The 72089-nt window shown below is 37.9% G+C and overlaps 2 protein-coding genes and 1 pseudogene across 2 annotated transcripts; 1 reads left to right on the forward strand and 2 right to left on the reverse strand.

Annotated features, from left to right (window-relative positions):
- The first annotated feature begins 5718 nt into the window (after positions 1 to 5718).
- Positions 5719 to 32604, forward strand: LOC143611511 (carbon catabolite repressor protein 4 homolog 6-like). The gene is made up of 16 exons (XM_077085714.1): positions 5719 to 5949; positions 27095 to 27587; positions 28289 to 28455; positions 28583 to 28648; positions 29240 to 29286; positions 29467 to 29554; positions 29664 to 29707; positions 29793 to 29874; positions 30335 to 30427; positions 30514 to 30546; positions 30630 to 30718; positions 30816 to 31278; positions 31360 to 31445; positions 31558 to 31642; positions 31940 to 32027; positions 32365 to 32604. The coding sequence occupies exons 1-15, from the start codon at positions 5719 to 5721 to the stop codon at positions 32003 to 32005; spliced, it is 2133 nt and encodes a 710-aa protein (XP_076941829.1). The 3' UTR covers positions 32006 to 32027; positions 32365 to 32604.
- A 753-nt stretch (positions 32605 to 33357) lies between these two features.
- Positions 33358 to 40988, reverse strand: LOC143611505 (endoribonuclease Dicer homolog 1-like). The gene is made up of 20 exons (XM_077085711.1): positions 40166 to 40988; positions 39952 to 40065; positions 39656 to 39866; positions 39161 to 39558; positions 38854 to 39076; positions 38518 to 38690; positions 38104 to 38226; positions 37855 to 38015; positions 37537 to 37770; positions 37310 to 37460; positions 36994 to 37176; positions 36720 to 36881; positions 36536 to 36631; positions 35858 to 36450; positions 35669 to 35769; positions 35404 to 35603; positions 34441 to 35337; positions 34208 to 34372; positions 33744 to 34123; positions 33358 to 33646 (listed from the first exon to the last, which is right to left on the reverse strand). The coding sequence occupies exons 1-20, from the start codon at positions 40955 to 40957 to the stop codon at positions 33460 to 33462; spliced, it is 5544 nt and encodes a 1847-aa protein (XP_076941826.1). The 5' UTR covers positions 40958 to 40988; the 3' UTR covers positions 33358 to 33459.
- A 5346-nt stretch (positions 40989 to 46334) lies between these two features.
- Positions 46335 to 47851, reverse strand: LOC143611506 (tyrosine decarboxylase-like; annotated as a pseudogene).
- Between the last annotated feature and the right edge of the window lie 24238 nt (positions 47852 to 72089).

Here is a 72089-nt window from a genome sequence, read left to right on the forward strand (position 1 = left end):
AACAAATCTCATCCTCAAGATTGCTTTACAAGAACAAATGGGGGTATTTCTTTCTCATTTCCGATTCGAGTTCCCATGTATACTCGGGTCCTCTTTGTGAGTCCCATTTAACTTTCACAATTTTCAATGTTCGTCTTTTTAATTTCTTTGTTTTCGAATCTTCTATTTGTATAGGATTTTCAACAAATTTTAAATTTTCGTTTATTTCAACATCTTTTAAAGGCATTGATAGAGATTCGTCGGTTAAACATTTTCGCAGATTTGAGACGTGGAATACGTCGTGCATCCCTTGCATTTCCTCGGGTAGTCGCAAACGGTATGCAACAGTACCAATTCGTTCAAGTACCTCGAAGGGTCCAACGAATTGAGGACTTAGCTTTCCTTTCTTACCGAAGCGAACAACGCCTCTCCAAGGTGAAACTTTCAAAAGGACTTTGTCACCAACATTGAACTCCAACGGCTTACGACGGACATCGGCATAACTCTTTTGGCGATCACGTGCCGTCTTAAGTCGTTTTCGGATTTGAAGAAATTCGTCGGTGGTTTCTTGGACTATCTCGGGTCCAGATAATTGGTTGTCTCCAGTTTCAGACCAACACACGGGCGTTCTACACTTACGACCATATAACGCCTCGAATGGAGCGACTTGCATACTTGTGTGATAGCTATTATTATACGAGAATTCAATTAGGGGTAAGTGGTCATCCCAACTTCCACCTAAATCAATTACACAAGCTCGAAGCATGTCTTCCAACATTTGAATTGTCCTTTCTCTTTGTCCATCAGTTTGAGGATGATAAGCGGTGCTAAGGTTGAGCTTTGTGCCTAACGCTTGTTGGAAGCTTTTCCAAAAATGAGATGTGAAACGACTGTCTCGATCAGAAATTATATACAGTGGTACTCCATGCAAAGCAACAATGTTGTTTACATATATACGTGCTAGTCTATCCATTAAATACGATTCATTGATGGGTATGAAATGTGCGGACTTTGTCAATCGATCCCCAATAACCCCGAATGCATGGTGTTGTCGAGTCGTCTTAGGAAGTTTTGTGATGAAATCCATGGTAATTAACTCCCACTTCCATACGGGAAGTTCGGGTTGCTGAAGCAATCCCGAAGGCTTTTGGTGTTCAGCCTTGACTTTCAAACAAGTTAAACATTTCGCAACAGACATCCCTTTTCATCTCATTCCACCAATAGTTTGCTTTGAGATTATGGTACATTTTGTTGCTCCCGGGATGCATCATATATTTGGATTTGTGAGCTTCGTTCAAAATTTTCTCACGCAAGTCCCCAACGATTGGTACCCAAATTCTATTGCCGAGTCTAAGGATACCATCATCACCTTTGACTAACGAGTCAATGGTGCCGTTTCGTTTTTCATCGGAGATTTGGTTTTCATTGATCGCTCGAGTTTGGGCAGATTTGATTTGTTCGAGAAGACTGACTTGAAGTTCTAGACGTAACGCTTGGACTTTTTTTGTCTTTTCGTGCTCTTTACGACTTAAGGCATCCGCCACGACGTTGGCTTTGACTTCATGGTAAACACTCTCGTAATCTTAGTCGTTGAGAGTCTCCATCCAGCGTCGTTAGCGCATGTTGAGCACTTTTTGATCAAATATATGTTTTAAGCTTTTATGATCGGTGTACACGGTAAATCTTACTCCATAGAGATAGTGCCTCCATATCTTCAGTGCAAAAATTATGGCGCCTAACTCTAGATCATGAGTCGTATAGTTCTTTTCGTGTACTCTGAGTTGACGAGAGGCGTAAGCGATTACTTTCTTGAGTTGCATTAGTACACATCCCAAACCATAATAGGACGCGGCACTAAAGACAACAAAATCCTCAGTACCTTCTGGCAAGGCCAGTATAGGTGCTTGGATGAGCTTTTGTTTGAGTATATTGAACGCCTCTTGTTGTTTTTCTCCCCATTCATATTTGATATTTTTGCGAGACAAAGAAGTTAGGGGAACAGCAATTCGGGAAAAGTTTTCAATGAATCTACGGTAATAGCCGGCCAAACCTAGGAAACTTCTAATTTTGGTTGGCGATTTTGGGATCTCCAACTTAGAGATGGCTTCAATCTTAGCGGGATCGACTTGAATACCATTGACGTTGATGATGTGACCAAGAAATTGTACCTCATGTAACCAGAATTCGCATTTTGAAAATTTAGCATACAACTTCTCGGTTCTAAGAATTTTGAGCAGAGTTCGAAAATGTACTTCATGATCAACCTTAGACTTAGAATAAATAAGTATGTCGTCGATATATACGATAACAAATTTATCCAAGTAAGGTTTGCAAATACGATTTATCATGTCCATGAACGCAGCTGGCGCATTAGTAAGTCCGAATGGCATAACGGTGAACTCATAATGGCCATACCTTGTTCGAAAAGCAGTTTTCGGAATATCCTCGGATTGGACTTTGAGTTGGTGATAGCCAGAACGAAGGTCGATTTTTGAAAAGAAACTAGCACCTTGAAGTTGGTCAAAAAGATCATCGATTCGAGGGAGTGGATAACGATTTTTGATTGTGACTTTGTTTAACGCACGATAATCAATACACATACGCATATATCCATCCTTCTTATTGACAAATAAGATTGGCGCTCCCGATGGTGACCAACTCGGTCGAATGAAGCCTTTCTCAAGCAGCTCATCGAGTTGTTTCTTTAATTCTTTCATTTCCGTCAGAGCGAGACGGTATGGTGCTTTTGCGATTGGAGCAGTACCGGGAATAAGATCGACCCTAAACTCTACTTCACGATCGGGAGGGATTCCGGGAAGTTCATCAGGAAAGATATCAGAAACGTTGGAGACTATAGGTACATCCTTTATCTCCTTTGGCTTTGACTCTTCAGTGACGTAGGCCATGAATGCTAAGCATTCTTGATTCAAACATTTGTTAGCCCTAATCATGGAAATTATGCTAACTTGGCCAGCGTCTTTGTCCCCTTCAATTCGAATGGTTCGTTTATCGGGGGCTTGAAGTTTGATAGTTTTGTTATTGCAAATGATATGAGCATGGTTATCGGATAACCAATCCATACCAAGTACAATATCAAAACCAGCAAGAGTCATAGGCAGCAATAGAATAGGCAGAATATAACCAGCTAAATGAATTTTTCCGTTTTCAAGGGCTTTAGAGATTTTAACGATTTCGCCGCTATCAGTCTCGACGCTTAGAGCTTTATTTAGTTTTGTTAAAGGTTCGTTTAATAGACTACAAAATTTATAATCTATAAAACTTAAATTGGCACCCGAATAAAACAGAACTCTAGCATAGGTGTCGTTGACTAGAAACGTACCGGTGATGATTTTCGGCATGTCGGCAGCTTGTTTTGTGTCAAGTACGAAGACTCTTGCGTTTCGTTTCTTGTCTTTACCACTTCCACCCGCACCACCAGTTGCGGGTTTGTTCTTTGGACAATCAAAGCTTAGGTGTCCCATCTATTTGCAATTGTATCAGGTCATCTTTTTCTTCCAGCAGTCGGCCACTACGTGGCCAGGCCTGTTACATGATTCGCAGACCTTTGGAGGCGGAGCAAAGTTACATCGACCCTTGTGGTATCTTCTGCATGTTTTGCATGGCGTGGCGTTGGAATTGAATCGAGCTTGGTGTTGATTTACGCCCTTGCCCTTGTATCGAGTGCTTCCTCCAGCCCTTCTTTGGTCGTTAAATGACACGACCTTTTTATCTTCTTCCTTGTTGCGGATCATTCCGCCCATCAAGTAACCAGCCAATTCCATTGCGGAGTTGGCGGTTTGTGGTAAGTGAGATCTCACCATATCACGAATCTCTCGTGGTAGTCTCCAAATATAACGTGTCACTTTGCTGGATTCAGGAGTAAACAGCTGGGGAACCAATCAACAGTATTCGTGAAATTTTGTGTTGTATTCACGAAGGTTTGTTCCAACGGCCTTGTGATTTAGGAACTTGGTCTGAATTTGGTAGGTTTCATGCATTGGACAAAATTTTGCCATCATCATTTCCTTAAACTCATTCCAAGTCAAACTGTACATCACTTCTCTTCCCTTACTCATGATCATCGTATTCCACCACTCGAGCACTTCTCCCTTGAACATAAGGGCAGAATACTGAATCTTTTCTTCATCGGAACACTTGCTCGTTATCACAATCGTCTCCATCTCCTCAAGCCACCTCATGGTTGTGATGGCTCCTTTGTCACCATGGAACTCTTTTGGTCCATAATACTTGAAATCTTTAAACGAACAACCACCAATTTTAAGTTTCTTGAATTCTTGTCTAACCCCACCATCAGCGTTGGACTCATGAACACTTTCCTCGACATGAGACGGTTTCGGACGGGATTTTACAGATTTTCGAGATGGATTAATGGAATGAGAATGTTTTGAGTTTTTCGATTGGGACCTAGCCATTGACTCTTCCGTAACTGCATCTTTTGTATCTGACTCATGTATTTTTTGGGAATTGGGTCATCTTGTTTATTTACGGGGTCTTTCCCCTTTTATTTTCTTATTTCTTTCTCTTTTCGAGCGTTCTCATTGTTGTTACTTTGTTCAAACATTTTTATCTTTTTCCTTTTCAATATATCTGAAATTAACAAATTTCTTTTCTTATTACAACATTTATTTCACATTCATATATATATATATATATATATATATATATATATCACATAAGGATATATATACTTATATTACAACACACACACACACACACACACACACACACACACACATATATATATATATATATATATATATCTCATTTGATAGATATATATATATATGGATTATCCTATCTTTATTTCAAGAACGTCTCAATGTTCTTGTTACATACTTATATCACATAACACACAAGATTATAACACAAATACTTCTACTTCACATCCTTCATCTCCACAGCTTCAATCTTTCATAAACTTTCTCACAACCTTCGTCAAATTGTTGCACTTGCGAAGAAGCGTCTCTCCTATCTTCTTCTTTTTCTTTCCTTCAATGGCCATCTTTTTCCTCCAATCATCCAACTCGTGCAGGGTGCGATCCAGGTGTTCCTCATATGACTGTGGAACTTCATGGGGGTATCCATACCTCGGAGGTGGGTCGCGGAAACCCATTGTCACCATTTCATAATGATTCCTTGGTTCGGTATGCGGAGATGTCGTTACGTCGGAAGGGTAGTGGAAGAAATCTTCAGCGGCCATGTTTTGTTCTCGGATCTCATTAGCTTGCTCTTCTATTAATGGAATCTCTCCTTGGAATGGTGGGAAGCTTGATGATGCTTTATTCTTGAGGTTCTTGAGATATTGAACATAAGGGTCAACGGAACCATAGCTTGTGTTTTGGGAAGTGAGTGATTCCTCCATTGGTGTTGATATCTCGTTAGGATTTTCAGGGTACTCTTCTTCCGGTTCCTCCTCAATTTCTTCTTATGTATCCTCCTCCTCTGGGTCCTCTTCTTCTGGGTCCTCTTCCTCCGGGTCATGTTCTTCCATTTGATCAGTCTCCTTTGACATTGCGGGCATGCGGAAGTTCTCGTATGGCGTCATTACTCTCATTTTGGGCTTGCAAGATGGTCCTTCCTTGTTAGAGTGGGGATCGACAGCATCCATGGTAGAAGTTCCGGTATGCCACCTTCATTGATCTGAGTGACATTGCATCCAATCGGATGAAGGGGATCTCGGTTCCTCCTTGATTGGTAAATTGGAAAGGAAAGCATAGGATGGGTGAGGATTTGGCGGTTGGTAAGTGGAAACTCCAGTTGAGTATGGTGGTATCTCTGACGGTTGATATGTGGGGATTTCCGATGGATGATATGTGGGGATCTCCGATGGATGGTACATGGGTATTGTTGGTGAGTGGTAGCTTGAGTGCCTTGGTGGTTCATTTCCTTGTTTCAATGGGCTATTGGGACCATTTATCGGGTAGTGCTTGGATCTGGGGTAGTATACAGGTTTAGTTAGATCATGCTCTACATCTTGGTCAAAGTATGATTCATAGTATCCTTCACTCATATTGTTCTCGGGAAAAGGTTCGGCGATTCCAACTTCTTTAGCCTTGCGCACATAGTTCTCCATATAAGTCTTGAATGACATCTAACATTTTGGGTGGTTTAAAATGAGGAGGGAAATAAAAGGTTACCAGCCTATCTTATCCCTATTTCAAATAAACAATTAATTCCTACACTTGGATCGAAGCTTAGGTATTATCTTGTAATACCTAATTCGCTAAGATCGATGGCTCTGATACCAACCTGTCACACCCCCTTCTAAGGCCTAGGAGTGCGACCAAAAGTTGGTACCACAAATGTAAATAAATCAGAGTTACGTTTAATTAGCGGAAGACTTATAAACATGTGGATTGAAGTTGTAAATATTTACAATTAAAAGATTCGGGATATAAAAGTTTCCCGCTTAATACTAATTGTTTAAGTTTTACAAAACCACCATTAAAATTATATTTGAGTTTAAAACAAAAGATCTGAGCCATCGGATATCTATAGCACTTCGTCACTTCAAGCGCTATCCTTGTTCACCTGCAAAATGTAAATAAAATACGTCAGCAACGAATGCTGGTGAATATGCTGATGCTAAAATAGTTTCTTTTACTTTATTACCCCTCCAGACTAAGCCTGCCTCGGCCCATCGTGGCTTAGGAATAACAAAGTTAAAACAACACATTTATAAATTTGAGTCTCTACACTAGGTCACCTCAGCAAACGTCGCAGCGTTCGACTTAGTTAAGTACCCGTAAGTATACACATGGTCGTGCTTCCCGCGGGAAAGCGTCCTACAACCAGGTTGGTGCGATGTGCCCACCGCGTACTACCACATATGTAAGGATCCAGACAAACGTATACTAAAGCCTGAGGGCTAGGCTTATACTCTTATTTCTAACGGTTTTAGGAACACGTAGTCCCTTGTAAACAATTTTCATATAACATGTTTGACTCGTTTGAAAATAAGTTTGTAAAAGTTTGGGGGCGTATTCACCTTTTCGCTTTGGGATCGGCTTCAAACACCGTCCGAGGGTCTTTCCCTTGCTATCTCGCACCTATAGTACGAGTATAACTATTTGTTAGTCAGATATACAATGCGGCTTAAGACCTTTAGTCTTATTTTATATTCTTTACCTCGATGAACTTTTAGTTCACAATCTCTTCTTTACTTTAAAACCTTTAGTTAGAAAGTAATTTATAAACCTTTAGTTTATTTGTAAAACCCGACGTTTCTTCTTTTCTAAGAAACGTATTCTTTTTTCTTTTTATTATTTAAGAATAGTTATTTATTACTTAAATAATATTTATAACAAAGAATATACATATATACTTACACACATATATACATATTTATAATTCTATCTTTTATTCTTTCTTTGTTATGTTTTCTTTTATTTTATCGAGGTATCGAGTATAACCTCCACTTAAGGGTTAAGCCTTTATAATATTTTATTATTTTCATTGGCGTTATGCCTACCTTTGTTGGCTTATAGAACCCTAATAACTCGAGCAGCAACCCAACACCGCTTCACCTTTCTTTCCTTCTAGTTCAAACTCCTCTTCTCGTTTTCCTTTCCTTGGTTCGCCACACGATGAACACCAATGTTTTCACCAATTGTCGGCATGTTTCTCGAGACTAATCATCATGGTGTTGGAAATCACAAACTCCTTCTTGATGGATACGTTGTGGAAGATGGTACAAACAATAAGGAAACGGGACACGCAAATTGAGGAATCGGAACACGGTTTTCGAGGAATTATGGCACAAACTTCGAGGTATGTTAGAGAGATGCTAGAGAGAGAGATATGTGTGAGTTTTGAGGTGTGAGTGAATCAATCCCAAAGCCTCCTATTTATAGGCAAAAATTGGGACCTGCCACGGTACGCGATGGCCTCTTGGCCAAGCCCGTCGCGTATCGCGACGTATGCCTTCTGCGTCACCACGTAGACCTGCCACGTGGCAGGCGTCGTGCCGCGTGGCGGACGTGTTGCCACGTGGCGACACATTGTGCCACCGTCTGCTACGTGGTACACGTGTCACGATGTGTCAGACCACGTCATCGCGATACGCGATGACGTTGGTTCAATCGTGATCGCGTATCGCTATTGACCCTTCTAGAACCTTTTTGACCAAGCCCTTCACGATACGCGATGGGCTTGTCCTTTGTCCCGTCGCGTATCGCGATGAAACAAGAAAACAGAATTTTCATTTTCAGTCCTTGTGTTTGGAATTTGGCAGATTTGATCCTTAAACTTTGGAAAGTTATCAATTTGAACTCGAAATTTTCTTGATGTTACAAGAAACACGCCCCCATGCTTCTGAACACCAGAAAAGACAAAAATCTACAAGAAAAGACAAAACCTGGGAACAAAAGCACGGGTCGTGCCCCTTGCCCACGGGGTCGTGGTCATACATAAGAAACGACAAAACAAATCTGGCACATGTCATAATAAAACACGGGGGCGTGCCTACGTAAGGACGGGGCCGTGCTTCTCACTCCAGATTGCCTATAAATAGTGGCTGATGTTGCACATTTGGTGTGCCTTGAAGAGAGTTCTATACGGTTTTCACTTATAAAAACACCCACTAACACTCATATTGAAGATCCAGTGAAGATTTTGAAGCCTTGGAGGTCATCACCATCAATCATCATCATCAACCATCATCATCATCATCATTAAAAAGGAAGATTCATCCACATTTGGTTAGATTGTTCTAAGTTTAATCATGTGTTTGTTATCATCATCCATTCTAATGTTCATAATTATGCTCATTATGAGCTAAACTCCATTTACCATCTAAAATCTATGAAGAAGCTTTGTTTTACTTGGTAATTAAATAAAACATGTGGTTTAGTCTAGTAAAGTACATGGTTATCTTGCAATTATCTTTTGATGAGAAATGTTTCACCATCTTAAATCAACAATTCAAAGTTGGTGATTGTCAATTCTATTGGCAATCATTCATGATCGATTCATGTTCTTGAAAGATAGAAATACTTTGATAAATTATCAAAACATGGATCCTTATATTGTATTTAGAAATGATGAGATATAAGTTATGATCTATTTCTCTAAGTCTTGGTAATCCGAAAATGGCATCGCTAACGCAATTGCTTAGGATATCATGTTAGTTAAAGAAATCATATGTTAATGGAATGTGTAATTATAACCTACTTAAATCAACCAATGGGAGGTTGTGTGACTAAACTACAACCACCCGAAGTTGTTAGAATTGGTATTTGAGAAATCGAAGTCAATCCTAATCTTTCTACTTTACGAAACTACTTGCCAATTGGCAATCATTCATAATCGATTCATGTTTTTGAAAGATAGAAATACTTTTATAAATTATCAAAACATGGATCCTTATATTGTATTTAGAAATGATGAGATATAAGTTATGATATATTTCTCTAAGTCTTGGTAATCCGAAAATGGAATCGCTAACGCAATTGCTTAGGATATCATGCTAGTTAAAGAAATTATATGTTAATGGAATGTGTAATTATAACCTACTTAAATCAACCAAGGGGAGGTTGTGTGACTAAACTACAACCACCCGAAGTTGTTAGAATTGGTATTTGAGAAATCGAAGTCAATCCTAATCTTTCTACTTTACGAAACAACTTGCCAACTTAAATTGACATTCTCGAGGTAGCATGACATTAGGTAATGGTCGACTTTAAAATGCGCATGCTACTCCATTTTTGTCATAGATGCTCGCTTAGAAATGAGGAGCTGTCTATCATATATTATTACGGCAAGTTTTACCACATGTTTACGTATTAATTATCAATGATAAAATGGAGTGGATTCTTGATCTTAGATGGTAGCCTTCATATAATTGAACTACTCTTTTAGAATCTTTCGTATTGGTCACCTATATATTATATATAAGTATTTATACTTTAACAAAGTTCAAAAATTAACCCCAAAATGATTAAAACCTCCGATTAAAGTAAAACAACGATTCATTATTAGAAACATTTGTGTCCACGGATCGATACTTGGTTCTTACCAATACTATTCTACATATACGATAGGTACACTTGCCTATTTTGTGTGGGTTTAGTCTTCGTAGAAATCACTTTTATAAATTTAAAACACGATCATGTGCAAAAGCTAAATATCCAATCTATCATATTTTACAAGCGACACACGCACAGACAACATCAGTAACCGTGGTTTTTGAACTTAAAACGCTTAATGCAATTGGGGGCTTGATAGGCTAGTGGCTGGGTTTAAGTGGACAACAATATCGGCAATCGCAGTTTTTGCGTTTATCTGTGCTTAAAAGATAACCTATACGTTTTAAAAATCAGTTTCGAATTCTGATTCCATTGCAAAATACTTTTTCAGTGACGAAAAAGGTTTAAGTGTGGGGATATTTGATGTGGTCTAATATATATATATATATATATTATATAAATATTTCCTACATTTTTAAGTATCTTTTAGCCAGATTTTTAATGAATATTATTCTAATTAATTCATATATATAGTTTAAAGATTTGAAGTGACAACGAGCTAAAAAACCAATAAGGAGAAAAATAGATGTCTTTTATTAAATGTTGTTGAAAGAACATGATAGTAATTCAGATTTTGGGTGTTGCGAATTAATTATCTTGAAGTAATAATATTTGTTAAATGAGTTCACAGGTTAAATAAATGGTGTTGGTTGTTTGTTTGTTACATGCGTTAAAGTTAAATTGAAATCAAAGTTAATAACACCTTATGTTTAACTATTTTTATCATATTTTTTATGAAGCAAAGTCAACCGTGAGTTTACTTAATAATGACATGGGCTCATGATTTAAATATACTAGATGGGTGCCCGCACGATGCAGCGGTTGTTTGAACACAGACATTGTTAATCACGTAACAAATATGAGTGTTTATGGTCGGTTATAACCTTGAAATCGTTTAAACCGGTCATTGGTTTGGCTTCTTTTTTCTATTTCTTTTTTACTTTCGGTTAGTTGGTCTGTTTCAAAATTTTCAAAACGTAGTGAACGATTGGTTCACGGTCTATACTGGAAACCGACCATATGAAACCAGACCAGATTGTAAATGTTGAATGCATTTTAATACTTTTTATTATTAATTATTAGATAGGTTTTGCTATATATATTAGATATAGTTAAAATATAATTAAACATAATCTTTTTAATACACATAACTTGGCTATTACAACTTTAAATTAACCTAATTGCAGTATAATACTTTTTGTAATTCTTGTTGTTATTATTTTGAGCCGTAGGTCTTCCATTAATGTTTACCATTTATGTAGCTAAAATTATAATTCTTTATTATGATCCTCTCAAATATCATATTATGTTGGTGTTTAGTTAAAATTGATGGTACAGTTAAATTAATAATTATTTTAAACTAAATTTATTATTAAAGTTTAAACTGTGAAACCAAACAGGAATCATGCCCTTGGTAACGATTCGGTTTCAACTTTTAATGGTTCATTTTGGTTTTGGACAACAAAAAATCGGTATTAACGATTGGTCTCACAAGCTTAACTTAAAAACCATCAAAACCGACACTAAACAACCTTACCTGACATATTAATTTATTTAATTTGAAAAAAATTATAACAATATCATATTCAAATTAAAGAGAATAAAATGTCCGTTTTGATGGTATAATTTTTTTATAAAAATATTAACGTATGAAAATGTTATAGTCGTTTAAAAATTATGGATGAGAAGTTAGTTACTTAGTTTAAAAGTTAAATTAAAAACATAATATGGTTAAAAATAAGGGACCAAACTTGTAAGCTGAATGAATTGTGTTTAAAAGACAAGTTTACCCATACTAATACATGTACATTATGCATTAGCATTTGTAAAACTCTTAAAATCAAGTGTCTTAATTTGCCCTTGTTTGGTGTATTATATATAATATAGATATAGATATTCATACATATTATAGGCCCACAATTAATGAGAAGGGCAGCCCAAGGTGCGTCCGTGAAAAAGGTTTTTAACAAGTAATCAAGGGGGAACACAAGAGAATTCTTGGGAAGGAAGTTGAAAGCAGCTTTTTGGAGATTGAAGCTCCCAAGGTGGGAGGTCATGGTTATAGTAAAGAAGGAGTTGTTGGTTTTTGAAGAAGAGCATCTTGGTTCAAGCAAAGAGAGTTTGGGTTCTGTTTTGGATAAAAATCTGCTAAGGATAATGTATCCAAATCTGTTAATGTGAGATCTAGTGCTACGATAACAATAAGAATTGTATGAACGAAAATGGAGTGAACACAACTATTTGTTGCGAGGAAAAACCTTTTGACCTTGTTCAGATCAAAAGAAAAAAACCCTGGGTGATGACAACTCGTCTATCACCGGTTTATTAATATCAAAAAATGGTTACAATAGGTGGATTTGTTGATCAACGTTTACAATCGAGCTAGGTGTGTGTGAGATTACAAAGAATTTGTGAGCTAGTGTTTGCAGTAGTAAAGCTAGTGAACTGTGTGTCCTAGGGTTGATCACAACTCAATGTTTATAAAGAAAACAAAAATAACTAACTAACCACTAGGTCCTTAAAACTCGCTAGTCTTCCACTCTCTTCCATCGTGCTGTTTGACCACGTGTTTATTGAAGCTCCATAGCGAAATAAGTGGTAGACTAGGTCTATGAGCCGTTGCAGCTAATATCATCAGTCTTCATGCAAAAATTATCCGTTAATAGCAATGTTGACTAAGGATCTTGGATCCAGACTCAGCTAGAGAATTCTTCAGAAGGATAATTGATCCAAGCACGTCTTCAAGAATAACATAGCCTATCCTTAGTATTTAGTTACTGGTAACTCAACAAGAAGTCCTATTAATCCACCATTTCTCCCACTAGCTTATTCTTCAGTCTTGATCATGTGCTAAAACGCCTTATAGTGAGATATACGGTAGACTTGATCATAAAATTGTTATACTTGGCTAACACATCACCATCAAAAATGCAATCATTAGTAAACAAATGATACCGAGGATCATTGATCCTTCATAACCTAACACATATCTTAAGGATAATCTATCCACAAGATAGTTAAGGATAATGGATCCTCAGCATAAAATTCACTCCCTAACAGGTTCAACACCTACCCATCCAAACATTATTATTATTTGGTTTGATTTTATTGTTTTCTTTATGAATTCAGTTCTCGAACCGTATCTATTTGTTTTGTTCTTGAGTATGGTTGTTAACACCCTAGCTACCTAGGTTTTGATGAATATTGATTTTGTTTGACTGTTTATTTGGTTATTATAAATCACATGACGTATTACTTTTGAAAAGCTTTATCTATTTTGATCTTGGATGTGTTATTTATTGTTTTTATATAACTTTTGCATGTGATTCTCCTTATTGCCTTAATTAATTGATTTTGTATCGTCTGGTTAGGGTTATTCGGTTAGGTCATAGACTTGGTGTTTTTGATCTATTTGTGGTTAGCGCGGCCATAGGAATCTTGTGTGCAATTAATTATTAAAATTCAATAGGTTCATCTTCCTTGCGACCGATAGGTAATAGGGAGTCGGTTTGTCTCGCTTCTTTATTCGGTTAGGTTAGAATTGCGCGAGAACGAGTTTTGGTCTTGTCCGGTTTGTTTTTGCATACTAATAAGTGTGTTTATTCATATTAGATTTTGTTACCCCTTTATCCCTAGAATTGCTAGTACAAATTTTAAACAGGTTTTGTGTCGTTGAGTCCGAGAGGAGATGAATCATTAGGGTACCTTAGTAATCTTTTTCCCGGTGCATTTATTCAATCTTCTTAGATCTGTGAGGGTTAGTTGGTGAGACCGAGAGGTGATCTAGCGAACTTTAATGAGCCTTAGTTGATTATTTTAAGATCCCGGTGTCGTGTGATTAGTTAATTTCATTAGCCGTTGAACTGTCATTAGGATTCTTGCCTAGGTAGTCGTTTCTTCATATTCGTTAAACGCTCGGTTAGTGCCGTTAAGTTTTCCAGTAGTTTCGTTAAGTTAAGTTAGTTTTAAATTAATTAAAATAAAATCAATTAAATATTATTACGTAGGACTTGGTTAGGGTCTATAATCTGAGCCGTTCTCACGTGTCTTCGAGTTCGATAACCGGACTTTTCTTTTCTTTGCTATACGCGATCGGTACACTTGCCGTTTGTGTGAACTAGGATAGATTGTTTGGTTTTTAAAACTTAGTTGCGATTCGTGATTATGTAGGTTCCCAGCCGGATCTACACGGAAATATCTCGTTCTACGTAGGTGCGGAATCCCTACGTAAGACGATACGAGTGTAGAATCGATATACGTTAAACACAAGCAAACACACGTTACAATAAACAAAGAACACGTTGTATTGCAACTAATAACACGTGATATGTCAATCACCGATTACATGTACTAAATCATTAATTACAAAACAAGCCGCAGCTAAGCTTTTATGGTTATCGACAACTTCGCCTAACATGTTAGGCGAAGTTGTTGATAACTTCGCCTGTTCCACAAGTTCGCTTATAAGTGGCGAACTTGTGAAACAAGTTAACAAAACATTAATACAAATCCAACTAACACAATTACAGACACTAGATACTGAACTACTGACATCATGCACCAACAGACTCCCCCTTGGCAGTAGCTTCATATCTCATCTTCAATCACGTGTCTCGTAATCTCAAAAATCTCATATCTCCCGTCTTCAAGCATGAACGCCTTCTCGTACACAAACTGAAACTACTCTTTGGTATTTCTTGCCTTCTTCTTTCCAAGCAGGAATGTAAAATATCTTTTTCTCGTTCAGCACCTGCAAGTCCGCTTGAGACAAATTCACTAAGTGCATAGGATCATACACTCTCATCAACTCTTGTTCATCTTCATCCTCCATCACTACTTCAGCTGTTTCACTATCAACGTACCACCATTTCAGATCTTTGAGCACATCCTTGGGCATTTGATTCATCGGTACTTCTTTTAGACACCGGATCGACTTATACTTCATTATCATCCAAGGCTTGCCATCAGCTCTCATGCCTCTGTCTTTATCTTCAACTAGCTTTCCTTTCTGCGGTTTCAACAATTCGAACTTTTTCTCCTTTATGCTTTCTTTCCAGACTATCTTCCTAATAATCCTAGCCATGTTATCATCACTCCTGTTTATCAACCCCAACCTGGCTAAGTCCTTCACCTCACACTCAGGCAACGTATTCAACGACCTCAACAATCTCTTGAAATACTGAACCCCATCATAACGTTTAATCACAAAAAGTTTCAACTGTTCATCATATAACCAGCATATTATCCCCTTTTTCAATTCAGCATACCCTTTGATGTTGTAACTTTTCTTGAACATAGTAGGGACCGCCGGTTTCTTAGTCTTTACGAACCACTGAGCGTAGCCTTCTTTCCATCTTGGCTGCTCCTCCCATTCAGTCTCATCACATTCCGTATTTTGACCCAAATCTGACTTTTCAACTGCCGGAATTTCATGCTCAATGTTCTCCTCCACAATCTCTCCTTCTTCAACTTCATTGTCAATCACGATCTCAGCTCCTATCTTCTCGATCTCTTCCAATGGTAACACATCATCATCACCTATAACATCATCATCAGCATCCACAACCACCACATCATCACCCTCTGAACCGCCAGCTGCACTCGTTGACTCCCCCTGAGATGTGGAAGTCCCAAGAGCTTGTTCAGTTCTTGGCAACTCTCCACCTGCATCTTTCGATGCATTGGGATCATCGTCTCGATCGTTATGCTTCTTCGTCCTCAGCTCGTCACCCTTACAGCTCGTCTCCCCCTGAGATGCCAAGAACTGTTTCAAGGCATCAAATATTTTACCATGCTCGATCAGGAGGGACGACTGAATTTGATTCTCCGCAACGAGGCGCTGAATAGCATGAGTCTGGATTAGATTTACTCTTGATTGTTCTACCACGACCCTTTCAAGCGCTGCTATTCTTTCCGAGTCGGATAAGGTTGCATCGAAATCAAACCTCATATGTGATATGTCTTGAGCGTATGGAGAAGGGATTTCCAATGTAACCGGCACCTCAGAAACAGGTGGAAACGTAACCGCATGTGGTATCGTAACCGACAACCTTGCAGTGGCGACAACCGTCGACTCAACAAACCTTGCTACGACCTCCGATGGAGTAAGAGATGGAGGTGGCAAGGACACAATCTCCGGAGCCGAGAGCTGGAATGTAGTGGGTGGGATGCCGAAGGAAGATGAGGTAGTCACCACGGGAACATCCGCGGCGCTTAACCCTGTAACTGGCAGTGATGAAGGGACCATAGTCATACCAGACAGTGCGGGTGGAGTAAAACGAACCACCCTTGAGCTCTCACCAGCTCCCGAACCTGCACCTGCCCTTTCCCTTCTTGATCTTCGAACCAACCGATGTAAATCTTCTTCAAAATCCGAATCACTGTCATCGGTGTCTCTCTTTCTCTTCCCATGAATTCTTTCTTGAGAGATCAAAATCTGTCTAGCCTCAGCCACATCATCATTCGAAGAATCAGAATCAGCCTCCGTCGTAGCTGCCATAGCCACATCCACACTAGTAACCCGTGCAACCGAGACTTGTACATCTTCCTCAGGATCAACACGCTCCATATCAAAAAATCCTTGACCGCCAAACGCAGCTTCAAGGTCTACATTTTCCTCTGGTGCCACAACAGGAGCAGCAGGTAAAGTTTGTTGTACCTCAGGTGGTGGTTGAGGTGCTCCAGCCTGTTGTGGTGCCGGATCCCGAAACTCGTCCCCACGAGCTGCAACATACGCGGGATTGATCAAGTACCCAAACAATGGAGTATGTCGAGGACGGAGCTCAGGCTTACTTCTTGCACTTGATGATCTACACTGAGCGAAGATTCTCTTGCTTACACTCTCCACATATCTAATCGGGCGGCGCTGAGGTAACGTGGGAGCAACGTGATTCAAGATCATTTGAAGGAATCTTGGATACATCAAGAACCTCTCACGCGCCACCGCTCGTCTTTGACGGTCTATCTCGTAGAACACCATCTGACTAAAGCTATAACGCTTATTGTAAGTCAGTGCTGTCATCGCCGACTGCATCGTTGCACCCATTCCATCTGTACCAGCCTTTCTCCCCGACATATACACGATCATCACGTGCATGAGAAAGCGCCATTGGTCCAGCAAGAACCCCTTGCGTCTCTGAGTATCCCCCAAAGGACCAGAATAGCCCATTCTCAGAAAAGCACCATCTCTGAATGGAGCGACGAAGTCGGTAGGGTCATTTCTCGTTTCATCCCCAAACTGCAAAGCCACCCTGATCTGCTCAGACGAGAACTGCACTACCTGATTGTTAACCGTTGCACGCATAACCGGGGGGCTCGACTCGACAATCATATTCCACTGTCTGCCAGAAATCTTCTATGTTTGGCAAAGAGATAGGCAGTGTTGTAGTAATAGCGTGGAAGATACGCGAGCGGATAAGAAACGTGATGATCTCGCGGAAATCATCAACACCGCTCGCATCCGGGTCCAGAGTAATGTACATATTATGCCCTGGGAAAAACTGTCGGTTGTTGTCTCCACCTTCATCACCACCTGCACCACCGGCTCCAGCTACAGCTGCCATTTCTGCAACAAAAACAGTCTAAGTTAGAGAATCGTCAAGTCAAATCACAAGTTCGCCTGTTACCATGAGCGAAGTTATGATTTATTCTGTATAGGCGAAGTTAGGGGTGGGGCGAAGTTGGTAATAACTTCGCCTGATAAATGTAAATTAAAAATAAGTTAAAAGGGCCAGGCGAAGTTAATGATAACTTCGCCTAACCACAACTTCGCCTCATATACTGTTAAACAATTAAATATCAGGCGAAGTTAACCCTTAGGCGAAGTTAAGGTTAACTTCGCCTAAACTGTAACTTCGCCTGAATCTGAAGCAGCAACAGTATAGACGGCCAAACGAGGTGAAATTGGATAATTTGATGATTGTGGACTCTACAAAACATGTTTTTGAGGAGATCACGACGATCAAGTTGATTACGACCACGTGAAAATAAGTTTGAAAAGCGGGTGTTGAGTGTTTGAAAGAACGGGGTCACGAATCGGATCAAAACAATCTTTGATTAACGCCATTTACATAGATTATAAGTTAGGACAACACTACACACCTTAAGACGGATTGAAATTGATTAATATGAAGGTTTGATTCACAAGATAACTTCGCCGAGGATTAACAGTTGATAAGTTCGCTGGTTTATGAAAAGTAAAAGTAAAAAGAGTTTGACTATAAGACTTCTTTATATACCTTCAATATTATACAGGCGAAGTTAGGGTTAACTTCGCTTACCCCTTAACTTCGCCTGTTTAATAAGTTCGCCTATAATTTCACAACTTCGCTTATATTAAAAGTTACACAACAAGCCCTTATAAATTAAACATTTTGCCATTAACTTTTAAAACCTCCTTTAAAGCGTTAAAATAAATATGATCAACGACCAAGTAACCAGGTATTAAACCATAATACGACATAAGTAAAATCAAAGTTTGAGATAGAATACACGGGATCAAATTTCAGTCTGACAGGGACTTACATGTTTTAGAAAAGATCCAAACAGGAATCATACTAATTAAGTGACTGTCACTTAGATCCATGTTCAGCTGTATTATGACATAAAGAAACAGGTTGTAAGCAGGTAAACAACTTAGCATGGTTTTAATCGTTTCTGTGATACGGATTAGGTTCAATTAAGCTCAAAATATAAATGGACAACACATCAGAGAATGTGATGTCTCCTATCTATTCTCAAAGCGTATTTGGCTTTCCCCAAGTCACCCCGAGTTGACCTCGACCCGTAGTGTCTGATTAAGCTATAAATACATCTCGATATTCATCTCGTTCTCGGTCTTGCCTTTTCATTGATAAGTATAACATAATAGACTTCAGAAGGCTTAAATAATAACAATAATTTTTTTAATTTTTTTTTTAAACATTTCCGTAGCCGTAAACAGTAGACTACTGCAAGTCTCGAATCTGGATCACTGCAGTTTCTTGACACACTATCTTCTCGGGAATCAGAACACTCACGGGCTCGTGTATGACTGGGTAATCGCTTTTCTGCCTATCATTCGGAAAGATATATATGAAGACATGCACAACTCTTAATGAGTTTCCACTTAAAATCGAGGAGAGTTAGTTAGTATCACTTCTACTTTTACGCACCATAAAAAGCTACCATGACATACAATGACTGTTCTAAAGTCTTTTGGGCCTAATAACTTCACTAGTTAAGTACACAGAATTAGTTTATCTATCACTTTCCAAGGTTGGATCAATTTTCTTTTAAACATAGTAAAGAAACTTCTTACGAAGTAGTAGACTTGAAAAATTATTTCATCTCCCTTAAAAGTATTTTAAATTCTATCGCCCCGCTCAAGTCAAAGTCTTCAGGTAAACGGCTATCCTGAAGATCCAATGGATCAGCCGGACCGACCACATACGAGTATGTGTCCTTCTAACTGAGTATGAACGACTAATTTTCAGCGAAAGAATAAAAACACATCATAAACCGCCCCGGTCACTTTCAGTCATCTGGTTAATGGCTATCCTCATACTCTACAGGTAGAAATGAGGACCAAACATATCCGAAGATATGTCCTTCAAACTGAAGCAACCGACATACTTCTAAGCGATAGTGACGTTTTTTTTTTTTTTGTTAATTAAAAACGAGAAACACGGTTACTCGGGATTGATCATCCCATTTAGCTCAACAAGGTTTTGAAAACGATTTTTGTCAAACGCTTTAGTAAACAAATCTGCGAAATTATCTAACGAATCAACCTTTTCTAGCATTATTAATTTTTTCTCAGCACAATCCCGTATAAAATGATGACGTATGTCAATGTGTTTAGTTTTACTGTGCTTTACGGGATTGTTAGTTACTGAGATCGCTGCAGTGTTGTCAATGCAAATAGGAATTTGAGTGAAATTCAGACCGGAATCGCGTAACTGTTGTTGTATCCAAAGAACCTGGGAGCAGCAGTTCGATGCTGCCATGTACTCTACTTCACAGGCAGAGATGGCGACAGAGGTCTGCTTCTTGCACTGCCATGACACTAATCTGCCTCCAAGAAACTGACATCCACCTGTTGTCGACTTCCGATTCTGATTGCATCCTCCATAATCAGAATCCGTGTAGGCGACTAACTCCAAGTCTCCCCCTTTCGTGTACCACAACCCTAGCTTAGGCTTGCCTTTGAGATAACGCAATATCCTCTTCACACCTTTCATGTGAGATTCCTTTGGGTTTGCCTGAAAACGAGCACAAAGACAAACTGCAAACATAATATCAGGTCTAGATGCAGTTAAATACATTAAAGAACCTATTATTGCCCGATATTGGGTGGGGTCCACGTCTGCATCACTGTCTGAATCAGCACCCAATTTATGGTTGACGCAAACTGGAGTATCAAATGGAGTGTTGTCCTCCATCTTGAAGCGTTTGAGAACGTCTTGGACATATTTAGTCTGATGAATGAACATCCCATCTTTCTTCTGATCAACCTGCAATCCTAAAAAGAAAGTTAGTTCACCCATAGCACTCATTTCAAACCTCTTTTTCATGACGGCTTCAAACTCCTGACACATAGCGACTTTTGACGCAGCAAAGATGATGTCGTCCACGTAGACTTGAACCAGAAGAAGGTCTCTTCCTTTTCTCTTCACGAACAGTGTGCTATCGATCTTTCCCTTTTCAAACTCATTCTCAAGCAAGTAATCGGATAGAGTTGAATACCAGGCACGAGGGGCCTGATGTAGCCCATATAGCGCTTTACTTAGCTTGTACACGTGATCAGGAAAGTCTGGGTCAGGAAAACCCGGCGGTTGCTTAACGTACACAACCTCATCGACTTTACCGTTAAGAAACGCACTTTTCACGTCCAACTGGAACACCTTCATCTCCTTGTGTGCAGCAAATGCCAAAAACAAACGAATCGCTTCCAATCTCGCCACAGGAGCAAACACTTCATTTTAGTCGATCCCTTCTTGCTGATTAAAACCTTTTACAACCAGCCTCGCCTTGTTCCTGATAATTATTCCTTTTTCATCTCTCTTGCATTTGAAAACCCATTTTGTGCCAATTGCATGTACATTCGTCGGTTTTGCAACCAATTTCCAAACCTTCATCTTCTCGAACTGGGCTAACTCTTCTTGCATGGCTTCGACCCACGAGCTGTCCTTTAGAGCCATTTGATAGTTCTTTGGTTTAATCTGACTAATGAAACAGGTGTACAGGCACTCGTTAATGATACCTGTTTCTTTGATACTTGCGTAAACACAGGTGTCCTCATTCAAGCTTCGTCTTGTTTATACACCATCAGACAGATCACCTATCACGTTCTCCAAAAGGTGATATTTATGAACTCCTGTAGTCGGAACCGAACTGACTTGCAGATTGTCTTCCAGGTTCGAAGATAGTTCATCAATGGGCGATTGTTGTTGAGAGTGAAAAGGATTGAAGAATTCGTCTTCAGTAGAGGCAGCAGGGGTGTCGACAGCAGTTGACGAGGAAGGTTGACATTCATCGTACTGCGGTCGTTGCACAAAATTTTCTTCCTCATCATAAAGAATCTGCGTAGCTATTCTCTCATCAACTTCTGCACAATCCAAGTAAGGCAAATTAAAAGATTTAAAAAGCTTATCATAGTCGAAAGCCCCAGCGGGTCCCGTGCTTGGTTTTGGTGATTTGTAACTTGTGATGTCAGAGTTACACACCACCTCAACCTTGCTGGTCGATAGATTAAAGGCTCGTCTGTTGGGTGTCCCAACAACATATCCTACTAAAATACCTTCGTCGGCTATCTCACCAAATTTTGAGTTTGTCTTTAATATCGAACACGGGGACGCGAATGGTTCGAGACCATTCAAGTTAGGCTTTCTACCATGCATAAGTTCATAACATGTTTTATTCAATCTTTTAACAGTTAAAACTCGATTAAGGATATAACAGACTGTTGCAACAGCTTCAGCCCAGAACACCACAGGAAGTTTAGCATCAGCCAGCATGGTTCTGGCTCCTTCAATTAGCGTTATGTTCTTCCTCTCAGCCACCCCATTTTGTTGCGGAGTATACGGAGCGCTGTACTGGTGCTCTATCCCTTTCTGTAAGCAGAATATCTCCATCTGATAGTTTCTGAACTCTGTCCCATTGTCACTCCTGATGTATTTAACCTTTCTCCCCATAATATTCTCAACCTTGGTAATCAAGTTAATTACCAACTGAACGGTTTCATCCTTTGTTTTCAGGAAATATACCCAAGAATATCGAGAGAAATCATCAGTTATCACCAAGCAGTATGATGTTCTACCTAGGCTTTTTACATTCACGGGACCGAAGAGATCCATGTGAAGTAGGTCTAGGGTACTGACTATTGAATTAACCTTCTTGGTGTGATGAGATTTCTTGTGTTGCTTTCCCTTCTTGCACGATAGACATTGGTCTTCAAAGTTGAAATTTTTCAAGGGAACACCCAGCACCAGCCCATTCTTGACAATGTAGTTCATTTTTCGAAGATGTATATGCCCCATTCTTCGATGCCATAACTCGGACTCCGATTCAGTTGCTTTTGACAGAAGACATGATTCTTCTGTTGCCATCTCAGTCGACCTCATGTCCATTACATATGTATTCTTTTCCCTTGGAGCCTTCATCACTATCCATGCCTCTGGTATCTTGAAACCAGGATACAGTACAATCGCTTCATTTTTGGTAAAGTGCACAGTGTAATCTTTGTCACAGATCTGAGACACACTCAGCAAATTATGCTTCAGCTCTTCAACGAAATTCACCTTTTCTAACTTCATTTTACCATTAGTCACCGTCCCAATTCCAGTAATTCTACCACCACTCTCTCCAGCAAAACTTACTCTACCTCCCTGAACAGGTTTCCATTCGTGTAACAAATTCTTGTTACCAGTCATATGCCGGGAACAACCGCTATCCACAACCCATAGATTGTTTGCAGCCCTGTTCAACTGTTCCTGCACGATTAAAGCAAAGGATTAAAATCTGGGGACCCAAGACCTATTGGTCTTGGGTCGATTATATCTGTTAAAAGGCATCCCGTACTTTGGCTGTCCAGAGTTAGTATGAGAATGATTTCTGTAAGTCCTAAAAGGATACCTTCTTGTAGATTGACTATGAGGCCATCCAAACCTTCGTGAATTAAATGAATTATGACTAGTGGTTTGGTTGTTAACAGGGAAAAACTGAGATCGATTTCTTTGAAAACCTGGATTAGTCCAATATCTGAACTTTGATGAGTTTGCATTCTTACCATTATAGTAATTACTGTTAGCTCTATTCTCAGTTTTCGGAGGTCTCATACCTCTGAATCTCTTATTCAGAGGGCAATCAGCAATCAGGTGTCCTATTTGATTACATCTGAAACAACTCCTGTGTTCAACTTTCATCTCAACAGTTGTTTCTGATGTTGAGGTAGCATTACTACCCGTTTGTCTAACATATGGTGGGACATACGGGTTTAGAGGAGACTTCTTTTCAGTAGGTTTATACTCCTCCCCACGTCTTAGTAACACTACCTCTTCTTTTGTCTCACTAGATTCGGATGTCTTGTCCGAATTTGATGAGACAGAGCTTGGAACAGAAATCTTAACACTCGAAACAGGCTTAGTCGTATCTTTTTCACTCAATTCTGGTTTTTTAATTGAAACTTTGACAGGAACTGTCTGACTAATCTCAACATCAACAGATTTCTGATTACTAGGATCATAAGTATAGTTATGATTATAAGGTGGTGGTACTTCAGAATATCCAATTCCTCCCCTTTTAACTGGGGAACGTTGATCACTTACGAGGTGATCAAGTATTGCAGAGGAATTTCTAAACTGCTCAAGCTTTCTGTTTAGTCCCACCACTTTCACCTGGTAATCAGCTATTTGTTTATCCCTTTCAGCAATTAGTTTGGTTTTCTCTTCTAACACTTCATAGCTAAGATCAATTACTTGTATTTTTTCAGCTAGACTGGCTTTAAGACTTCTGATATCTTTTTCACTAGCTTTTATTTTTACCGAGTAACTGTTTTCTCTAGTTTTAGTGTAATGATGATCTTCTTTTAATGTTTTAAATTGAGCATCCAAACTAACAAACTGATCAGTTATTGTTTTCAATTGTTCAGACAGATTTTCACATTTTGTACAAGGGAGTTTAGAACTTACCTCAGAAAGCTGATCGTTCACTTCTGCCATGTAAGCTTGATTTTCTCCAGTCACTTTCTCACTTCTTGCAGTTTCGATGTTCACCAAATTTGCCTGTTCGAAGTCTTCCTCAACTTGCAGATTCCAATTGTATTCCCCGTTCTGTCTGGATATCATCGCCCTATTCTCGTTACTTCCCCCATTCGGTTGCGTTGGCCTGTTCTGACTACGTTCTACTAGTTCATTGGTGCATTCTTTAGCAAAGTGTCCATTCTGTTGACAGTTATAACACCGAACCTTTGACTTATCAAACCCTGGTCTTTCGCCAACAAACTTTCTACCAGTTTTCTTCATAAACCTTTTGACTCTTCTTACTATCATCGCCATCTGCCACTGCAGATCCATCTCCTCCAGATCATCAGCATCGATCTGATCATAGTCTTCGTCTAAAGTTGCAGGGTCAACGATTTTACCTTTAATGTAATTTTCGTAAGAAGCAATGAAAGATGCATAGAGAGCAAACTGTTGTTCAGCAGATTTAACACTCATGGGCATCTGAGAGTATTTGTTGTTCGGAACACTTGAGGAAAAACTACCCTTTGTTGCTTAAGGTTTAGAAGTATTTGTTCCACCAGCCACGAAACACACATCACCATCCATGTTGAGAGTTACATGACCTTCATGAGTTGAGTTAGCGCTCGAGTCTCCCTTGAGTAGTAAGCAGATGATTCTGACCTTGAACTTGAACTTGAATTAACTTTCGCGCCATACATTCCCGGATCCTGAACCTGATCAGTTGGTGTCTCTTTTCGAACCATGTTAAGTTCAAAAGTTCGTAGTTTATTGACTGCTGTTTCCAAGTCAATGTTGGCAAACTCTTTATCTTCTCTCATCAAGACAGTGTACATTTCCCATTTCGGTGGGAGAGCATCAAGAAGTTTTTCTACGATCTCCTCTTCTTTGTAAACAATGGAATAATTGCTGAGTTCGGTCATCAGGTGATAATATCTTGTGATGATATCATCAAGTGATTCATTCTTCAAATACTTGAACACCGAGAATTGGGTTTTGAGTAGCTTAATCTTGGATGCACGTATCCCCACATTACCTTCATATCAGTTTTCAAGCGCTTCCCATAGCTCTCTGGCGGTTTTATATTTCCTGAAGGTGTGAAGAATCTCTTGTGGAAGAGCCATTGTTATCGCAGCATGAGCTTTGCTTTCAGCCTCATACATCTTCTTTTCTTCCTCTTCCATCTTGTTGTACTTCTTAATTTGTTCGCGACCCTCATACAAGGCCGTTGGTGGGATGTATCCATCTTGAATGCACACCCACATCTTAGCATCTTGATATTTAACATATTGTTCAAACCGATCCTTCCAAGCCACGAAATCGGTACCCTTTAGCATTTTTGGGGCCTTAGTTGCAGAGCCGGCCTCAACTTCCATTTTCACCAGTTCCGTAATGTTTATAGAAGTCATCGCTGAAAAAAAAATACGAACAAACACTCAAAGAAACCCAAAATTAATTTTTTTTTTATTCTGAACAGTACTGTAGCCGAAGTTAATGATAACTTCGCTTAAGTCTTAACTTCGCTGGATTACACAACTTCGCTGAAATTCTTAACTTCGCTTCTTCTCAACTTCGCTTGATTAGGCGAAGTTGTAGATAACTTCGCTTAAGTTAAGCGAACTTGTGAGGTAGGCGAAGTTGTTAATAACTTCGCTTAAACTTATATCTTCGCCTAAACCCTACAAACAGTGGCGGCAACTTCGCCTGATGAACACAACGATTTTGCAGGTTTGATTTAGACGTATTGCGAGGTATGTGAAGGTGTAATGGGTTGTTTTTGATGGTGGGAGAAGGGTAGGACACGAAAACTCGGTATATTAACGTAAACTCGTCCCGCGAATAGTCGAACGGAACGATTTCTACACCCGTGTGATAATCCCGAACCACACAATCACGAGCAAATGCTCTGATACCAATTGTAGGTTCCCAGCCGGATCTACACGGAAATATCTCGTTCTACGTAGGTGCGGAATCCCTACGTAAGACGATACGAGTGTAGAATCGATATACGTTAAACACAAGCAAACACACGTTACAATAAACAAAAAACACGTTGTATTGCAACTAATAACACGTGATATGTCAATCACCGATTACATGTACTAAATCATTAATTACAAAACAAGCCGCAGCTAAGCTTTTATGGTTATCGACAACTTCGCCTAACATGTTAGGCGAAGTTGTTGATAACTTCGCCTGTTCCACAAGTTCGCTTATAAGAGGCGAACTTGTGAAACAAGTTAACAAAACATTAATACAAATCCAACTAACACAATTACAGACACTAGATACTGAACTACTGACATCATGCACCAACAGATTATTATATATATATTTTCGCACATCAACGTACGTACGTTAGTTAGGTAGAATTGATTAATCTTCCTACACCAAGTACAACCTAGTATACCACACCCAATTACCCTTTTTACATAATACATATTGTCCTCCTAAAAAAAGTAGTTCAAAAGCTGAAAATAATATACTTATTATGTGGGTAAGGATAAGGTTTTAATGAAGCTTGGCTTGTGTTAACAAGTCGATTTCAAGTAACTCACGAGCAGCTTATTACCGCTTTAGGGACTAATAATGTAAATGCAAATATTTGGCACGTGTAACAGGAGCGTGGATAACGCGCTTGACCCGTTACCGATCATCACCGGTTCGGTTCAATGCTGAGTAACCGCTCCTCACCTTCATCGCACTTCCTCCGTTCCGACGCTGTCGTCGCCGCCATGTCCCTCCGTCCTTCCTCCGCCGTAATCCTCCACACTTAATAATAATAATTCAATTTCCACTTCCTCCTTTTACTAATTCATTTGCTATTATTGTTATTGTTTTGCATTACAGTACAGAGGCAGTGGCCGTAATAATAATAATAATAATAATAATAATAATCAGTCGCGCAGCACCAGAGGATTCTCAAATCTACCTGATGACGTCATCAATCACAACACCGACGTCAATCGCCAGTTCCGTCCGGATCATAATAATAATAATCCTCAGCCGCCACAGCGTTTCAATTCTAGACCTAATAATAATAATAATTCGAATCCACCGTTCAATCCACATGCACAGCCGTATAATCCGTACCAGCACCAATATAATAATCAACAGTTTCGACATCCGCATCCACATTTTAAACCTAATCAACACTTTCAACGGCAACAGCAGCAGAATGTTGAGCAGAGTCAACAGTTTCGTCCGCCTCCGTACCAGCAGTTCGCGACACGGCAGCCTTACGGACAGTTTCGGCCGCAACAGCGGTTTCAGCGGCCGACGAAACCAGCTTCTGACTATCGGAATTGGGAGCAGGCGAAGCCGTTGCCTCAGCCTAGTTGTGGTAATTATGACTTCAGGAGTGTAAACGAGTCGAGACGAGCTCGGATAGATAAAATGCTCGAAATAACGAGGCGAGCAATTCGAGTTCGAGCTCGAGCTTTGATGAGCTTTGTGTGTGTTTTTTAAGCTTTACCTGTTTTGGACTTTTAACCATGCATAGCCGAGCTCTAGCCATGCTAAGGCTCGTTCAATGTTTTTCTCAAAATATATAAATTAGTTAAAAAGGTATTTAAACTAAATAAGAAACGAGCTTGAATAAACAACTTACGAACCAAACTCGAGCTATAGAAAAGGAGCTCGAAACGAGCCGATCTTTTTGAGTTCAAGCTCGAGCTTGTATGGGAAGCTCGTTTAGGCTCGTCGAGCCTTAGTGAGCTTTGTGTTTTTCTTAGAATATATAAAATTTGTTAAACACATGTATAAATTAAATAATAAACGAGCCGATCCCGAGCTTGGAAAAACTTACGAGCCAAACTCGAGCTTTAGAAAAGGAGCTCGAAACACGCTGAGCAAGAGCTCGAACTCTCATAGGTCAAAACGAACCGAGCTAAAGCCTAGTCGAGCTTGGGATCAGCTTGACTCGTTTACACAACTGGTTATGATTCATGTGAATGAGCTTTCACCAGTAACATTATCTGTATATACAGTATTAGTCAAAAGGATAACTTTCATATAATTGTCATCAACTTGTTTTTGTTGCAGAGCGGTTTACGGTTCTCTCATACAATATACTAGCTGATTACCTGGCTATTAGTCATAGAAGCGAACTTTACTTTCACATACCCAGACATATTTTGGATTGGGGATTTCGAAAGAGAAATATTATGTTTGAGCTCGGGTTATGGTCGGCTGATATATTATGCCTTCAGGTGAACTATTTAATGAGTTTGGAACGTATAAAAGCCTTACCTTTTGGTAGTGGTTATTTTTATGTTTTGGCTTTTGATTTTAGAGTAACATTGTTTTACATTAAGTTTGTTTTTTTTGTGTTTGCAGGAGGTTGATAGATTCCAAGACTTGGAAGAAGACCAAAAGATTCGGGGATACAATGGTATCTGGAAGGTAAATGTTGCATGTGATGTCATAAATGGTGTTTTTATTGATCACGTGTTATGTAGTTACTCATTATAGCATGTCATATTATTTTGTGGTCACGAAACTTTGTTAGCGTGTAGGTTTTTTAAAATGATGCAGACAGATTTATTGCAAATTATTAATGTCTGTAAAACAGAAGAACTGTTTACAACTAGTGATTGAGAATATAACTAACTATACATGGATCCAAGTTATATCCTCAATCAGCTAACCCATAGTTTCTTGTCTTAATTGTTGATAAGCATATGCTGCACTTTCAAACTAATTGTTGGTGGATCGTGGACCTTACCACAGACATAAAAAGAGACGTGGAATAATATCATGATATATGGAGCATACAAACCTCTTTTGAATTTAATTACACTTGACAAACTGTAACAGGTTTAATGTTTGGTCCTTACATAGCATCTTTACAGTTGATGCAATTTTGATTGTTTACATAAGTATAGAATCGAGTATAATGGTTCGGTACATTTAGTATTAGTTTAATAACTTATTTCTCTTCTATATTTGAAAATTTATGTCTGTTTATTAATGTTTTCTTTTCTTCTATGTCAGATGAGAACTGGCGTGGCGGTTGATGGTTGTGCAATATTTTGGCGTTCACAAGGTTTTCCTATTATTTTCTTTTTTTTTACTTTTTAACAATGACCCCTTGCTGGTGTAGAATATTATTTTTTATGAACCCAATGCTTCAGGGTATATATGATTTAAATAATTGGTAAATCAATTGCATGCTGCAGTTATTAGCAGCTGCATCTGTTAACATTAATATAAAATTTTGATACTAGATTTAAGCTTCTGCATGAGGAAGCTATTGAGTTCAATAAGTTTGGATTGCGAGAGAATGTTGCTCAGATATGTGTTCTAGAGGTGAGTTGGTCTTCACTGATATTTTTTTTTTAAACTTTCACATGCAAAACTATGCACATTTTTTTTATTTTTTCATTATTTCACCAAATGTTATTATTACATTAAACAGTCATCAAGTGAGAAAAGTTCAGCAGGATCACATTCAACTTCATGGTAAGTACAGCATATTCTCCAGTTTTTGTACTTTTTTTCTTTCATTTATTTCTTAACCTTGCAGTGAACTGTTTTGTGCCTGCAGCTCTGAAGGTCATAATAAAGTCGTCATTTGTAACATTCACGTGCTCTACAATCCTAAAAGGGGAGAGATCAAGCTTGGGCAGGTATTAACAAATCTTTTAGTTGTATAAATATTCCTTCTGTTTTGATCCCTTGTAGACAATTGAACTGTACATATACGAATAGATGGAGATTCCTTATGAGTGATGCATAACTGCTTTTAATTTACATGAAACTATCACTTTGCCTACATTGTATATTAATAAGAGGTTAGAAACTCGTGTATTACACGAGTTGAGTAAAAAAAAAACTATTAAACAGTTAGAAATTATAAAACGATATTTTGAGATAAGATACGTTTTAATTATGTAGAAGTTAGTCAAGTTACTATATTTAAGGGGTGAAATAAGAGAAGAGGGGGGGGGGGGGGTGATGGCTCATAGAATTGTGGCATGTAGCGCAACTAGTTACTTATATATTAGGTCTAGATTTACAATCTGTAACCCGTGTTTTATTTGGTGTTTTGACTTTTAAGATTTCATCCAGTCCATCTTTAACCAGCAGGTTAGGATACTTCTAGAAAGAGCTTATGCTACATCAAAGCTTTGGGATGATGCTCCTGTTGTTCTATGTGGAGAGTTCAACTCAACCCCAAAGGTATCTGGAATCTTAGGTCAAGACTTTCTTTGACCTTAAATTTGACTTTATTTATAATTCAAATAACTCTCTTTCTTATGCTGCAGAGTCCACTGTACAACTTCATATCAGAGCAAAAGGTTAAATAAAGTTCTGGTTTTCACAACATACCTATTACTACGATTTTTTGTAGATGGCATGCTAAGTTTACTTCTCAATGCAGTTAAACGTGTCTGAACTGCCTAGAAATAAGATATCAGGGCAATATTCTGCTGAAATTCGTCCCAAAAGACTGTCTATCTCTAATTTCAGGTATGTAATATTCTATCACAAAACTCTTTGGACATTATCATAACTAGACATTAAGAACCGATTAATGAATATCTTTCGTCTTTTTTTATTGTGGTAGAACTCAGTCAACTAATAATGCTACTCAATCTCCGACAACGGTTGATACAACACACAAAGATGAAAAAACCGCTCCACAAATCGAGACCAAAGAAGAAAGTGAGGGCATTTCTGTAAATTGCACAAAGATTTTGGAAAGTATCTCGTCCGGTATGATTACCAATGACAAGAATTCAGATGAACATGAGATACTGGAAGCTATAGAAGATGTACCTGTAGGCGAGGTGGATTCCGCTTCATTTTTGTCTGACTTGCATGGCCCTGATGGAAGTGACACGGCAGATGTAGCTAACTTGACAGATGGAGTTGACGTGGTGGATGATGAACCTTTTGTGGAGAATCAGACCCCCTTTTATGACCCGTCAGGTTGGACCCCTATGGAAATAGAGGCTGCAACTGGGAGTTCAGAATGCATGACTGTGGAACACAAACTAAAACTACGAAGCACATATGCAGAAGTTGAGGTGGACCACATATGTCATTTTCTCTTCACCTTTCAATTTAAAGATATAGAAGAGTATATATTTATGGGTTCTTGTTTTCAGGATTGTTCAGGAAGCAGAGACTCAAACGGTGAGCCTCAAGTGACTAGCTACCATAGGTGTTTCCAGGGGACTGTTGACTACATCTGGTGAGTCGTCGTCATCATTTCCCAATCTTCTTTAAAAAAAGGAAAAAAATGAAAACAAAAGGAAGAGGTATACATTAACCACGGAGGTGAATTGTAATTATTTTACACGCAGGCGATCTGAAGGCCTTCAAACTGTTAGGGTTCTTGCTCCTATACCCAAACATGCGATGGAATGGACTCCTGGGTATCCTACAAAGGTATTGGGATGCTTTTATTAAAATTATTATTATTATTATTATTATTATTATTATTATTATTATTATTATTATTATTATTATTATTATTATTATTATTATTATTATTATTATTATTATTATTATTATTATTATTATTATTATTATTATTATTATTATTATTATTATTATTATTATTATTATTATTATTATTATTATTATTATTATTATTATTATTATTATTATTATTATTATTATTATTATTATTATTATTATTATTATTATTATTATTATTATGTAATAATTAATTTTTGTTTTCAGAAATGGGGAAGTGATCATATTGCGTTGGTTGCGGAATTGACTTTCAATAAACCTGTTGACGAGTGAGTAGCAAACAAGTTTCTTACAGGTCTGTAATTTTTATATTTTATTTTCTGACTGTTATATATAGATTGCCAGTTAGGGCTTGATTTTTTTGTCAGCTGACACGTCGTCACATTACTCTAAATCAAAACTTCTTACCTTAAAGCAAATAATTTGGTAAAGAATTTTGTATGAGATAGCAGGATGCCTTTTTGTGCTTTCTTTTATACGCCATTTAACCCTTCTATCAAAAAATTAATAATCAACTCTTCTATGTGGCCATGGGACCGGGTGACAAATATGATTTTGTGTCAAGTTTTGTGACGCCATAGCTTGTTTAAAATAATCATTGATGTATTTTTGTTATATTATATGTTTTGCAGAACGAGTTTACCTACCTAAAGGGTTTACCATGCTTCCCGAGGAGGATTGTCTTTTAGGTTAAGTCTCGCGTTGGTCTGCAAGTAACATATGTGTGTATATATACATTCCTGAAGTGATTTTTTGAGCACTAGGAATGAGTGAGGATTATTTTGTATCGGATTAATTTTTTTTTTCATCAAAGCAGTGTTAACAAGTATGGCAAGCATTTTGATAACGGATCGTCGCTCTAGTGAGTGTCAACCTTCTGTGTAGATTCACGACTGCCAGAGCACAGCTGTTTAGATTCATCACTCTCAACCTTAGTTCCCCTTCTAAACCCGATTCAACCATAAACGATTGGCATACAGTAACACAAGCCAGTTGATCCGCCCCAGTTTTCAAAACCCCACCAAGCAGCCATACACATGAATTTACTCTGTCAACATTGAGTATTGTTCATGAATCATGTTTTAAATATCAGTCAGTCTTGGTTCGGTCTTTGATTCATACCCATGGGCATTGATGAATATAGATTTAAACGTGTTACGAATAAATGGGTCGGAAGAAAAGAACAAATGGCCATAAGGAATAATAAACCTTAATATATAGTTGTTTCATAATAGATAACCAACAAATAGCAAACAAATGAATCACAATAATAAGGTACAGCTTGAATAAATAAAAGTAGAAATAAAAAGATTGAAACATATCACTTTGTAGATGACACATCATCCATAAATTTTTAATTCAACCCTAACTTTTACACTATATTTCATAATTAACCTTAGAAACCTACCATTATGTTTTTGCCTTTTAAGCCAACAAAATCAGTACAAAGTCAAGTTAAGCCAAGAATGAAATTCATTTTGATTGAAAATATCAAGGCTGACCATTTTGCACAAACTTTATTAACCAAAACTACAGATGATAAGTAATACGAGATTTGAGTTTTAAATTCTATATAACTTAACGGTTCCATCCGCCAATGATGTCAAATACATAATCCAAGAGAATGAATGAAAAAAAAAAGAAAAAGAAAGAAACTCAGCATATCTATCTGTATGTGTTCTCAGAATCAAGCTCGTTTGTTAAACATTCGACGTTAGAATCATGAGTTAGCAATTATACGCATACAACCTATTTAGAAGCTCCAATAGCAAAGCTGCAGCCGAATCTTTAGCTTTCTTTACACTTGGCATTGGCTCTCCCACACATTCGTCCGTCCACCCTTTATCAGACGTATTTACCCGTACAGCGAATATAAACCGTTTTGCATGTGCAGGACCACCTTCGCTCACACACCTATATATGCCACAATAACTTATTAAGTTAATACAAAAATAATTTTAAAAATATGTGAAGGATGTTATATAAGTTAGCGCAGTTGGTAGTTACTAACCGATACGATGGCATTGGCCAATTCCTGCGCAAACAAATGTCATTCAAAGTCTGTCTAGTAAACGTTTGACTCCCATTCTTCTTCTTTCCATTCTCTTCGTTTTCCTTCTCTTTGGCTGCTTCCGCTTCCGTTTCTTTAGCTTTTAACGCAGCCAGGGCATTACGAGCAGCCAACTTCTGAGCCATTTTCTTTTGAGGATTTTGAGCAACACCAACCTGGACACCGTCAACAAACACTTGAACGGTAGCCACATTACCATTTCGGGTTGCCTTGTACTCCAGCCCTTCGGCCTGTTGCTGACAACGTTCTTGTAGCTCCCGTACCGGATGCATTGGGAGCGTTTCTGGTGTCACCGTTGGATGCAGCAGAGGCTGAAAAACCTGTATTAACAGCCAAGAAAAAGTTATGTGTTTCAAATAGTAAAATGGTGAATTAGTCTTGACTAGATTTAGCAACCAACTTACCTTCCAAACCGATGACGTGTCCCGCTGGCTGTCTAAGAAGACAGCACCAGCAATAGATTCAAAAATGTCACCGAGGACTTTTGGAGCTTTGCAATCTCCCAGACCAAATGAGTTGAACCCTGGTTTTGACACTTCACTTTCAACCTCCTTCACAAAATCTCGTATCTGCACAAAACAAGTTCAGTTAATTACAGTAGCGGTTTGTTTAACGACTGAAAGTTTACTCTCAATACCTGTTTTTCAAGGGCACTTGAACCGTGCCTGAGATGCACATGAAGTCTATGCTTAACAACAACACGTGCAAAGTTCTCATTATTTACAGCGGCCGCCCGCAGATCAGTTAAACGTCCCGGCGGGAGATCGGTGTACATAAAAAATAAGTGTTTTGTAATAAGGTGATCAAGAACCGCATCACCAACAAACTCCAACCGTTGGTAACATGAAACACCGGAAGACGGTCTAGAAGCATGAGTAATGGCTTCAACAAGCAGACTTTTATCCTCAAACTTGAAGTTCAAACTGCCCTCTATGGCATCAAAATCAACACTCCTTAATATGCTATCCGGAACCGCGCCAGGCGGCCGTGCTTGCGTCTCTATCTCGGTGGCGGGATCGAAATCCACCTGGATCCCGACCCATTTCATGAAATGATTAGCAGCTTGTTTCCCACCTTCAACGTAATAAACTCCGATTAAGGCTTCGACCACGTCAGCAAGTGTCTTACTGGATAAAACCCGATAAGAACTTGAATCACCCTCGTCCAGCTCACCATCCTCCAGCTCATCATTTATAGTCTCGGCGATTTCACCCGTTTCTTGATCTGATAAGAAATCGGTCTCCTTATCATCCTCGTCAAAAACCGGTAGAACCCCTGGAGCAGCCCATCTAGACGGAGCAAATCGGTCTGCTTGGATATACGACTGAAGCCCCTTCGTAAGAGCATACTGGTACAACACCATGTTGCTAACCATTTTCTGTCTCATTCTGGTGAGCTGGCCCTCATGTTTTTGTGGATGCCTGAGAAAAAGATACCGACTAACAACCCATTTCAGATAAGCATCTCCTAGCAGCTCCGCCCTTTCATAGCAAAACGTTTCCTGACATGAAGCCGCAGTCAAAGCTTCCAAAATCTGCACACAAAGTTATAAATAATAATAAGATAGTTGTCATATAACAATCTGGAAAATAAAACATACCTTATATGCAGGAACAGGATAACTAATAACATTCTTAAGCTGAACCGCAAGCAACATGCTTTCAACTCTCCTCATTATTGACGGTAATCTCTGTGCACCACGAATTAGTGATCCACTAAGAGGGTGCACAAAACAAAGCTCTGGAGGGAGGAACAAGTAATATGTTTTATCAGGCGTATCTTCAGATTCACCTTCAGGACCTGAAGAATCAAATTAGTTCTTAAGCAACCCATAAACATTTTTAATCATGGTTGCGAACAGTTACCTTCCGAATGCTCAAACCGAGGTGACAGTAGATTTTTGCAGTACGACACTCCACGCCCTCTTATCAGTGGTTGCTGTTTATACATCAGGTCTACTCCGTACCTATATTTTCACAATAGTAACATGATATGTTAACGAACAGAAACAAAAAAGATTATAATGAATTTAAGGTATCTATCTATCTACTTACTTCTGCTTATAGTAATCAGCAAATGAAGTATACTCAAGCGGACCAAGATAACCGTCTTTCCTAGGAAACGAGTTCTCAGCCGTCATTTCAAACCGCACAGAATCAATGTAAAACCTCTTCCCAGAATGAGCAGCTGTAACAATCCTTCCAACAAGATCATGTGCGTCGGCACACGAATCAGCCATCATCAATTTGCCATGTGTTAAATTCCCATTAGCCGCTCGATCAGGAACCAATCCAGATGCCTTCACAACATCAAATTGTGCTACGGCCCCTCTAACACCATAAGTAGGATGTGACTTTTGTCCACGTAGTTTCCCGTATCCGTATTCTCTGCGGTCCCCACCGAGCGTTCGTTCATTTGTTCCAAGATACACATCGGGGCGGGCTCTCTGAAGTGGGTTGTTCCACGCAGATGTTTGTATAATGTTCTCTATGGTGTCCCAATCAATTTGTTTTTCATGTTCTTTTATACCGCAAACGGGCACAAACAAATACGCCTTGGCGGGATCCCAGGGAGTAGTTGATGGCTCCACATCCACATCCAGTACAATGCTCATTAGTCTTACATGAAAGCTCTTCAATGAATCCAACTGTAGTTTATTAAAATTATAAGCTTTAACTGCATACATACATACAACTGAAACCAAAAAATGCAAGTAAATATAAGCAACCAACCTGACTTTTAGTAACTTCAATGCACCCCCGAAAGACAAGAGATGCCTCAGTTGTCATTGTTCGGGCAATAAAGAGCTCCGTTGACATCGATAACACCTTCACAAAAACGTTTCTTCGTTAGAGGATGACCATTTATTAATAGTATAGGATGAGACAAAATTGTTAAAATAGTAGAAGATTGAACCTCTGCATCCAGTTCATTGCCGAAAAGCACTGCGAACACAGAAACTTGAGTCAAAAATGAATCTTTCGTGGAGCCCGCATTAACGCATTTCACAACATACATATAGAGACGAAACAGTTTGGAATTATCATGTGCGTCTCTACCAGATAGAATCCAATCACCCTATCAAGATAAACATGAATGTAAACGCAAACACATATATATATAAACATATAAACCGAATATGATTCAGAACAAGCCAGTGGGTTGGTCAAAGTAAAAACACAAAACTCACCTGAAGAATATTAGCTACACCTTCGGGATAAAACTCCCTATGTCTAGCAGTTCCTGGTAACGGATCTCCTTCGTCATTTTCATCAGCTTTCTCACCTTCTCCCTTGCTTCCCTTATCTGGCAACAGCATGTCGGTAAATGCTCCCATTTCATGAAGCTTCTTACACGCAGCTAAACAAACCGCCTGCATATTAAAAAGAAAAGTAACTTAATAAAGTTCCTTTTAACTTATTTAAGATAAACTACATTTATTCAAGATAAGCTATCTATTTAGTAATAGGCTCAGCTTATGTTAATGCATATAGTATGACACATACCTGTTGTGCAACACGCATTGAACTGCATACAGGGCCTTCAAGATTCTCAAATGGTGCGTTACAAGGGAGTTGAAGTCTGCATGAGTATTCAGTCGGGCTTTCAGGGTTCTCATGTCGCTCCATAGTGAACTCAGGACGAAGAATCGAATACCTGCAAAATGGTTCGACAAACAAAAGCTAAGATCCCTTCACACATACAGTGGCGTAACAAAATATAGTGATGTGACCTGTCACTAGGGAGTTGAGAGCAGTAGAAATGAATAAGGCCGACAGCAGAATTTAAACTCACAACAGCACCAGTCGATTCCACCTGGTAGACCGTACCAAGTGACGGCTCTATGGAAATCAACTTTGAAGTATCCTTAAGATGACTGAGGTCAGTTCTTTCAATTGCCTCTTTCCTCAAAGTTTCTTCACTATTTCTAGCGTTCCTCAAAAACGCCTCGTGCGACAAATTTCCTCTGAAGAAAATAATAACATGAATCAAAAATATATTCAAAATATTAGGTTCATGTCAAGTATTAAGATATGATAACGGCCATTACCTCTCGACCATTAAAATATAATCAGACCCGGGCTTTCTTGCCCGGCCCCGAGACTGTATATATGCCAATACAGTTTTTGCAAGGTCGAACCGAATAACAACATTGCATTGGCGAATATCAAGGCCTTCCTCTGCCACACTGGTGGCAACTAAAAGCGTCACCTGTAAATCATTAGCATAATGCCTTAACCAATTTGGTCAGATAAAGATAAATCATAAGGCAAATCAACCCATGTTCTAGAATGCATACCCTTCCATCTCGGAATCTAGAAATAGTATCCTGCATTTGAGAAGACCGCATCTCCTGACTATTGTTGTGCCCTATCAGACTTGCTGAATTAATGAAATTCAGAGAAGGAAGCTCCGCAAAAACCTGCACGGTTCACCATTAATGGTATGTTCTATTTCAATTTGTCTCAAAACAAATTTTCCTTCCACTTATAGAAATGGATAGCAACCGTTTACTAATTTCTCCATTGACTACTCAAATAGTCGTATCATATATGATTTTGCAAGTTTTCTTAGTTAATTAATTAGTATCGTAAACGCATTTTCGGGCTAACTAAAATATGCATTAACTGTTCATACAGTAGTAAATTTATAAATTGTTTTATCTGTGGACAATAATTATGTGTGAGTAAAAGAATAGGCAATAATACTAAACCTTTGGAAGAACAAGGGCAGCGACAACTCGTTCAACAAATATAATGGCCCGAAAATCCTCCATGTGTTGATACTTGAGAAGTATCTGGATCAAAGACTGGACTTTTGGGGTCACTTTTCCATCAGCCACCGCAGCTCCTATTACCACGTCTACATGCTCCCCACCAGAGACAACTATAGTGAATTAAAAAATAATAATTATTGAAAAAAAGTAAGATTTTAAATTATGTGAGTTTATGGTGTGTGACTAAAGAACCCCCAATCAAGAAAATGTAAACATAACATTCTTTTTAAAATGTAGACATATCTAACCGAGAGATGGAAAGAACATACTCACCCTGGGTGTCAGGAAGCTCGCCTTCCTCAGTCTCATCAGCGCAGGTCGATTCACACCCCTTCTCACTAACTTCTCCTCCATTATTTTGTAAAACCGCACCCTCAGATAGTTGGCATTGCAACAAAGAAACAACTTTGCTCAAGTAGGATTCTTGAAACTTTACATCTAGCTGAAAGTTTGCCCTTTCATCACTTTGCAAGGCTGTCAAAAACGACTCTGCAACCTGACAACACGCAAGTTTTACAAATCACATTAATAACAGAACTTCACATAAACAGAACAATTAACTAAATAACCTTTCGTGTACCTTGTAAGCGCACCACTGGCCCAACTCATCAAGTGCGTAATTAATAGCTCTCAGTTTCTGAATCAAATTAGCAGCCCCGTCGCCTTCTGTTCTTTCAGAGACACCGTAAACTTGGCGAAGCTCTTCCTTAACCCCGCCAGCATCTCGGGCTCCCATAAACTGCCACTTGCTTCTTCTAGAACTTGATTGTGCAGCTTTCCAAACTTCAACTTCCATTTGCTTAATCTGCTCATGCAGTGACCATAAACTAGCGGCTTTATCATACTCCACTACAGTTTCTATTGGCATTGGAACATGTTTCTCAAGCTCTTTACGGTCTTTTATCGTGCAAACAACAGAATCGAGTTTTGTTTCGAGATTGCGGATCTTTATGGCGCAATCTACTTGACTAGAGACACCTACACACAAAAACAAAACAAACTGATTCAGCTTCATCACTAGTTTGCATCAAGAAAGCATAACAAAGTTTGGCAACATGAAAAATGACTAATTTACCCTTTAAATTAACAGGGGAGGCGGTCATTCCGAAAACGGACGGCCTTTTCTCCTTAGCTGTTGTGTGATAAAACTCGGACATCACCAAAGAGTAAGGATGTTTCTTCACAGCATGATGGCACTCGTCTAAAATAAGCAAATTTATCGCTTCCATTTTTATTATGCTATGTCTGAGAATATTCAGAAGAATTTGAGCAGTCATCACTAGAACCTACACGACAAATAAATAAATTCAGAATGGCAAAATAAACTAATTGTTAACAAGTGTATAAATTTTCCATGTGGTAAGAAGTTACATGTTTCTTCTCAAACTCCCGTTGCCATCTCCTAGCGTCCCAAAAATCTTGGCCCATCTCTCCACAATAATGACCAACTTCGTAGCCCGTTTGCTCACGAATAACTTCCGCTTGCTGCACATGTGATTAAGATAACATAAACTTAAGAACATGAACTACAGGTTTTATTTTACTTTTAAAATAAGCATCCTGTCAATCTGTGTAACAAAATTACCTGATAAACAAGTGGCACCTTTGGAACCAGAAACACCGCCAGCATCTTCTTGCCTTGTTTATGCAAATCATCGTACATACTTTTTATAAGGAGTACAGCAATAAGAGTCTTCCCGGCCCCCGTCTCTAAAAACGCTATCGTGTTTTTGTTCTTCGCGTGTTCAAGAACATCTAACTGGTACTTACGCGCATGTTCCCTTGCCACTTTTTTCTTCGGGTCATCTTTCTTCAACTCCCCTTCGTTACCGCCATTATTCTTTTCAACATGCGCCTTGACATCCTGGTTACCACTCGATTCCCAGGAACCGGGATGAAACACCATATCGCTTGTCCCCAAACGGTCCCTCTCCCAATACCCCCGTCCGTCCCTCCAATCCGCATCCCTATTCCCTCTTCCGCCATTACAATGCTGCTCCCGCCTTCTCGTAAAACCTTTATCCCTCACATCACAATCACGACTATCCCGACCCCTTTTCCTACAAACCCTTTCCCGTTCAACCCGAACCCTTTTCCCGAATCTTTCCCGGTTCCCGACCTCAGCCTCGTTCGACTTGTTAGCCTCACCGTGACCTCTCTTCACACCATTAGACACAGGCGTCACCACGGGTTCCGCCTCGACGAGGGTGACACCGGCCGGGATACTATCGAGGACACCGTCGAAGAAACTAGGATCGACATCGGACGGAACCACAACGGAAGCAGCAGCGGAATCGGGTTGAACGAATTCGCCAAGATCAATGTCCTCACATGCATCGAGCCAGTAAGAAGGGTTCAAATCCTTGTCACCATCCATTGTTATTTTCACTACTTGTTTCTTTGATTATCTAAAAGATGATAATAAGAATCAATTTCAAGAAATGGTATAACACAACAACTAGACTAGAAAAGATGCTTACTTTATGAAAATAATAATAAGGGTATTGAAGAATAATAATATGCTTGGTTGGTTGTTTACTGGTTGAATGTATGTATGTATGTATGGTTGTAAAAGCAGATAAGCGTGGGATAAACCGTACGAATCAAACGGAATTCAAAGATTCTACACGGTCTATCTAACGCGATTCTGCCACCACCACCTTATTATTATTATTATTATAACAATTCAAGATTCCGATGTGAATTCCGGCAGGCAAGATGACAGACGGCGTTAAGGTTTGTGTTGGGTTGTGGAGTCAAACTGTAAAACACACAAGTCAAACTGTAAAACAAACAAACCAAACTAAGCATTTACGTACAGTATATGTCTTTCAACTCTTTTTAAGTTTTAACTTTTAACTAGCTAGTTTAAAACTGGGATCTTGAAAATGGAAATGGTGTTTGCTTAGAGCATTCTCTATCATATTTATCATCCCCGTCTCTATAATTGCATTAAAAAACACTACATTTCTCTCTCGTTTAATTAAATAATCTTTTCTATACTTTTGTTATTACAATTTTTTCTCTCCTCTACTCACAACCAATCCAACAAATATTAAAAAATAAATAAGGGCAAACAATGTTCCCCAAATTTACAAAAAATCACTACATTTCTCTCTTCACCCTATAATTTACACTCACAATCACTCACAACCCCACCCTATAATTTGCAAACTTCTCACACATAATTATACGGGACGGGATGTGAATGCTCTTTCTTGGTTTTTCTTTAATGTTTTTTTTTTGTTTTTCGAAGAGCATGCGTACAGAGAGGCGTGATAAAGACTCATAGCGTCTAAGAGTATAAACAAGCCGAGTTGTCCACAAACTATTCGAGATTGCCTTGTTAAAAAGCTCCATCGAGCCAAGTTTAATCAAGCCCAAGTCTAAAAGTAAGCTCGATTTATGAACGAGCCCGAGCTCAACATGGTTCGCGAGCCTAACCGAGACCGTCGTTTATATAAAATTTTAAAAAATATATTTGTTAATTATTAATTAATATATATAATGTTATGAAAAAATAAATAAATAAAAGTGACTAAATAATATTTGTTATTTTATACATAAAACTTTAATAGAAAAAAATATATAAAAATAATTATACTTGCATAAAAATAATTGATAAATAGTAAAAGAGCCGAGCTCGATCTTTGAAAATAGAGCTTGAAACGATCCGAACTCGAGTTCTGTGTAAGTCAAACGAGCTTAGATCAAGCCTAGTCGAGCTAGGGTTCAACTCGTTTGCACCCGTAATAGCGTCTTATACATCACATACAGGGCGCCATGGGTTTTTTTTAGCTTCAAGTGTGATATGCATAAAGCCACCCTTCACCAATTTTATTTAAAAAAAAGGTATTTGAATGGCTATGTAATAAAAATAATTATCAAATTTTTTTATTCCATTTAAGTACCCATAGTAACACAATCAACTCTATTTTTTTAAACACGACTCTTCACTCTTTCATTCTTACTCAATTTTTTAACAAAGTCAACCCTAATCGACAGTGTTAAAAGTTTCAAATAATTAAACACGATAAGACCCAAATCGACAGCCCTACGCCAAACCAACTCAATCGAGCTACGCCTCGAACATGACGGGGTACATGAACCTCCTAAGGATGTTCGAAAACTTTGTTCATAAACAGGTCGGTGTTTGATCGACTATGAACATGGGCTCAAAGTTTGGTTCCCATATGAGACGACCACTATATCCCCCAAGTCGTCTGGAAATAGACCGACACCAAAAAGGTCCAAAACCTCATCTTTGGTTGATTTAGAAACGAGCAAGTCTGATGCTCAAAAGTTTGACTTAAACGATGATAAAATCTTGGAGGAGGAGGAGGAGGATTTGGAACTGCGATGACTGCCGGGTAGAAGTAAAAGAAGTTGTGGAAAGGGCAATCGGATGGGTCATTGTCGGCGGGTGTCGATTCGACGAAATGAACCATCAACTCCAAGATATATGTGACCTTGTCTATCAACGTTTGAAACAAGTGGACTAAAGAGACAAATGAAACGAGGAGGTCTTCGAGCTAATAGAAGAGAGGAAAATGACGAAGAATATCTGAGTGTTTATCGCCATCGATCGACGCCTCCAAGGAGATGCCTTGATTCTAGCCCAAATGAAAATGGAAAACATCGGTAAAAAATACAGACTTAGTGTCTTTTTAGAACCTTATGATTTGCTCCCTGTGTAATATGGGCGGGATACTCTTGCCCCATGATTCTTAAATTGTGCGTTTTGAATCCACACAGATTCTCGGCGGCTCAGTTTGACCCATGTCGTCAGTTGACCGTCCTTGACTTAGTGAGTTACCATCATGCCCTTAAGGAATAAAATGAAATTACCATTATGCTCTTTTATAATAATAACAACAACAACAACAACAACAGATTTTCATCATTATCATACAACAAACCTATATCTTCATCATCATCATACCCACTCAAAACTAGATTCTTCTTCTACACTCACAATTATCATTCTTCTTCTCCTTAACTTCCTACAATTTCCTCTCTATTTCCTTTTCTTCTTCTCCTCATATACCTCATTGTAACATTTTGGATCTTTTGTATTTGTATTCGTATTCGTTTACCTGACTTGGTAATATATTTCGGATCTTTTGTATTAATTAAAACTTGTATTTGTTTGTATTTAACTTGGTTTAACTAATTTTATATTTTAATAACTTTTAAACTCGTCAAACAATGCTTAAAACCCTTAAAATTGCTTATTTCGGCTAAAAATTTGTGTTTATAGAAGTACAGGGACTAATTTGCCAAATCTTTCCTATTTTCAACTAAATTAACAAAACTTAAGCTCCAAGATATGTAAATTAATTTTAAATAAGCACGTCACAAAAGAATATTCATATTTATTTAATAACGTATTTTAAAAGTTATAAATGAAAAAACAAAACAAAAAGAAAGTTATGAGTGATATACTTGTTATAATGTGTGTGAAACAAAAAAAAAAAGAAAAAGAAAAATGTAATGTTCAAATAATAAGTCTATTTTAATGAGTGTTTGTATTATAACATGATAAAGGGACATAGTGTAACCTAAAAATATCATGCCAAAACATCCCAACCTGTTTTCTTGTTGTTCAAGCCAAATTTTGTTAGTTATTATACCCGATTTTCTTATTAATAGTTTATTCTGTAACCTAATCGAGTGGATTTCTTCATAAATGCATTATAACACTCAATATTTAATCAATATACACCTATAAACCCTAAAAACTACTGAAGTCCAGCCATCCTTCCCATATCCCACGAAATTTTCCTTCTCCATTGTCGGCTTCTTCAAGATTAATCAAGTTCTTCAACTCGCCGTTGAGTTTCAAGCTTCAAGACCTCATTGACCACAAATTTCTCCTAGTTCCAATCCTCATTTAGGTAAGTTATCTTCTTCAATATTATAGGCTTTTATCTCCTCTACAAAAGCCCTTCAATTTCTCAAATTGAGGGAGTTTTAGTGGTCAATTTGATCCCAACCCGTTAAGGGTGTTTTAGTCAACCAATCTTGACTTGTCAATATATCTATATCTGGTCAGAACTAGCTATCGGTCCAGAAGATGTTTTTGTTCAAAATCAAATTTTGAGTGTACTGACCAAAACCCGACTCCCGACTATTCGGATCCTGGTCAGTACCAGCTCGCTTAAACCTTAAAAATCTCATAACCAGAGTTCTATACGTTCGTTTGGATTGATTCCAGTGGCAATATTCTCGGTTTTAATCCTAGTTTATTATCTCTAAGTTTCAGATCTATTTGGATTATCTCAATCAGCGCATTAAAGTTCGGTTCTTCGTTATTCTTATTACTTTATAGTCTCGTTTAAGTGATAAGGTGAGAAATCATTCCCCTTTTTATTTACTATTTTCAAACATATTTTGGAGACGTATACGTGCTTACAACGTTTATTTATTATATTATACACACTAGCAAACTGTCATATATTGTGTGTATTCAATTAAATGACTAACTTTTACTTGATTATTTGATTATAGCAATTCGGAGGGGTCCAACATAACCTTATTATAGTATGATCATAAGACTATTATAGTAGTCATAGTCATTGAGACCTGGTCAAGTGACGCTTTTCTTTGCTCATGGTTTAATTGTTTTGCATTCACAATAACAATTTTGTTTTTTATTATATTTATTATTGTAATAAATCTGATGATTTTCTCACTCAACCATGTGTTGACAAAACTATGTTATTTTCTACGCATATGCAGGTTATCAGTTGGTGTGAAGCTATGTGAAGGGACAACTAGCAAGACTTTAAGAATAAAATTAATAAAATATTATTTAAGATAATTTATTTGTTTTATTATGTTTGGATTAAATTTGGATTGTTTTGGTAATTTGCTCAAACTTGATGTACTTAGATGATGTATATATTGTTTATTTAAAAATAATCAAATAGATATTGCCATAAAAATAAATTTGACAGTGGTGACTTAATTAAGAAGAAAGGGAGTTGGTTTGGTGATGGTAGTTGTGGGGTCACGGTTGAGAACGATGGTTGGTTTGATGGCTAAGAAGTGGTGGTGTTGATGTGGAGACAGGGAGGGAGAGGAGTAGAGAGAGAGAGAGAAGACGAGAAGAGAGAGAGAGAGAGAGAAAAGACAAGAAGAGAGAGAGAGAGAGAGAGTATCTCTTTAATATCTATTATTTATTTTTACAATAATATATTTGAACCACTTCGTTGAAAAGACCAAAAAGCCCTCACATGCGACTCATGTGACGATATTTAACTGAGCTTTCTAACCCAGTTAGCGTAAACGACATAACGTGTAGGAAAAAAATGTTTAAAGGACACCGTCTTTAAACAAACTAAAAAAGGGACATGATACATAAATTAGCTTTGTTTAAAGGACAAAATTTGTAATTCTGTCAAACTAAAAACAATAAATTAGGTAATGATGGTAATTAGGGTTGTTTAAAGGGTTGCATCACTCACATTTACTATATTAATCTGTATATTAATCTGTTGTGTGTAACTGACAAGCATTTAATTTTGGTTAAACTCATGTGTTCGGTTCATTTACGGTTTGTTAATCAGAAACCTACATTTTTGAATTCTTATATTTTGTTCACACCTTATGGATTATCATGTGATAATTCGATACTTGATTATCTGAACGAATAACATTGTTTTATATATATTTAATACTAGATCCATTTGAAAAACACTACGTACACCAAAAGCAAGAGAATTTGAGTACAAATTACTGTTGTGGTGCAACTTATTTAACATTGTCAAATATTAGTTAATAGCTAGCAAACGACTTGCATGCTTTTGCACCATATCCCATAGCATATTGACATGCTTCTCCTCAACAAGGGTTGCACCAATTGCAACCCGAATCACGTAGACTCCTTCTATCACCGCATGCGTCATGTAAACTAAACCCGACCCGTTTAACAATTCCAAGAGAGACCGCGTCAAACTATTAGAATCTTCATCGCTACTATCGTTAGCCAAAGGCGACACCCTAAAACACACGGTAGCAAAGTTTCTAGGAACCACAACTTCAAATCTCTTGTCAGTTAACAAAAGTGCTTCAAAATGCTTAGCCAGTTTCACATGTTTCCTTATAATTTCTCGTAGGCCGGTTACTCCATAGCTTCTTATTACCATCCATAACTTCATGGCTCTAAACCGACGACTAAGCGCAATCTGCCAGTCTTTGTAGTCCACCACTTCCTTAGTATCACTTGCATTATTCTTCAGCAGTTCAGGATCACTAGAAAGAGCTTTTGTAAGATCGGTTCGATCTTTAACCCAAAGACAACAACAATCTAGAGTGGTCAAGAACCATTTGTGCGGGTTAAAACTGAAGGAGCTTGCACCTTCTACACCATCAAGAAAGTGACGAAACTCTGGGCATATGCATGCGCTTCACGCGTAAGCAGCATCCACATGAACCCACATATGGAAACGTTTCGCAATCTCACTCAAGCTATGCAACGGATCCACTTCCGTCGTTGGTGTTGTGCCTAATGTGAGACACACGTATAGTGGGATCAAACCGGCTTTAACATCCGCTTCAATCGCCTTTAATAATGCATCCGGAGACAATTGAAAATTCATGGACTTGTTCGTTTGGATTGTTCGAATGTTGTTCGGACTAATGCCAACAACTTGACATGATTTTTGAAGAGAAAAATGTGTTTGGTCAGAGCAATAAACAACAAGCTTACACAAAGCTTCTCTTGTTGTCCCAAATTGATTTAACTTCTTTTCTCTAGCAGCAATGAGTGTGCACACAAAGCTTTCACATGTACTCCCATGAATGACACCCCCTCCACCACTCGAAAACGAGAACGATTTAGGAAGTTGAAGAAGCTTCAAAAGCCACTCCATGACAACCATCTCGAGCTCGGTGGCAGCAGGAGAAGCCAACCAGTTAAACCCTACGGTGTTAAATCCGTTAAGAAGCATTTCGCCTAGAAAGTTTCCGGTACTTCCATTCGACTGGAAATAACCGAAAAAACCAGGACTTTGCCAATGGGTTATGCCTGGAATGATATGTTTTTGAACATCTTGCAGTATGGCTTCAATGGGTCGGGTTGCGATGGTGCTGATTCGGGCATAGTTTTAGTTAGATAGCCGGGCTCGACTTGGCTACACACGGGATACTTTTCGATGTTGGAGTAGTAATCGGCTAAGAAATCAACCACCAAATGGGCTTGTCTCCTGAACTCCTCAGGGTCTAAAGGGTTCATCATGCTAATTGCTTCAACATTGCAGCTACCCATTTTGTTAAAAGGTAAATAAAATAAATATTTATTGTGTTTATATTTTATATGAGCCATATATAGGCCTTTTATATAGACAATCGGACTCATGTAAAAACAATTTTAATAAATGCCACACGGTTTTATCAACAAGGGCACATTCACTAGCTACCACACAATTTGAAAGAAGGTTTCATCTTTCATATTTTTGTACACGTTTTTTTGAGTGATACATATTAAAAAAATATGACAAACTAGTATACAGAAGTGTCGGACCGGTTTATTATTAGACAATCCGAAGTGGTCTATATTTAGAGACGTTTTCGGCCAAAGTTTTTGATTTGGCGTTTTGTACACAATGTCCATGGCTAAGCGTTTTGTGATAGAGAGGTAGAGAGAGAAGGAGGGGAGAGAGGTTTTGAAGAAACACGGATCCACTCCCCGGGTATGGTTCCTGAATCCAATGAGTCTACAGGGTAAGATACGATAATTACTACCAATGATATGAGTGTGACTTCCTAAAGTCCAATGACCGGAACCTGCAAAACAAACACCGTGAGTCTCGTTACAGGAAGGACAAGAGGGGGGGTCTTCCTGTAACCACCCTCCGGCGTGAGAATCAGTAACGTTCGTAAATGAAGAAAGTACTGAAGTAAACAGACTAAGTGTAGTCATAATGCAAGTGAGTGAATGAATACCTCATACCGTTTGACAAGGTATTTATAGCCGAAGGATGTAGGAAGATGATTGGGCCAACTGTCCTCTTCCAGAAGATCTTTGATAACTGCCTGGACGCGTGTCCTCTTATGATAGGTTGAGCTATACGTCCCATGTGCATGGGCATAACAACCTGGACACGCGTCGCCCGATGATAGGATGGATTGCACCCTGGCCATGTGCACGGTTATAACAAACTGGCCAGGTGTCCTTTATTTATTGGCTGTTCGGTCACGCATTCCCCAAGTAAGAATCATGAACCTTCTTCTAGAGAGTATTTGAGTTATGACAGCTGTCCCGCTAGCCTTGTCTTCCGGACGTTTAGGCGGACAGACGTCCTGTCCTGGTGATGGCTTTTGAGGATGCCAGGATGCTTCCGCGTGTGTTATGAGAACGTTCCTCCTTATTCGTGATATGCGGGTGATCCATGTGTCCTGCTGGTGGTTTATAGGAGAATTCTCTGTGACCCGCGGGCAGTACTTAAGGGTATTTGGGTCTTTTTGATACCCTACCTCTACAGGTTTCTTCTGGACAGTTTCTCACTACAACTTATTTTTGCAAAAGGTTGAAAAGTTTACTGGACGAAAGAGAATGACTGTTTGACTATGAATGAGAAAAAGTGTTAGACATGTTCTAGCAAGCAAACAAACATGTAGAGGAAACTAAAATGATATAAAATTCATTTTGAAGTCATAATTTGTTTCACGCAACTACTGTGTATACGCCAAACAAAATTATTATTACACCAAAATGAATTTTGGGATCAAACTGGTAACAAAAGTTCTCGTGGTCAGGATAAAACCCAAACTAATAACAATGCATAGATAATAAGAAAACTCTGGTCATATAAAGAATCCTTAGATCTAATAACATCCAAACTTTTTTGAGCCTTTTTTTTTCTAACAAACTAATAGTTGGAGGATATTGATAGAAGTATGATTACGTGAGAGGAAAAAATGAATGATTGAATATTATTAAAACGTTTATCTTGCTAATATATTTGGTTTAAAGTTAATTAACTTTCTTTTAACTGATTTTAAATTTCACCACAGCCAAGGAAGGTAGGGTATTAGCTTAGAGGGCTGAGATGGAACGGATACCGGTTTCAATCGCCTTAGCGAGGTGTAACGTAGTACTTGAATTGGTTTGGTGTCCGGTGTGTAGGGAAGCAAACGAAACCACGAAACATTTGTTGGTATCTTGCAAGTTTGCTCAAGCGGTACGCCATGGTGATTCAAGCAGCTTTTCCTACACGCGATATCTTGGAGTTACACAAGTACCACTAAAAAAGCAAAAGTTTTCAATGCAGTTTGTCTAATGGTTGTTTGGTGTCTTTAAAAGACAAGGAATGAAGTCGTTTTTTAGAGGAAACTGACACATGTTAGGAATGTTTTGGGTGATATCAAGACATTGAGCTTTTTGTGGATTAGTAATAGATCGAGGAATTCAAATATTACTTGGGAGAGGTGGAGAACGTTTGATGTTTAATTGTATTGTTTATGGTAGAACTGAGAGGTTGTTTTGTTATATTGGTTTGGCGTTATACTTTTGCTAAACTAGCAACTTGCTAGTTTGGTTTTGGCTAACAAATCTCTTGTTTGATCGTTCAAAAAAATTTTTTCATCACATTCTTCTAGACCTTATCAATAGTTTTTGTTGTTTTTAAGATTTACCGGGTATGATCATGGTTGATTTTAAGTATGTGAGAATATGTCACATAGGTAACATTAATTAATTATTGGCCAAAACTTAAGTGTTACTGTTTTCACATTGGTGTCCATACGTATATATGGTTGGTTTGTATGGCACTAGATGTAACATTCGTCATTTTTCGATTCTTTTTGTATTTGTATTTGTATCAAAACCCGACCCGATTTGTAAACTGAATCTTTCGATAATATAATATAATGGGTTTTTATGTTTCATAATCATCTCACACTTTTCGGATTTCGAAAACACCTTTTAATTGTCTTTAAAACGCTTAAAACGCCTCGAAAACGACCCGAAACGATTCGCGAACCAAACTGGACCCCCCCTGGAGGCGCCGCGCCGCGCAGCCAAGGGGAGAAACCTGGTCGCGCTGGCCTAGCCCACCAGCTCACATAATCCGGATTTTTTGTTGTTTGTTTGTATGTTTGACTTGTTTAAACATTTTTAAACTCATGAAACTCTTGATATAAAACAAGGAAATCAACTTTGACCACTACCCTATGTATACAAGCTTATCCCTTTCATTTTCTCTTGCTCATTTCATCTTCTTTCTCTCTCAAATAAAGAACACCATTCCTAACCTTCAAGGTTCATAATAATCAAGCAACAATCTTCTTTAATTTTTGTTTTGTTACTTACTAATTGAATCTTGTAATACAACATATATATAATATGCACCCCTTGTTTCCTTCGGCTTTCATCTTCTCCGGCCATGGTCGGTTGAGGTGATATGCTACAAGGCAAGGCTTCATGGAGGACTCATTATAGTCCTTGATTATATTATTTTCCTTTAATGCTTTATTAGTCTTGTTTATATTGTAACTAGTTTAGTTTCTAATTCTAGAATAATATTTAATATAATATTTGCGTCGGGTGAAGTATTCGAGTTAGTGGGTTAATGATAACAATATGATAATAAAGCTTAAGGGGTAGCGGGCTTGGTTAATAGAATTAAAGATGGACCAAAAAGGAAAAATGGGCCTTAGGTCCATGGGCTTAAGGGAGTGTAAAAACCCCTTAAACCCTAATCCTTTCCATTTTTATCACTACACCATAGCTTGCACCTTGATAAACACACACGAACACTATTCTCTAACCCGAGTCAAGATCCGAAGGCGAAAACCCGAGATTATCGGTTCTAGAACGTTGTGACGAACCAAGACAACATCAAAGACCAGCTCGTGTTCGTAGTTCGACTCGTTTACGGTACGTTTATATCGAGAACTTGTTCGTTTAGGTTTCGGATTTAGTCTAGAAATCATAGATCTGTTTTAGTACGGTAAAAACGAATCCAAAGAGGCTAAACTTACTGAAATTGATTACATATTGATAGGTTAATCGTTAGTATGAAAAACCCGTATGTATATACATAAATCGCACCCTGTAAACCCGATGTTTTGAACGATTGAATGGTTAGGGTTTGTAGGCGCTGCTTAGACGATTCCAATGATACCTAAATCATGATTTTTCGTTAAGAAATTAAGGTTTAATCACAGATCTAATATAGTTTGACTGTTGGGTGTTCTTGACGATTTTGGTCAAAGTCAAAGTCTGGATAAGAATAAAGATGATTCGTTATGATTGACCAATTCGTTACGCGTTCATAACGAATGGGACCCAATTCGTGAAACTTGATAACGAATGAGCTCTTAGTTCGTTATCTATCCATTCGTTAGATAAGATAACGAATCTGGTAATTCGTTATATTCTCATTCGCTCTGCTAAGGTAACGAATCAGATGATGATCAGACAACGAATTAGCATAACGAATCGAGTAACGAATCAGGTGATTCGTTACTTGCCAATTTGTTATGTGAGGATAACGAACCAGAATGGCGAATTAGACCACGAATCAGGCTTAATTCGTTATAAAGATTTAGTTAGCGAATTAAATAATAATTTAATTTTCTAATGGAAAATGTGTTAAGACGGTTAATGTAAATAAAATTTTTCCAAGCTGACCTGGCAGCTCGACTCCAGCCAGGGGCTCTGCCCCTTGGACCCTGCTAGGGGCTGCCGCCCCTAGAACCCCGCTGTCAGGGGCGCTGCCCCTGAACCCCCGTTCGTTGAGGGTTGTAAATAGACTAGAAACGTGATATAGATAGTAATAGTTAATTGATATGTGTAATCGTTATACAGTTAGCCGTGCCAGCTAAAGAATGGATTAACTACTATCGGTGAACGTAGCAGGATTCAGGTGAGTTTCTAGCCCCACTTCCTTGTTATGTTTTCGGGGTTGTGTGCATACTCGATGTGATAGTTAATACACTTACCTTAAGTGGTAAGTGTATGCCTTGTATGATTTATGTATGGTGCTTGTTTGACAGTGCGTGAACGATCTTCGGATATTGCATGTACCGCCAGTTAGTAGCTAAAGATAAAATTGATATATATGATGTATTAATGATGTATGTATGTTACGTTGATAGTACGTGAACGATCTTCGGATATTGCGCGCACTGTCAGGTTATAAATAAAGATATGAATGTTATATGTAATGTATGGATGATGTATGAACATTATAAATGAACACTTTTCGGGACGTGAACGATCTTCGAATATTGCACGAATCGACAAGGGGTATGACTGTTAAGTGAATGGTGTGAAGAACGCCTAGAGTGTTCTTATGCTACAATGTAATTATTGTATATGTGAAGTATGTGTGTACAGGTACAGAAATGCATTTGAGTTCTACGTCTGACGTAGCAAGTTAGGATGGCAAATCCCTCTAACTTCTGTTGGACCTAGACTTGGCAGGTGATGGCGTAGTTAAGGACTGCGGGCCTTATACGTGTTATAGGTGATAGACGTCAACGTAGATAAGGACTGTGGACCTTATACGTATTGTAGATAGGCGTCAACATAGATAAGGACTGCGACCTTATACTTATTGTAGATGGGCGTCAACGTAGATAAGGACTGCGGACCTTATACGTATTGTAGATAGGCGTCGGCATTGGAAAGGACTGCGGACCTTATGCGTGCTGAAATTGTTGTGTTAGCATGGGGGAGGACTGCGGACCTCGTACGTGCTATGATATAGGTTGCAACATAGGGAAGGACGGTGGACCTTGTACGTGTTGTTAACATAGGATGGTATAGGGAAGGACTGTGGACCTTGCACTTACCATAAATGGTGAACATAGGTAAGGACTGCGGACCTTTTACGTGTTCACGACCTTGAGTATAGGTATAGACGGCGGACTATGAACATACTCTCGGTAGGCTGAGATAGGTAATAGTATGTGTGCATAAATGTATGGTAGCATGGTAACGGGTTAAGTATGGATTTGTATCTTCGGTTATGTATGTATGTAGGATATGTGTAGGTATTGTATGTCGCTTAATTATCTAGAACTCACTCAGCGTAGCTGACTTTTAGTATGCACGCAGGTGAATATGTTTAAGGAGCTAGCATGAGGTGGGCACATGGCATGGACTGTAAGGCTGGCATCTGAAGATGGAAGAAATGATGTCTTAAATATGATGTTTTACGGCATGGTTTTAAAGAAAAGATGAAATGTTTTGTAATAAACGATTAAAGTTTTATATTCCGCGGAAGTTTTAATAAACTCTTATTTGTAGAACTGTGTTTATGAGTAAATCCATGAAAGTAGAGCTACCGGGTTCGAGGCATTACAATTTTACTTTATACCTTTCCAAGACTACCTACTAACTTAAGACCCGTTTAATCTAGGTCTTGCTCGTTAACCCGATCTCCGATTATTCACGAATCAATATTTCAAGTTACTTAGTTAACGTGAGTATATTTCATCCCCCGTTTTCCCTTTTATATTTTGGGGGTAACATGCATACTTATTCAAAACAAGAATGATTTATTATATTCAATTCACAAACCACAAACTTTAGGGTGTATGATACATAGAATACTTGCTCTATTGTGTGTTATATGTCTCATATGCTTTACGTGCACGAGTGTTTATTTTTATGTTGTTGTTAAGCCTCAATAAGTATGATCATACGCTCCCCTAACTACTTAGCCTTGTGCTAGTAGAATAGGGCCTCATTATCCATGTTGGTTGTTACCGATTAGAAAGGATCCTCATTTACATATGTTTTAATTACCACGATTGATGATTTTATTTATAGTTTCATATATGTTTGTGGATTTCGCTCATATTATATATACTCAAAACTATGAAATTGCTCACCAACATACGTGTTGACAAATATTATTTTATGCATTGTAACAGGTTTGATTATTACTTGAGTTGGAGTTTAAAGACGTCATTCTATTTTGATACCGCTAGGTTATTAGAAGAATGAACAATATTTATTTCTTATATTTTGGTGTTTATTTTTATGAACAATTTGTGTTACTTTGGTGATTGAATGAAATTAATGAGTTGATTAAATAATGTCACTTTAATAGTGTCTTGTGTTCTTGGGCAATCCGTTGCACCCCCTTATGTTCCGCGGCCTTTGGTCGGGGTGTGACACTATATGTGAACAAATCGGGTATTTTTAAACCCCAGAACCGGGTAGGAACCGGGTATTTAAGATACGATATAAAATGGGACCGGTTCCAATCAAGAACCGGGTAGGAACCGGACCCGACCCGACCCGGTGGAGTAATATGGGAACCCAGTGGAACCGGGTATGGTAGGAACTGATTCCGGTTTATACCCCAAAACCGGGTACACCAGATTATTTGAATTTTAAACAAAACTAGCAGTTAGAAACCGGTTCCAACGGTTATATAGCCGTTTTTGGACCGTTGGAATCAGTTTTTAACCATATATAACTTACACACATACTATAAATAGCTAGGTGGTGTGTAGAAATTGTTAAACCACTTTTAAAACTCTAAAACACATTTTAAAACACAATTAAGCTTAAACCGGCAATCAATGGCAAGTAACGAGGATGTTGTTATGGTCATCGACACACCACGATGCCCCGAGGTTTGGGTTCATTATCATTTGTGTGTCATGACCGACTCACAAGATATGGTGCAGTGCAAGTATTGTTCCAAGTTTCTGAAAGCGGGGTCGAACTCCACGCTACGAAAGCATACCAATAAGTATTGCCGTGAGAAAAAAAGTTTAGATGCTGATTGAGGCCCAAGTATTGAAGAACGTGTCATGTTGTATTTGGAGGCCCATGATCGCGCTTCCAAAGGTGGCCCACGAAAACGGGCATAACTTGGCCCACGAAGCTCCGTTTTGAGCCCATTACTAGTCAAATCGAAGCTTGAGACGATTAGCACATTGTGGCAAACAACCTATGGTGGTTTGGCCCCAGTCAGAAGCCCAAAAACGCCTCCTAAATAAAGTTATGGGCCTTTTTATGTTTAATTGTCAGTTTTTGCACTTTCCATTTTGGATTTGTGTTTGGCCCATGGCCTTTTTTGGGCTCATTTCGTATTTGGAAGTCTTTTTATATGATTGTGATGTAATCTGAAGAGTTAGACTTGAAAATTATTAATAATCAGTTTCTCTTCATTTTCCCTTGACCTTTGGGTGGGATTTGGGGGTTTTGGAAGTTCATCACGGGTATTCACTGAATCAACGTGATTCGATCTTCGTTTCTGTTTTACCGCTGCGTCATATGCCAAGAAAGCGGAAGCGGGAGAGTCATCCGGCTCTACAACTCAAGCACCTACCGCCCGGGTAACAACGCTTAATCGTTGTAGAGCATGGGACTAAAACGACGAACCTTGTTTGTTATTTTAAGTTGTTATGTTTAATATTGTTATGTTTTAAAATGTTTGTAATATGTTGTGTTTTTATAATAAAATGTTCGTCGTTATTGTAATCAAGTGAAAGAATAATAAAAAATAAAGCATGACTAAAAAGAAATAATACATGACTAATAAACAAAGCAAAACTAGTTAATAAACAAAGCAAACTAAAAATTACTTGAAATTTGATCGATTGGTTCGTGTTACAAATTAAGTTACTAAAGCAAATAAAAATTACAAGTCTTCAAACTCTTCTTCTTAGTCTTCGTCCTCGTCTTCTTCACCACCCGACATCCCGGAAGTGTGCCTTATTCCACCTCCTCATCATGAATTGGACGCTCTAGTGGTATTTCGTCTTCAAAGTTTGCCTTGTGTTGTATACGATCCACCTCATCCAAATGATCCTTTAGGCAAATGCACACCTCTAGAGACTCGAGAGTTAGTTTTGTTCTTCGCATCGATATAACCCTCCCACTAAGAGAAAAAACTGATTCCGAAGCTACCATTGAAGCTTGATGCTAAGAAACTCCTGAGCCATGGCGGATAGAATAGGAAATTCGTTTTGCTTTCCTTTCCACCAAGCTAAAATATCAATGTTGCGAATTTCATCGACCATTGCACCCTCAACATAGTTTGCTCTACTATATCGACCAAGTTCACTTGTTGGTGTGTTTCCCCTTTGCCGCTTAGTCGCCGACTCACGAACAACATTTATCAAATTTATAAGCTTTTCCTTGCACGGCTAACTGTGTGTTGTTTGCTTCCCAAAAGATGACATTGAGCTTGGACCATAAAGTTGAAAATAATGATCATAAAGTTCTTGAAGGTATTTGTTGAAATTATCCTTCGCTTCTATCGACAACCTCGGGTCAATCTCGTGCATACCCATGTTGTCATATATTTCCTCAATCAATGTCTCAACCTCGTTAGCATTCCAATAGGGGTTTAAAGCGGCGGCACAAGTAAACATCGGCGGTATGTTTTCATAATATTTTAGGAACTTTTCCTTCATTACCTTAACAATATCATTGGAAAGTTCGTTCTTCTCCTCAAACTCTCTAAAATTCAAGGAGATGTTGTACAATTCTTGCAACACCCAACAACTAGTAGGATAATAAACCCCCGATAACTTAGTTATTGCGGTTTTAAAAACATCAAGATACTCCAAGAAATAACTGACATTGACCCAAACATGGTCGGGAAGTAAATCGGCCTCGCACCGATCAACAAGAGTGTTATGAAAACTTTGTAATGTTTCACGTTGAGCAAAAGCACACTTGAGCATATGACAAGTTGAGCTCCAACGGGTTGGAACGTCCTAATTCATCCCCAAATATTTTCTTTCAACCAATTTGCAATAGTTTTTATATTCAAGATGTCTTCTTTTACCACTTTTGAAAACATCTTGTAACATAAATCTAAAGCAAGTCAAACCGAGTCCCATGTTTTCATTGTTGGGACCTTGTTGAACAACCAAATTGATAATATGTGCAACACATCGAACATGAAAAAATTCCCATAACAAGGTGATGAATATTTTATGATACATTTTTCTACCGCCTTTGTATTGCTTGTTGCGTTATCAAACGGCATCGAAAATATTTTTTTCTTCAAGTTATAAGTCTTTATTACCTTATCTACAATTTCAAACAATTTATCGGCGGTATGTGGGTACGGGAAGTTTTCAAAAGCGATGGTGCGTTTAATCAATTGTCAAGACACCTAATCAACCCAATGAGCGGTGACACAAATGTAGGATTCCAGTAACCCGTGTGGTGCCGACCAAACATCACTAGTTAAACTCACACTCGCTTGTAAAGTTTGAAAAAAGTCGATTAGATCTTTTTGTGAACAGTCCCACAATTTGATACAATGACGTCTAAGGGTAGTACGACTTACATGTGTGTATCGCGATTGTAGGGTTTCTCGAATCATGGCCGTCAACTAGGGGTTGTCAAAGTGGTTAAACGACAAACCTTGTTGAATAACTAACTTTGTCATTCTATTATGAACCCGGTTCATGTTGTAACGAAAGAGTGTACCATCTTGGCCCAGTTCGACTTGGTCCGTTGCAGGAAATTCTTTCAAGGTCTTGCAAAAAAAATTTCGATGTGTTTTTTAAAGTATAGTTAGATTCTTGCTTTAAGAAAGTGCCACAAAATTTGCAATGAGCCTTAACGTCACCATTGATCAACTCAACCAAATCTCAATTCTTCCATACATCTTCGTTGCGGGTATGCGTGAGGACCCACATGACTTCGAGGTCTTCTTCAACACGAAGCAGGTTAATAAAAACGGATGTAGAAGCCTTCTTGTTAGCCTTGTTGGTGCTTGCCATAGTAACAACTAAGAAGTTGTGGAAGTGAAAACAAACGGAGGCGTAGGTTGGTTTTTGAGTTTGGTGGTAAAACAATGGATAGAAAATCAATTTATATGGTTCATGGACATCAAAAACCAGTTTCAACGGCTACAAAACGGCTATATTACCGTTGGAGCCGGTTCCAGCGGCTCTTTTTTGAGCTGCAACATCATTTATTGTCCAATACCCGGCGGAACCGGTTATTCCGGGTAGGAATCGGAACCGGGTATGACCTGATTTGGGAAATAATATGAGGAATCGGGTAGGACTTTCGGGTACATAAATACCCAAACTGGGTATTGGGTACACCGGGTACGACCTTGAACCGGTTCTGGGTCGGGTCCACCGGTTCGGGTTCGGGTCCGGAACCGGTTATTTTGTGCACGTCTATATGGCACCACGAGTTTTATTTTTTTTTTCAAACTAGTAGGTTTTATCAAATGAAAGTAGGTTTTAGGTGGCTAACAATAGTGTTAATGAGTTTTAGGTGTTCCTCTATCTGAAGGAACTGATCTAATGGCATGCCAAGTCACCAGTGACGTGTAAGTTGGAGATGACTGGATCCGCCATCTGAGATGGAGGGATCCAAGATTCATCCCTTGCGCCACATGAGAGCTTAACATGAAATCCTCCATCTGAGATGAATGGATTGAACTTCATATTTATATTTTTAGCAAACGTACATATAGTATAAAAAACATATGAAATGTTATAGGGGTAACTTGAAATGAGTGAAACCCTCCATATGAGATGGAGAGATTGAAGTCCATATTTATAACATAGTAACAAGATAAAGATGATGATGTTCTTCAAACGGTTCTTTGCTTGAAGTACGGTAACTTCAAATTCTAGCATGTTTTTAGAACGTAAAAGTCCAGGAATGATGGCTACAACACGATCACACATGAGCTAATCTATCCAACATATAAATTTTTGACACATGGGACCCTATAAGGTATATTAAATTTTTAAAAATGACAAATGAATTAACAAGGAAAATTAAGGTTCTTACAAAATGTGGACATTAATAGAATTTACGTTCAGGGTTGCGATCGGTCCAGGATGGGCAAACAACAACATAGTGACCACAAGTGCAAATCGCCATTAAGAATTTATGATGTAAGGTTGTATACCATCAATTAAAAACTTAGACATATGTATACCTTAAAGACTCACACCATGTTGCTTTATAGAATCTCTCGTCTATGTTCTTCAATAAAAGTGTGTACGCCATTTGACCAAGACCACACTCTTGAGTGTGCCAAAACTGAAAATTTGAAGTTCAATCCTTCCATCTCATATGGAGGGTTTTACTTATTTTCAAGTTACCCCTACGACATTTCATATGTTTTTAATTATACGTACGTTTGCTAAAAATGAAATATGGGGTTCAATCCCTCTATCTCATATGGAGAAATTCATGTTAAGTTGTCATGTGGGGCAAGGGAGGAATCTTGGATTCCTCCATCTCAGATGGTGGATCTATTTATCTCCAACTTACACGTCATGCTGACTTGGCGTGCCATTAAATCGGTTCCTCCATCTCAATAGAGGAACACATAAAACCTATTAACACTCTTGTCGGACATCTAGAACTCACTTTCTTTTGGTAAACCTGATAGTTTGAAAAAAAAAATCCTGAGTTTTAAGAGTCAAGATGAAGCTGATACACTATTCATTTTCCTATTAAGTTTCTTAAAGACAAATATGCCGGACTCTATGAGTGTCAATATATTAACGGTTCAAGTTGAATTCCAGGCGATTCTGTCCACATGTAGCAATTTTTGATATCACGCTCTTTAAAAGAAACTCATGGTAATTTCATAGACAAGACAATGAATGTGAAGCAATCAATTTCCTTAATAGTTTTAAGGAAGGCGGGGATGCGTGAGTGTAATGCAATGCAGGTATAGTACCCTCATGTGGGTACACCAACCTTAAATGAGAGAGAGAGAGAGAGATGTGTGCCGAAGAGGAAAGAATTAAGGATACTTGAGATGAGCGATGCCAGTTATTTAAATGGTTTTAAGGTAATAGATGGTGTAAGTAATATAACATTGTGAGATTGTGAGATCAGTGAGGATATGTATATTTGAGAGGAGCACTCATCCCTAAAGGGTTTTAATAAATTTACATAGGTCTACCGTTTCTTTTTAACTTCTATTATTTCTTATGTCTAGATTATTAACATTAACCATGTTAAAATTGGTATAGTTGAACTAAAATCACCGTTAACAGTTAATAATAGTACGTAGCTAGGTGATTTGTGTAATCGGTGCATTTTATATACACGTTATTGCATATTAATATGATGCATTGATTTTACCTAAAATATATATAGCTACTATTTGGTTAAGGTTTAGAAAAGAAAATTCACTAAAACAGCTAACCAAATAAAACAGGAAACTTATAATGTGTCAAATCAATCTAGGAGAAATTGGTTGAGCTAACAACCAAGAAAATAAAAGAAACAAGTGACGGTTCACATGGAATGGAAAAATCAAGAAAGTCAACAAGTGGCCGGCCCACGAAGAGATGGCCGGAAAAATCATATTCATTAGGCAAGGCACGTGATACACGAGTATGAGTTTCTTAGTCGATGTATATTGAATAAGTCAACATTGTTAGACTCGTTTGTTGTGGTTAATAACCATTCAAACTATTTAGTTGTTCATATCTATGTGAATTATGAACCGTTAGTTATTAAATTACGCAAAGTATTTCATGAACTTGAACCCAGGTGCGATCATCCTTCTAGTTGTTTACAAATCAAGCTCATTATTAATTATGTTTTTTTAATCAATCAATCAATTCTCGTAATATCAAGTTTAATTATATTAGATATATTTTGTTTTAGACGATTGCAAAAATGTGCAGACCACAGGGTGTCCGCTGCAAATTTGTCACCACATAGCGTAATCCAGCAAAATGGTGTTTGACTACACGGGTGTTAGAGATAATGATTTTTTTAACTGAAATAAATATCACGTAGATTGATTGTTATTATTTTTCGAAGAAACACAATTACTTGTGCAAAATTATTTTTAGAAATAACTTTTTTTTTAGAGTAGGAGAATAAGCATTTAAGTACGATCATGTGAGGAAAAAATGATTGAATAAGGGTTGTCAATTAATGACACAGACCTTTTAACCGGACACGACATGATACGGGTTTTAACATATTTGTGTTTGAGTTTAAAATGTTTCGTGTCTTAAACATGTCGACATGTTTAAAACATGTTTAAATTCATGTCCTAACAGGTTAAAGACCTACTAATCTGTTAGTAAAATATGTAGATTTTCATTTTTAAATATCTATCTATAATAATATATATAAACGAAAACATATAAATCCTACGTGTCGCGATGTGGTCGCTCCTCCTTTTTTTGGAGTCTCCAGATTTGCTTGATTTTTAAATGAAGACTTCTCATGCATTTGACCCGAATTCACGGGTATGGGTCTTACCAAACCCATATTATCCTTAAACGGGTTATAACATATCTTTAAATTAAAAATTATTTTCACCAAATTATTGATGGGAAAATCCTATAAAATAGGATATACTAAATATTATTATATGATTTTTTTTTAAAAAAATATTATTTATAATTAAGAAACAATTTTATAGTAAAAAATAAGCGGGTCTTGGGTCTCACCAAACCCAAATAACTTTTAAACCGGGTTATAAAATCTTAGTTATTTGTGAAACCCTTTTATTATCAAACTCTAATATAATTTTTCTTACAATAAATAAAATTGAACTTTCAAAAGTATATAAACATTAAAAACGAATGAATGAATAATGTAAAACAGTCCCGTAATACGAGGGATAAAAACTAGTATACACACACACACACTCCTAGATACTTAAAACTAAAGTCGTACTTACAAACGACATTTCATTAATGTCCCTCATACCTGATATTAAGTTTTTTATGGATGTTATGGATTTGTAGTCTTTTGTTTCAAGTATATTATGGATTTGTGGTTATTTGTTTCTAATATTTTATGGATTATCTAGTAATTAAGACTTTTATGTTTGTTTTGAAAATTTTGGTTTCATTACACATGTATTATTTACTGTATCTTTTAACAGGTCTTAACATGTTAACCTGTCAATAAGCAATTATGTGCTCATGTTTAACACCCCAGGTCATTGTGTCTTATCGTGCGATGTCCGATAAGTTATTACACCCCTAGATTGAATAAGTGAACTTTATTGAAAAGTTTGTCTTGTTCAAATTTAATTAGTTACACCCTTTTTAATTAAATTTCAGTAGGTCATATAGCTAACTTGTAGTCTACATTAATTGATATAGTTCTTTTTAGAACATCGGATTTTTTGTATTTTGGTTACTGTACTTTTTAAATTTACGGAGCCATGATGTTCCATTCTGGTCAGACTATGTTGTCTTTACTGGGTCCACGCTGGCTTTAGAGTTTGAATTGGACGTTCCTCTGGAAAACTATACTGATGACTGCCACTTGACAGTCGGTGTGCCATTACAATAGCATAACCCTCTTGCATAACAAACGGTGAGATGAATACCTGAGTGGGCTCAGGATTCGAATTGACAATATTTGCACAAGGCATAGCTCAAATCTTTCATTGTCAATATCCACCCAAAAGTGAAATAAATAGAAGTCAAACTTGAGTCTTCATTGAAGAACCCAATCCTTATCACTTGACCACAAGTAATGAATATTAATTAATTGATATAGTTAATTTCCACTTTTGGTGTCTATACATAGTTTCCACATTTTGTGTCTATATATACTTGGTTTATATGGCACCACGAATAAAGAGTGTCAAGCTCAAACTGGGATGGCAAATAAAATAGGTAAACGCTATGATCATCAGGTGTCCCCCACCAATGACAAATATGTTTACATCAATTGTTATTAAAGCATTTACAACAATAAATTTATACAAACTGTTAATTCTATTTTTTTTAAAACCTCACTTTCTTTCACAACAATAAACTTTTATAAAACTTATTAATAAAATATTAAAATTATATATATACATATATATAGGATCAGGATCATGAGAGAACCTTTTTGAAATTGAGAACTATGAGAACCATTTTGCACCACAAAAAACCCAAAAATAAAAAAAATCATAAAATTAAAAAAAAAACACAAAAATCAAAAAAGTATAAAAACCAAAATTCTTATTTTATCATCCCGGTTTCATAAAAAAAAACTCGGTTTAGTTAAATTATATACACATATGTATAATATATACATATATGTATATTTACATGTTTTGTGTACACATTTGTATAATTTAAGATAAATGATACTGTACATATGTGTATATTACGTAACTAAAGATTATATAAAATTATACATATGTGTATGATACGACGTTCTTTTTTTTGTTTTTTTATTTTTTTTAATGAAACCGGAATGAAATATAAGAATTTTGTTTTTTTTACTTTTTTGAAATTTTTATTATTTTTTGTTTTATGATTTTTTTTAAATATTTTTTTAAAAGTGTTTTTAGTGGTTCAAAATGGTTCTCAAAGTTCTCAATTTGGAAAGGGTTCTCTTAGGATCCTTACCCTATATATATATATATATATATATATATATATATATATATATATATATATATATATGTCAAGTTATTCTACAAATAGTAACAAAAATGAGAAGTGTGATAAGTCATAAATAATTGGCATATGTCAAGTGGGGATCAAAAGAAAAAGGGTATAGAGGTAATTGTATACATTTTCTCTCTCCACATGCAAGGCACATGTTAGTACCTCCATCATTTTAGAACGTTTATAATTTTTTCGTATGATATTTTTTTAAAAAAAAATACATAATAATAACAAGTGTTTTTTATCTTTAATATGAGTATAATTTTTGTTATATAAAATTTAAAACAAAAATCACGCTATTGTGTCTTTTCGCACACCATTGTGTCTTTTCGCTTATCATTGTGTCTTTTTTCGTCATTGTTTCTTTTCGCACACCATTGTGTCTTTTCGCTTATCATTGTGTCTTTTTTCGTCATTGTGTCTTATTTCGTCATTGTATCTTTTCGCTTATCATTGTGTCTTTTTTCGTCATTGTGTCTTTTCACTTATCATTGTGTCTTTTTTCGCCATTGTGTCTTTTCGCACACCATTGTGTCTTTTTTCGTTATTGTGTCTTTTCGTGTCACACCCCGACCAAAGGCGGCGGAACATGCCGGGGTGCAACGATTGCTCATAAGCGCATGACACTATTTAAAGTGGCAATATTTAACAAACTCATTTCATATCACAACATCGAAAATGTCACATAACAATATTCATAAAACAAATACAACAAAATATAGCAAAATATATCAAATCAAGTATTGTTCATTTTTGCTAATATCCTAGAGGTATTTGTGACGTTTTCTTCTCCAACTCCATAATCAACCGAAATGCAAACTTGTAACATTTCATAAAATAAAGTTTATCAACACAAAGGTTGGTGAGCAATTCATAGATTTTGAACAATATGTATATAATAAGAAAAACCACAATCTTGTATACAAAACAACAAATAAATAGCAATAATTTGGATAATATGAGGTCACTAATAAGAATACATCAGCGGCACCGTCTATATACCAAATAGATTCGGATTTCATGAGGTCGTTAATAAGAATACATTAACGGCACCGTGCTATAAGAGAATACCATATAGTTCACGGATTTATGATTCAACCCGCAAAAAGCGGTACACATAAGCATATAATCATGTAAGCATAAAACACCAAATTGAGCATTTATTTAAGTAAAGTATACAAAAACGTTTGTGGTTTAAGACTCAAATATAAAGCATTTAATTTGAATAAGTATGAAATGTCACTCCCAAATAAAAGATAGAAAACGGGGGATGAATGTACACACGCTCAAGTAATAAACTTGAAAAGTTGATAATTTGGAGATTTGCGTGAACGACGGGTTTAACGTATGAAGCCTAAATAAAAGAAAGTCTTGGATTTAGAAAGGTTGTCATGAAGATCTTTAAATAAAATAATTGTTGCAAAAAGTAAACAATTAAAGTTCAAGGTTTAAAATTTAACTATTTAAGAATTTATAATAATAACCCTTTAAAAATGTAAGTTTTCTCGAAACCGGGTTAAAGTATCTAACCTTAATATTTACTTAACCTATGTTAAGTAATAAGGTGGGAAAGTGCTAAAGTGCAAGTTCATTTGGGATAAAGATAGTAAAACAGGTCTTTAACGAGTGTTCGGGTTGCTGGTTAAGGTCTTGACAAATGGTCAAACCCAAAGTCAACTTTCCAAAGTATTAATTGTTATGAGATAACTCATTAAAATATAGTAATACTTAACCAAGTATGTAGATCTATTGTTTTAGAACTGACAACGTACGTTAAGCGAGTGTTCGGTTTTGTCGGTCCAACTTTGTTATGAGATCAAGTTGGATCCAACATTTCCAAGTACTTAAGAAAATAATTAAAATCAGTTTGTAAACTATTTTTAAGGAAATATACAAGTCTTGATAGCTAAAAACACACTTGTGTGTTTTAAGCGAGGTTAAAATCGGTTCGATTTCCATCTCATAACAAGTTCATAGATGTATTTCACATACCCATATATCATAGATCTTGTATAATAATGTACAAATGAAAATATTTACGTTCTACAACTAAAAAGTCAACAACAAGTGTTTTTAACAAAAGTTCGGTTTGGTTCGGTTTCCATCTCACAATGAGTTTCATAGATGGTCTCCACATACCCAAGACTTGTAAGTGTTACTAACAAACTAAAATGAGCATAAGTTAAGCATGGTTAGTAAGCAATAATAATGTTAGAGTATTAGATGCGGAAAATATATAACAAGGACCACGTAGGTCCTCTATGAAGCCTTGCCTCATAAGGTCCAAAACCTCACCAACCGGAGCCGGAGAAGCAACTACCAAAGGTAACAAGGGGTGTATATTATATATATATATTTTGTGCCACCATAAACAAGTATTAGTAAAGTTAGTTGAACAAATTAAAAAGAAAGATTAAACTTGGTTTGACATTTGGAAGTCAAACCTTCAAGAACACTAAGAAAATAACAACCTTGAATCTATGGAGTTTGAGAGAGAATTTGGAGATGTAGCAAGAGTAAAATGGAGAAGATGGGTGTGTATATATAGGGAAGGAGTGAAGGGTTGGGTATAAAGATTCTTTTATTGTTTGCATGAAAATGGGTATGTTTAAATGGTCAAACAATGCATAATATAAAACCCAATATTTTATATATTTTAAATGACAAAATCCAATATTTTATATATTTGAAATGTTCAGGTTATAAATGGGTCGGATTTACATAACAAAAGTGACCCGAAATTGACGAATGTCACAGTATCTCCTACTCTAAGAAATTTCGTCCCGAAATTAAGACGAAGACGATGATGCAAACAAATGTGGATACTTCTCTTTCATTGTGTCTTCTTGTTCCGAAGTAAATTCCGCGCTACGTCGTGATTCCCATCGAACTTTGACTAACCGAATACGACTACGCTTGGTTTTCTTCTCAGTGCGATCCATGATCTCAACGGGTCGTTCAACCATGACCATCGATTTATCGACATGTACTTCGTCAATAGGTATATGGACATTACCCTCGGCTAAGCACTTTTTAAGATTCGAAACATGAAATGTTGGATGAACACCAACAAGTTCTTGCGATAGTTCGAGTCGATAAGCTACCTTCCCAACACGCTCAAGGATTTTGAAAGGACCAACGAAACGAGGAGCTAGCTTACCCTTGTTTCCGAAATGGACTACCCCCCCCTCCAAGGAGATACTTTTAGAAGGACAAGATCGTCAACATTAAATTCGATCGGTTTTCTCCGTTTGTCGGCGTAACTCTTTTGACGACTTCTAGCGGCTAGGAGGTTCTTACGGATTTGATCGATCACATCGGTAGCTTCTTGACCATTTCGGGTCCCGTGATTTGAGCTTCACCGATTCCGTTCCAACTAATCGAAGATCGACATTTAGGACCGTAAAGAGCTTGAAAAGGAGCCATATCAATGCTAGAATGGTAGCTATTGCTATAGGTGAACTCGATGAACGGAATGTGAGAATCCCAATTCCCACCGAAATCAGGAACACACACTCGTAGCATATCCTCGAGTGTTTGAATCGTACGTTCGGATTGACCGTCCGTTTGAGGATGATAAGCGGTGCTAAGATCGAGACGTGTTCCCAAAGCTTCTTGAAGTGAACGCCAAAAATGAGAGGTAAAACGGGTATCGCGATCGAAGATGATAGACAAAGGTAAACCGTGTCGGCACACGATTTCCCGAACATAGATTTGAGCAAGTTGCTCGACAGAATACTTCTCGCGTATCAGAATGAAATGCACAGATTTGGTCAAACGATCAATGATCACCCAAATGCTATCGTTGCCTTTTTGGGTCTTGGGTAGTTTAGTGATAAAGTCCATAGCAATGTCTTCCCATTTCCAAACAGGAATTGGTGGTTGCTCGAGTAGGCCAAAAGGTCTTTGATGTTCGGTTTTGACTTTTGAGCAAGTAAGACATTTAGATACAAACAACGCTACATCTTTTTTCATACTCGGCCACCAAAAGGTAGCACGAAGATCGAAATACATTTTATCCGCACCGGGATGAATGGAATACCGTGAATTTTGAGCTTCGTCGAATATACAAGTACGAAGGTCATCGCGATTAGGAACCCACAAACGATTGAGAAAGTACAAAAGACCATCGGGTTTGGTTTCGAGTTGAAGTTCGGCACCACATGACATTTCGTCGTACATGTTACCTTCTTCAACGGAGGTAAGCTGAGTTTGGAAGGTACGAATTTGGAGATCTCTTTGAACAACAACGCTTAGAAGCAGAACGGATTTAACATTAACCTTTCGACTTAGGGCGTCGGCGACAACATTCGCTTTACTGGGATGGTAGCGAATTTCGCAATCGTAATCACTAAGTAATTCGGCCCATCGTCTTTGTCTCATGTTGAGATCTTTTTGGTCAAAAATATGTTGAAGGCTTTTATGATCGGTAAAAACCACACATTTTGTACCATAAAGGTAATGTCTCCAGATTTTGAGAGCGAAAACGACGGCACCGAGTTCGAGATCATGAGTCGTGTAGTTCTTCTCGTTGACCTTAGGTTGCCTTGATGCGTAAGCGATGACTTGACCTTGTTGCATGAGAACACAACCAAGACCTTGATGAGAGGCATCACAAAATACAACAAAATCGTCGTTTCCTTTGGGAAGGGTTAGAACAGGAGCATTGCAAAGCATGTCCTTGATAGTACAAAAGGCTTCCTCTTGCTTCGAACCCCAACCGAATGGTTTTCCTTTATGGGTGTGAGAGGTAAGAGGCAAGGAGATCTTAGAAAAATTCCGAATGAAACGCCGATAATATCCGGCCAAACCAAGAAAGGATCAAATTTCCGTTGGAGTCGTTGGAGTTTTCAAATCCTTAACGACCTCAATTTTAGTGGGATCAACATGAATACCTTTGTCGTTTACGATATGTCCTAAAAATTGAACTTCCTCTAGCCAAAATTCACATTTGGAGAACTTGGCATAAAGTCGTTCGTTTCTAAGGAGCTCAAGAATGGAACGCAAATGATGTTCATGTTCGGCTTTGGATTTATAGAAGATAAGAATGTCATCAATAAATACAATAACGAATTTATCAAGGAATGGTTTGCAAACGCGGTTCATGAGGTCCATAAATAACGCGAGTGCATTTGTTAACCCGAAGGGCATAACCAAAAATTCGAAATGACCATATCGAGTACGGAAAGCGGTTTTAGGAATGTCTTCTTCACGAACACGCAATTGATGATAACCCGATCGAATATCGATTTTGGAGAAACAAGTTGCGCCTTGAAGTTGGTCGAATAGGTCGTCGATTCGTGGCAAAGGATAATGATTTTTGATAGTGAGTTTGTTAAGCTCTCGATAATCTATGCACATACGAAACGAACCATCCTTCTTTTTCATGAAGAGAACGGGAGCGCCCCAAGGAGAAGAGCTAGGACGAATGAAACCTTTATCGGAAAGTTCTTCGAGTTGGTTCGATAGTTCTTGCATTTCCGACGGGACTAAACGATAAGGAGCCTTGGCCACGGGCATCGTGTCGGGCACAAGATCGATACGGAATTCAATTGAACGAACGGGAGGAAGACCGGTGACATCATCGGGAAAGACATCGAGGAAATCACGAACAATGGAAATATCTTGGATTTTCCTTTCCTTTTTTTCTTTTGTCACCGCGAGAGCTAGAAACGGAACATACTTTTGGCGTAAGTACTTTTGCGATTGGGCTCACGACATAAGATTTAACCTTTGAGCAGTAGTGTTGCCGAAGACTTTAAGAATTTTACCATTTACAAGTGGAATGCGAATGAATTTATCGAAACAAACGACTTCGGCACGGTGCAAAGACAACCAATCCATGCCTACTATGACATCAAAACTTCCCGTTTGAATCGGGATGAGATCGATGGAGAATTTATGCTTGGCGAGAATGAGAGAACAATCGCGGAAGACAGAATTGATGGTAATAGAATTGTCATTGGCGACTTCAACTGAAAACGGTCGGGAAAGCTTATTTCGAGGCATCGCAAGTTTCGACTCAAATTTTAAAGAAATAAAACTTCTATCGACACCAGTATCAAATAAAATAGAAGCCAAATGATAGTTCACCAAAAACATACCATTCACGACATCGTTTGCCACTTGAGCTTGATTTGCATACATCATAAAAGCTCGCCCTTGATTGCCATGGTTGACTTGAGGTGCTTGTTGTGGAGGTGGAGGTGGTGCTTGGATTGCTTGGATGGGTTGGATGAGTGGTGCATTGAGTTGAGGGATTTGGGGTTGGTAGGTTTGGACTTGGTAAGCTTGAGTTTGGTAGTAAGGTATGGTCATGGTTTGGTTAGCAAAAGTGATGCGAGGGCAATTGTTGCGGAAATGGTTTGGATCTCCACAATTGAAGCAATCTCGGGGTGGTTGGGGTTGGCTTGGTGGGTAGGGTGCATAACGGTTTTGGGTATTTTGGGGAGTGGTTTTTGGTTGGTTGGCTTGGGTTGGTTGTGCGGATCGACATGAGGTATTGAGATGACCAAAATTGTTACAAATGGCGCATTGGAGACATGGAAAATGTGATGGATGGTGACGTTGGCAATTATTGCAAAGTGAGAAAGTACCGGTGTAGGGTCTTCGGGTTTGTGGTGGAGCTTGGGTTCGTTGTTGTGGTTGGGTTACGACAAAGTTTCGGTAGTTGTGTTTGGGTTTCTTGTTGTTGTTGTTGTTGCGACGGGATGAGTTGAAGTACTTGATGGCTTGTGGTGCGGGTTCAACCTTGGCTTGAGGTGCGGGTTCGGGCTTAGCTTTCTCACTTGGTTTCTTGAGGGTTATAGTACCCGCTTTCACATGGTTTTTCGATAGCGCACCAGCTAGAGTGATAGTGTCCTCAAGATTCATGGGTTTGCTATGTCACACCCCAACCTACGACGGAAATGCCGGGGCGAACTGATTGCTCACAACTTTTCAAAGGTTACTATATGCAATATTAAATGTGTCAATATCTATTAAATTTTATTAAATATTCAAGTACATCAAACTCATAAGTAAACAAGTAAAATAAACATTCAAATCAAATTCTTGTATCTTCTTCTTAACATGCATCCTAAGTTGCTTCAAACAATCTTGATAATCACGTCACATGGTAACCTGCATATGCGTTGAAAATAGTATAGTTTTGTCAACACAAGGTTGAGTGAGCAACACACCAGTTCAAAAGTATAAATAAAAATAAGTAGTTGCAACAAGTCATATGAGTATAAAAAATTAACCAAATTAGCAAGTATAATGAGATTTCGAGAAGCACAAAGCTATAACGACTGGCGTATGATCATACTTGACCGAGATTATGTTGGACCTCTCCGAATGCGAAAGCATACAAAGCAAATAAGCACATAAACAATTAAAGTTAACACATAAGACAATAGTTGCAGTTTTGAGTACAAGTATATATGAGAAATATAAGTTTTACGCATATGTCCCCAAAACATGAAAAACGAGTAAAATAGGGGAATGTGAAACTCACCTTAGACGGAAGGCAAGTGATTAATAAATTCGACAACGAACTAATGATTTAAGCGAGTCGTCCAATACGCGTCCAATGAGATTAATGATCAGAATCTGAAACTTTGTGATATGAAACTATAAGTAAAAACAAACTTAATGCCACTGGAATCAATCCAAAAGGATGGGTAGAACTCTAGTTATGCTGATTTTAATGTTTAAACGAGTCGAGTCAGACCAGAATCCGAACTTCGAGTCAGGAGTCGGGTTTTGGTCATAACCCTTAAAATTTAATTATGAGAAGAAAAGTCTTCTGTACTGAACATTGAATCCGACCAGAAGCATGAGAAAACGAAAAGTCAAACTTGTTGATTGTTTTACCCTTGGTTGGGTTTTTAAAGCAATTGACCAGTCAATACCCTTCAATCTCAGAAATTGATTGAAGGCTATTGACTAAGGAGTGTGTATGAAAAATTCTACAGTTTACAACTTACCCAGAAAGTGAAAGGATTGACGAGAAACGGAAATCAAAGATCCTAAAGCAAGCAAAGTCAACGAACAAGTCTTGAATCTTTAATGAAGATGTAAAAACCGAAGGGTTGGAGGATGAACAGAGATAGGAGACGGCTATGGGATGTTATTTAGGGTTAGATTAAAGTTTACAGCAGAAGAATGGGGCTTGT

The sequence above is a fragment of the Bidens hawaiensis genome, unplaced genomic scaffold (genome assembly GCF_021521415.1).
Source record: "Bidens hawaiensis isolate Kalapana, Puna unplaced genomic scaffold, B.hawaiensis_p1.1 tig00031255_1, whole genome shotgun sequence".
Classification (NCBI taxonomy): Eukaryota; Viridiplantae; Streptophyta; class Magnoliopsida; order Asterales; family Asteraceae; genus Bidens; species Bidens hawaiensis.

Coding starts and splice junctions, on each gene's coding strand:
- LOC143611505 (XM_077085711.1), bottom strand. CDS start 40,957: ATGGATGGTGACAAGGATTTGAACCCTTCTTACTGGCTCGATGCATGT. Junction 35,604..35,668: donor TCGGTTTGAGCATTCGGAAG/GTAACTGTTCGC, acceptor TTGATTCTTCAG/GTCCTGAAGGTGAATCTGAA. Junction 35,338..35,403: donor ATCCTGTTCCTGCATATAAG/GTATGTTTTATT, acceptor CTTTGTGTGCAG/ATTTTGGAAGCTTTGACTGC.
- LOC143611511 (XM_077085714.1), top strand. CDS start 5,719: ATGGGTGAGGATTTGGCGGTTGGTAAGTGGAAACTCCAGTTGAGTATG. Junction 29,708..29,792: donor GGATCACATTCAACTTCATG/GTAAGTACAGCA, acceptor TTGTGCCTGCAG/CTCTGAAGGTCATAATAAAG. Junction 29,875..30,334: donor GAGAGATCAAGCTTGGGCAG/GTATTAACAAAT, acceptor TTTAACCAGCAG/GTTAGGATACTTCTAGAAAG.